The sequence below is a fragment of the Perognathus longimembris genome, unplaced genomic scaffold (assembly GCF_023159225.1).
Source record: "Perognathus longimembris pacificus isolate PPM17 unplaced genomic scaffold, ASM2315922v1 HiC_scaffold_5926, whole genome shotgun sequence".
NCBI classification, from domain to species: Eukaryota; Metazoa; Chordata; class Mammalia; order Rodentia; family Heteromyidae; genus Perognathus; species Perognathus longimembris.
Genome location: NW_025961407.1, coordinates 1 through 72,089, shown reverse-complemented (window position 1 = coordinate 72,089; position 72,089 = coordinate 1). Strand labels below are relative to the sequence as shown.

At 38.7% G+C, this 72,089-nt stretch overlaps 1 non-coding gene and 3 pseudogenes across 1 annotated transcript; 1 reads left to right on the top strand and 3 right to left on the bottom strand.

Annotated features, from left to right (window-relative positions):
* Positions 1–13,267: 13,267 nt before the first annotated feature.
* On the bottom strand, positions 13,268–35,463 carry LOC125345563 (annotated as a pseudogene).
* Positions 22,920–23,026, bottom strand: LOC125345564. Its single transcript, XR_007209756.1, has one exon. It is a non-coding gene; the product is annotated as a U6 spliceosomal RNA (small nuclear RNA).
* Positions 35,464–39,657: 4,194 nt separating the features above from the next.
* Positions 39,658–40,609, top strand: LOC125345562 (annotated as a pseudogene).
* Positions 40,610–57,610: 17,001 nt separating this feature from the next.
* On the bottom strand, positions 57,611–63,880 carry LOC125345561 (annotated as a pseudogene).
* Positions 63,881–72,089: the final 8,209 nt, after the last annotated feature.

The window sequence follows — 72,089 nt, the reverse complement described above, 5'->3', positions numbered from 1 at the left end:
TGGGATCTGTGTGTGCCCTGTGAAGGAATTAGCTAGCATCTTTGACTTCTTTGAGAATAAAAGCAATCCTTGATGTGCTCTGTATTGTGTGTGTGTGTGTGTGTGTGTGTGTGTGTGTGTGTGTGTGACCAAAGTTCCCAGGACAGGCAAGTACCACCTAGGCTGTGCTAGAGTTATAAGAATTATTTAGGGAGTTGTGTAATGTCACCTGTGCACCCCTCCCCCAGTGCTTGTGATGGAACCCAAAATGTCTAGCAGAAATATTCTGTGAGCATGTGAATCACTCAACACACTGTATTTCCCTTGCCCTTGAAGCACTTCTCTTGTGCAGCATTCTGAGCTGTGGAGCTCATGAGTTATGGATGGTCCCATACCTCAAACATCCCTTCAGGGCCTTTTGGCTTGTAGAAGGCAGAGCTCCTCCTCCAAGTATCCAGCCAGTCAATTACTGTTTACGCTATTTTCTTCATTGTCACCCTGGGGCTGACTGAAAAATCTTTACAAATTATTAACTATGTGCATGGCAAGCCCTCACTTAATGATAGAGAAACTAGAAATGAAGTGTGTATGTGAAGGAGCGAAAGGAAATCTTGGTGAAAAATGATGCTTGGCTGGAGGTGAATAGAGTTGGTCTGCTTGGGACTGACTACCTGCTAGCCCATAATAGCACTGACCAGCGACGTCTGTCCAGAGAGTCTGCCTGTGTATTGTTTCTCTTCAAGCTGTGGTGTTAGTCACACGCGCTCACGTGAACCATACAGTGCCCAGGGTACTCTTTCCACATTCTCATTCTGAATGTCTTGTGCCAGGCACAGTGCTAGAGTTGACTAGTAGCATAAAGAACTCTGTCTGGGCAACACAGACAGACAGGCACACATGACGTCACCACGTAACAGTGTGTGTGACTGAACTGATAATGCATATTCTTAGTGGGGTGAGGTAGAATCTCGGTGTTGTTTTGATTTGCATTTCTTTTATGGCCAGTGATGCAGAGCACTTCTTCATGTGTCTCTTGGCCATTCTCATTTCCTCTTCAGAGAAGTCTCTTTTTAGGTCATTAGCCCATTTTTTGAGAGAGCTGTTGGTTCTTTGAAGATTTTTTTGGAGGAATTTAATTTTTTGAGTTCTGTGTATATTTTAGATATGAGGCCTTTGTTGTATGGCCGGTAAAGATCTTCTTCCAATCTGTGGGATAGACATTGCCAGAAGAACACAACAGCTCAATAGCTATGCCCATATGAACATATAAGATAATGTTAAGTGAAATGAACTCCATTTTAATAAAATAAGTGGTATATCATTGCTATAGTTAATTTCAACACACCATGTGAAACTGTACCTTTTGTTCTCTTCTATTCCCTTCCTGTGGTTTTACTCCTGCTATTAGTGTAACTGATCTTAGTACCCCAGATACTGTATAGATATGTATTGGAACTAGAGAAGGGAAAGGGAATACCAAAAATGAAAGACAAAGGATAAAATGATAAACCATTGCAATAGGGATAGTTACAAAACCAATTGGTGTAAACCAATTGTACAACTCTTGGGGTGGGGAAATGGAACTGGGGAGGGTGGAGATGGGGGGAAATTAGGGAGGAGGTAACAAGTTGGGTATGTAATGTACTTGCCTTACATATGAAACTGTAAACCCTTTGTACTTCACTATGATAATAAAGAAAAAACACTGAAAAAAGAAAGTAAAATGAACAAAATTTACTTTGTGAGAGTCAGCCTCTGTTGATAATCATCGTTGACAAAAAAGAAGGTGTAGTTAACAGAAATAAGGTAAATAAAGCAAATAATGTGTTGACTTTTTTTTTTCTTTTTTTTTGGTCGATCATGAGGCTTGAATTCTGGGCCTGGGTGATGTCCCGGACTTGAGCAACAGCACCATAGCCTTTTCTGATGATTAATTAGAGATAAGAGTCTCAAGGACTTTCCTTCCCAGGTTGACTTTGAAGTTGGTCTTCAGATCTTAGCCTCTTGAGTAGCTAGGATTACAGTTAGGAGCCACCAGAGCCCAGCATGTTGACTCTTTTATGAGGGTTTTTGTTGTTGTTGTTGTTAGCCTTTTTTTTCCTTATTATTTTTTCCTTATTTCTTTTCCTTCTTTCATTCCATACTTCTTCCTTCTTCCTTTCTTCTCTCTGTTTATATTCATTCTTTGATTCTTCATTCTAAAGATCTTCTGGTTTTACTCCATGCCTCATAATTTTAAGTTATACAGAATCGATTGTTTAGTATTAACTGAAAAACTATTTCATGTACTAAGGAGACAGTGGAAAAAACTATACAATTCTGTTCTCACCAAGATGATTTTGTTATAGTTTCCCAATCTATAGGGCTTCACCCTATGTTTTTCCGTACCAAAGTAAACCCATTTACATGAGCTAAATAATTCCAAAGAACCAATGTCCAGAATACCTTCCCATCCAAGTATGGGAAACCTTGACCTTAAGACCAGACATCAGATGAAATACCTCAAATTATTTCTAAATTTATTATTTCAATGAAAGGCATATGAAAGCTGTATATATATATATAAAATACGTACACCTAGTATATTCTATATCTATTTATCTATCTATATACTATTAAGGCAGTACTGGGGTTTGAATTTGCGGTTTTGTATTTTGTAGATAGATACTCTGTCACTTGAACCTTTGTGTGCTGTGATATTTTATATGAAATCTTTTTGGCCTGGGCCAATCTGGACTGTAATACCCTTATTTTTGTTTTGTGCCATCACTGAGGTGACAAGGGTAAGCTAATTGACTGAGATGGGGTCTTGTGAAGTTTTGTCTCACACTGACCTTGAACTGTGATCTTCCTGATCTCAGCCTACTGAGTAGCTAGAATTATAGATGTTAGTCACCATTTCTTCTTTACTTTAAAAATTGCCTAGATGGGGGCTGGGGATATGGCCTAGTGGCGAGAGAGCTCGCCTCGTATACATGAGGCCCTGGGTTCAATTCCCCAGCACCACATATACAGAAAACGGCCAGAAGTGGCGCTGTGGCTCAAGTGGCAGAGTGCTAGCCTTGAGCAAAAAGGAAGCCAGGGACAGTGCTCAGGCCCTGAGTCCAAGGCCCAGGACTTGCCAAAAAAAAAAATTGCCTAGATGGATTGTACTGATTTACTATGTTTCTTGGAATCTTTATAGACAAAATTAAATTCAGTTATATTCATTTAAGTCCTGAACATTTGCATCCCATTTTCTCTAACAGTAGATGACAGCATGTCTTGCATTATGATCACACATAGTCTGTTTTGTTTTGTTTTTTCTTATGTGTGTTATACGTTTAAGTTCCTAAGCATGAACTGCCCATCTCAGCCCATATGCTGATAAATTAGGGAGCAGAACTCAAAATGCAAGGAAACAGAGTATTGTGAGTGAAATCCATTCACTAAATTCTAGCATTTGTAAATGGGGAACTGCCAGTCAAGTTTAAATCAATTCATTTGCAGTGATTCTTTGTGCCAGTGTATTTGTAATCTTTGGATATTATCATTCTGAAATATAGTTTGAGGAATTGTCTGATTTCACATTCATTTCAAAAAGTTTTTCCCTTCCTTCAAATCCTTGTTAGTAATAATACCTACCTTGAAGTTTTTGTTTAATCATCTCAACCACATAATGTCCCTGTGTCTTTTCAGTCTCCTGGTTTGAGAGACCTTAATTACTTTTATCCTCTAGTCCTGAGCTATTTTACATTTCTCTTGACCAAGTCTGTCAAGAAGAAAAATAGACAAAAGTTGCAGAAATTGTCTTATATTCTATCACAGTAAAGCAGGAATGCTTCTCAGTGCTGTCTATGAGAAATTTTTATTTCACATTTATATATACTGCACATTGTTGCCATCACAAGACCATAGCCACACCAAGACTAGATTTACCTCACAGAAAGGAAAATGAAAACCAAAGAAACAGGATTTTACCTGAATGTTAGGTGATTTCCCTTTTGGTCAGATTTGTAAAGGTCTTGTTAGTTTATATTTTGAAAACCTTTTTGTTTTCCTGACTTTTGTATAATTCTTTCAGTGTCTAGTTAATTTATTTTTGCTCTAAAGCTTATTTCTACCAGTTGGTGATTTAGGTTCATGTATTTCTAAGAACTGGGCATATATAATTAGAGATTCTATTATGTTGTTGCAGGCCTTATAAATCTAAAATTTTCATTTAAGACTGGATTTATTGTGCCCCAAAGTTTCTGATATGTTGCGTTTCCCCTTTCCTTAGATTCTAGGAACTTTTGCATTTTCTCTTTTATTTCTTTGACAATCCATATTCATATTCAACAAAGTGTTTTTCATGCTTCATGAATCTGAATATTTTCTGTGTTTTTTTTCAACTAAGTTCTAATTTTATTACATTAGGTCTGAAAGTATAGTGAGTTTCTATATCTTTCTTTGTTTTTGCTGATACTTTCTTTATAACCTAGAATATGGTCTACTAAGGAGAATCTTCCCTTGCTGCTAGGAAGAATGAATATTAGGCAGCTACTGAATGAAAAATTCTGTACATATCTGTGAGATCCAAATGGTCTTTCAAGTCAGCCATATGGATATCCAGTTCTAACAATACAATTTGACAAAGAGAATTATTTTCCTCACATATCTCTTTTATCAGATATCAGATGGCTTTAGGCATGTGAATTTATTAACAGGTCTTCTAATCTATTCCATTTGACTTTACACCTATTTTTTCTGCCAGCACCAAAGGAAAGTTTCAGTTCTGGAATTTAATACCTCTGGCTAACTTTTACTACCTCAGTAATAATAGTGTCAGTTCTGAAATCTGATACTGCTGGGTAAAGTTTACTACCTCAGTAATAAAATGTCAGTTCTGGAATCTGATACCGCTGGGTAAAGTTTACTACCTCAGTAATAGTGTAAGTTCTGGAATCTGATACCTCTGGGCATTGCCTAATATATCCAGATTTACTTCAGCTATTCTGTATCTCTTATGGTTTCATATAACTTTTTACATTGCTTTTTTTCTACCTCAGTGAGGAATGATAATGGGGTTTTGATGGATGTTGGATTGAATTTGTAGATTTTGTTTGGCAATATGTCCATTTTTTGCAATAGTCTGCAAATCCAGAAATGCAAAATTGTTCCTTCATTTCATCAGTGTTTTAGTTGTAGTGGTCTTTCACTTCCTTTTGTTTGTTTGTTTCATGTTTTGTCAAATGTTGAGACTTTTGTAAACAAAATCGATTTCTTAATTTTCTTTGTCTACTTATTGTTTGGTATACAGAAACACTATCCTTGGATTTTTGTTTGTTCATTTGTTTTGCAGGTCCTGGGGCTTGAACTCTCTAATATTGATCATATTTATCAAATTTAAAAGTTTGGAGGTGGAGTGTGTAGAGTCCTTTAGATTAGATATAAGACTATATTATCTGCACATTAGAATAGCTTCTTTACTTTCTTTCTTTCATATTTGGATCCCATTTATGTCATTCTTTTGCCTTATTGCTATCTAGGAATTTTAGTACTATATTGAAAAGTAATGATGAAAGTGGATGGCTATGTCTTGTTCTTAATTTCAGAGGAAATACCTTTTGATTTTCACCATTTAATACAAGGTTGCCTCTAGGTTTGTCATAGAAAGCCTTTTTAAACTCCAGTATGTTCCTTCTATTCTAGTTTCTTCAGAACTTTTGTCATAAAAGAATGTTGTACTTTGTTAGAGGCTTTTTCTTCATCTATTGATAATGTTGTGGGTTTCTTGTTCTTGGTTCTGTTTATTAATTTATGTCCATTAAACCAGCCTTTCCATCTTGCTGATGAAATTAATTTGTTCGTATTGAAAGAAGGTTTTGATTGCTTGTTGAATTTTGTTTACAGATAATTATTAAGAGAATTTATGTCTAAGATCATAAAAGAGATTTGTCTCTAGTAGTTTGTTTGTTTGGGCTCCCTGTAGTTTTGAGATAAGTATAATGCTGTCCTCATAGAATGAGTTTGGTAATGCTCCTTCTCTTTCTAATTTATAGAATTTTTTTACAGGTCTTATACAATCAGTTGTGAAGCCCTCAAGACCTGTTCTCTGTGGTTGGAAAACTTTCTAGTCCTTCTTCAATCTCACTCATTTTTATTGGTCTGTTTATGTGGTTCATATCAGCTTGCATGCCTTGTGAAATTCATCCATTTCTTCTAGAATTTCAACCTACCGGAGTATAGGTGTTTTAAGTAATCCTTCATAACCTTTAATATATTTCTTATAATGTTTCCTTTTTCAACTTTTGTTTTGTTTATTTGGGTTTTTTCCTCTACTTTTTGTCAAATTGAATACAGTTGGGTCAATCAATCTTCCTTTTTCAAAGAACCAGCATTTTGTTTCATTGATTCCTTGTGTTTCTTTTTTAATGAATGTCTCCTTGCTGTTATTTGGTGTGTGTGTGTGTGTGTGTGTGTGTGTGTGTGTGTGTGTGTGTGTGTGTGTACCACTGTAATTATTTCTCCATGAAGCATTCCATTTATTGTATTGACAGATCTCTTCTTACTGAATTGGCCTGTAAGCAATTTTTATCTTAGTGAAATGTGTCACTTGGAAACAGCAAATAGTATGGAGAAAAGAATGCATATGCCTGTGTCAGGGATGGCTATACCTTTAAGTCCTGGGGTTGCTTGACTGTTAGCCACCCTTACCTTCTCCCGGGTCTGGAACCTCCCCCAGCCTCCTTCTATAAGCACATGTTTTGTAATGGCACCGGCCTGAGCCCAGAGGACCGGTCCTGGGGGGACTGTAATCTCTGCCTCTGCAGGAAGTTCTGTGACATCACTGTGATGGACAGTTCATTAGCCAATCATTAATACCCAGGTAGTCCCTCCTCTTCCTGCCGCCATTACTGTTATATAAACCCCTCCCCTGAATAAAACTTTGGGAAGCTACTGAAGCTGACTCCGAGATGTCCATGCGTACCTGGCCTCCTTGGCGAGTATGGGGGTGGGGAGGGCATTCTCGCGGCCACACCCAGTCTGGAGCTTATCCATGGCCCTCGCTCCCACATTACTTCCTACTGGCCATAGGATATGCATAAGAGTAAAAGGGGAACACACGGAGGGGGGCAAATAGGCCCAGGATCTCCCTGGAAGGGGGTTTAAAGCTAGCCCAGCATGCATGCACATGACTTTGAGTCATGCAATAAAGATGTTTCCCCAAATTGTGTCTGATGTGGGTGATGGAACAGCTGCCTACAGCCCCTTATTAATGTTGCTAAAAGGTGGTTATTCACCTTCTCCCTTGATTTCTCAGCATTTTCCACAGTAGGATATAGAGCAAAGACCCTTGAGTTTGTGCTCTCAGAATAGGAAGGCTAAGTGTGTTTTTCAGCCTGAGTTGGATCCTGCAGATGCTGGCCAGTCTTCCATGAGCCACTTAACCTTAAGGGAAAGTGTCCTGATCACAGGACACTGTGTACATTTTCCTGAGCTCCCACAGAAATGTTTCCAAGATGGAGATTCTCAGCCTCTTCAAAAGGGAGTCAAGAAGGCAGAGGACAACTTGTTTCCTTCCCAATGTCTTATCTGAATCTTCCAGGATACTAGACCTTCCTCCCCCATTCCAGGCTAGGTAATAAGCTAATCCATCATTTTCTTTTTCCTTTTTTCCTTGTGCTGGTCCCAAGGCTTGAACTCAGTATCTTGTAGTATCTATGAGCTTTTTGTGCAAGATTAGCCTTCTACTGCCTGAGCTACTTCTGACTTTTGCTAGTTAATTGGAGATAAGAATCTCAGCACCTTTCCTGACCAGGCTGGCTTTGATTTATGATCCTCAGGTTTTAGCTTTCTAAGTAGCTGGGATGACAGGCATGAGCCACCAGTGCTCAGATATATGGGATAGTTTGTGTATGTGTTTTCCTGATACTGATTCGGAGGACCATTGGGTGGGATAAACTGATTTTACCTGCTTGCATTTCAGTCACCCTTCTTGGATGGGAGAGTCTTTCATACCAGATGCTACTTTCATCATGATTCCTGAGGTTTCTTCCTTCTTGATTGCTTTTATGAGGCTTCTTGGATTTGATCTTAATCCTTGTAGGTTTCAATATCTCCCCTTCTTCACCTAATCAATCTGGTGCTGAGTTATGGGCCAATGAGTTCTTTTTATTCATGGAGAAAATAATACTGGCTATTTTTAATTTGTCACCATGCTGCACCTTTCAACCCATTAATATTGACTGTTAGAACTAAGATATGTGCACATTGAATATATTTATTTGTCCTTTAGTTATGAATGAAATCTTGGCTGGGTATCGTATTCGTAGCTTGAAATACATCAGTCCAAGCCCTCCTTGCTATTTTGATTTCTGTTGAGAAATCTGCCTTTGTACTAACTAGATTTCCCATGTAAATGATACACCTTTCCTCATATATAGCTTTTAATTCTTTATTTTTCTGATCCTGAAGATTTAACAGTAATGTGGAGTGAAGAGGTTATTTTATAATCTGGCTTTCTGGATGTTTCAGAAGTTTCTTACTCCAAATAGACTTTAGTTTTGAAGGTTTGAAAATGTTTTTTGAGTCTGTTCCCTTAATGTATTTTCTGTCTTTACCTATCTGCTCTTCTCCTTTCTCACCTGATGTAAATTTGGTCTTTGAATTGAATCCTGAAGCTCTTGCAACCTCTTTCCATAACTCTTGGATTATTGTGTGCATACTACTTTCTCTTCTCTATTGTATCTGTTCTGTCTTCTGTGAGGAGCAGAGGTTATATCAGGCCATAGATGTAAGTATGAAGGAGGAGAGTTCTAAGACAAAGGTACAGTGAGATGAAGTAGGCTACCAAACAGGTCTGGGGAGACACAAAAAAGGACAAAGAAAAAAGGAATAGAAAAAAAAAGGATAACAATAAATATCTAGTGATTGACTCATATAAAAACAAAATTAAAAAAATAACCCTTATCTCTCCCCCATTATCAATAACTCAAAGTACATCAAACCAACGCATTGCTATATTTGGGCACGCATGCATGCACGTGCACACACACACACACACACACACACACACACACACACACACAAAGAGAAGGAAGAATGTAACAGTGAATATAAAATGTTCCCCTTGTGTTCATAGACTAATAGAATCTGGTGGTGCTATTGTTCCCAGAAATTCTGTCCCCTTAATTCTATGCCAGTTTACTGATAATGAGATCAGGGTGTTGGAGAAATATAAATTAAAGTTTTTAAATTGTTCCAGAAAAATGGAGACTGCATGGGCTGTTTCCTCAGAAACTTTCATGGGTTCTAGGGGTAGGGTTAAAGAGATTTTTTAAGTGGAAAAGTCTAGCAGCATGAGTTTCTTTGTATACATGTTATACCGTGAGTCTTCATGGCTACATGGTAAAATTGGGCCTGTTTGTCTCTCTCTTTCCCTTCCTTCCTTCCTTCCTTCTTTCCTTCCTTCCTTCCATCCTTCCTTCCATATCTATGACTTCAAATATTTTAGTAAAAAATAATTACACACATTTAGCAGAGATGTTTCAAAATATCTCCACTTTAACGAAACTTATTACTTTATCTATTTTAATCTCCAAATGGGTATAAAATGTATTTAAATTTTGAATTGTCCACTATCTATCAGTGAACCTAGACCATAATCCCCTTTATTTTAAAATGTGTAGTCATTTTTCTCCATTTTTGATATTGGAAGGAATTATAAGAAGCCCCACAAAAAGTTAGCATAACTGTCATATACAAAGCAGCATACCAAGTGTTTAATTCAGATACGATCACATATAAGAGCAAGGTAGATATACTATAACCTGAAGTATAAAGGTAGAGGGCAGAACACACACCTAGACCAAGGGCACTCAGGAAGGGAGTAGATGACACAAGAGAAATTCTAAGATGTCAACAACTAGAAAGTTACAATTAAAAAGATCCATGGGCTAAAATCACATCTTAGGAAATTTTAAGTAAACATACATTTCACAGAAATGATAACAGATGGGAAAATGTAAAGTAAGCTGGCATGAGATAAAAAGGCAATAGAGAGATATGAAGGATGGAAAGCTTCAATGATGAAATTTAAGTTGACTTGAATAAAATTATCAGAACTCCTAGAGATAATAAATATATTCAATATATAATAGGTTGTATAGTAAATTGAATACATAGTTAAATATAACATAAGTTGAATACAGTTACCAGAACACAAACACACCCTACGGGACGTGCATGGAATTGTCACTTAATTTATAATCTATAGCCACAGAATGTGTGGAAATACTTAGTTTATTAAAATTTGAATTACTTAGTATCTGCATAACTTTTCCACTGAAAGTGCTTCAGGCATGTTTCTTGGTTTCTAAGAAAAATTAAAAGAAAGCTCATACTTCTATTGAAATATACCAATTTCAGTTAATAAGCATAATAACCAAAAAGTTGATGTGTTACTTTACAACATGTTTGTCAAAACAGGACAAAACAATTATCTGCCTACAGAATATTTTGGCACTGGATGGAAATTCCCATTTGACAATAGGACACGAGGAAGAATTATAACAATGAAACCTAATAATTTCAGTCCAAATAACTAGAATAAGAAATGAAAATCATTGCTACTGAAATCCAGTGCTATGGTTTTTTTTTTCTTCAAGTTTATCTCTTTATTCACTTATTTAGTTTTATGCAAGTACTGGGGCTTGAACTCAGTACCTGGCTGCTATTCCTAGCATTTTCCTTGATGCTAGTGCTCTGCCACTTGAACCACACCTCCATTTCTGGCATTTGGGTTTCATGGAGATAAGGGTCTGACACAGATGTTTCTTCCTGGCCTGGGTTTGAACCTGACTCCTCAGATTCTCCTGAGTAGCTAGGATATGCTAATGGTACTGGGAAACTGAGGTCATAGTAATTGATACACTCTTACTGCCCATTTTCCCAAGCACTTGGTATAGTTTCTTTCCTATTTCAATAATTCTAAGCTGTAAATTGAAATTGTCCTGCTCTCAAGCAGTAGAAATATAGCAAATGTTAATAAATTTATTTTGTACATGTCATTTATAAAGCTCCCCTTCCACTTCACTACTTAATTTTTTTTTTCTAAGTCGAGTCCCAGGAGAAGAATAGGCCTAGACTCAGTGAAGGATTTATGAAGAGGATGGCCACTTGGATTTTAAGTCACCAGAGAAAGAAAGATGAGAAAGGCTTAAATTTTAAATGGAGATATGTGAATTCAAAAAGCAAAGGGCTTGGGCTGGGAATATGGCCTAGTGGCAAGAGTGCTTGCCTCGTATACATGAGGCCCTGGGTTTGATTCCTCAGCACCACATATACAGAAAATGGCCAGAAGTGGCACTGTGGCTCAAGTGGCAGACTGCTAGCCTTGAGCAAGAAAAAAGCCAGGGACAGTGCTCAGGCCCTGAGTTCACGGCCCAGGACTGGCCAAAAAAAAAAAAAAAAAAAAAAAAGCAAAGGGCTTAATTGGGTGGTAAAACCTGGAGTAAGCTATTCTAGGATCATGTGCTGTTCAATTTCTGAAAAAGCTAAGTCTAAATGTAAGAGTTCAATCAACTAACATTAATCATTTGGGATTTAGTACCTCAAACAAGCACATTCAATTCCGTGTGGTCTGAAATGGATCTTTTGAAGTTGCAAATCTGGCATGCTCTGGTGCTTTGAGAACTGAGGATGGATGGGGAGGTATAAGCACTGGTTGAAGCTTTTAAGATCTTATAATGATCAAGAAATACATTTCTAAATCTATCTTTCAGAATTTGTCTATCTCTCCATCCATCCATCCATCCCTCCATCTATATCTATCTACTCATCTATATCTATCTATCCATCCATCCATCTACCTACCTGTCATCTCTAGATTATCATGGTGATGCCTAAATGTCATTCTATTATTTATCATATATTCAAACCTGTGAGTTATTTTATGTTTTTTTCTGTTTCAAAGTTATAAATTAACCTGATATAATAAATTAGCCTGATATAATTTTAATTGCTTCTATTTTTATTGTTTTGCTCTAATGTATGAAACACAAAGGTTAAGGGGTATTTATATGTTTAGTCATTTTTTTCCCTATCATTCCTGATGTTTGAAATCAGGGCCTGGGCACTGTCCCTGAGCATTTTTGTTCAAGATTAGCACTCTATGCCTTGAGCCACAATGCCATTTCCTGATTTTTCTGTTTATGTGGTACTGAAGAATTGAATCCAGGGCTTCATGAATGCTAGCAAGCATTTTATCATTAAGCCACATTCCCAGTCCCTACTTTTAGTCATTTTTGTACATATTTTCAGTAGGCCTTGTAGAAAATGTTGATAATTTATACACTCTCAAATATATACTTACTTGTTTATAGCTTGACTAAAAGCTTGGTTTTATAGATTTAAATATATTTGTGAAATTGAAATTACTTAAAAGTTAGTGTAGGGGAGGACACAGAAATGGAGGGACAAATGGTGAATAAGTGCAGCAATGGTACTCACTAGACACAATGTTGAATATGAACCTATGCAACTTGTGGGTGGGCATGGGAGGGAAAAACTGGAAGAAAGTGAGGGAAGGGGTGACATTGTGTAAAAAGAAATGCACTCATTAACTGTCTTGTGTAAGTGTAACATCTCTGTACATCATGTTTATAATAATAAAAAGTAATAATTCTTCATTTATTTTATGGATGTTTGAACCATTTTTAAATAATTGTCATTATTTTTTAAACTTTTTCCATTTAGATGACTTTGTTCTTTTCTGCTTTTCTTTCCCTTCCTTTCCCTCCCTCCCTCCCTCCCTCCCTCTGTCCCTTCCTTCCTCCCTTCCTTCTCTTCCTTCTCATTTTCTTCTTTTCTTTGTGTATGTATTAATACTGGGGTGTGAACTCAGGACTTGTTGTGCTGTCACTTAGAATTTTTTTTTTCCTCAAGCCAAGAACTCTATCGTTTGAGCCACAGCTACATTTCTTTTGTGATTGCTTGGAAATGAGTTTCCTGACAGGCTGTCTTCAAATCAATGGGTTTTGAAAACTTTTTTGAATACAGGGTATTTAAAAAAAACAACAACAGAAAAAAAACCTTAAGTCATTCATATTTGTTAGTCTTCATTTGCAACAAATGGAAAATAATTCATAAATAACCATGACCAAAGCACCTGTTTTCAAGCTTGCAAAATCATCTCTTTACAACTAATCAAACTGAATTGGAAGACCGACATCAGCTGCTTTATTTCTTCCAGGAAGGTCAGCAAGACAATTGCATCCAAGGGGCATCTCTGTGTAGAATTTGCCAAGTTCTGAGTTCAGAATTTTCAGAATATAAAAGCACCTATATCAGGGAAATGCTCCTCCTGTGTGATAAGGTTCCTCGCATGGTCCAGCAGGCCGGCTAGGCCTTGCAGCGGCCGCCCCGGGACCGGAGCCCACTGGGCCCCGGGGCATGTCACTCCGCCATCTTTGCTCCTTCTCAGCTCCTGAATACAGGGTATTAACTGTCAAATGTTTTCACATTAATTTTTATACCTATCTCAAATATGATATAAACCTTTTGTTAGTGATAACTCCCAACATAATACTGTGTGCCAGATTAACCAATCTTTTATTTCCTTGTTTCTGAGCTTTGTGTTATGCTTTTAAGCTTCTCACTGCCTCACTTCCCTAGTTAGAAAACTTGATATCCATTTTCTCCAGATATTTTCAAATCATTTAAATCACATTCGAATTTACTTAGATGTAGATTTATGAAATACTGATTTAACTATGTTACCTTCATAATTTTCTCAGTGAGAAATTGGTTGTTTTGTTTGATATTTTGTCCTTGAACTCAAAAGCTCAGTTTCAAGTATTTTTTTTTCATTGAAGGCTGGAGCTCTATCATTTAAGCTTCACCTTTATTTCTGGATGTTGCTAGTTAATGGGATATCAGTCATAGATTTTTCTTCCCAGGTTGTCTTTAAACTGCAGCAGTTTAAAGGATTTTAAGATTAAAGATGTGAGCCAGTAGCCCTGGGTAGCAGCTAGGTATTGGCATAGTCATCATTTTCTATTGAAATCTCATGTTTGTCAAACAGTAGATGTGTGATTCTGGTCTTGGTATTATTTCATTTTTGGCAATGATATTGTGCTGAATATTTTTCTATCCTTACTCAGTATGGCTAAAGCAAAGTGTTCTGAGTGTTCTGGGAGTGGGAGATACAGGTATGGGGGGGGGGTGGCTGGGGTGGGGGGTGTCCCTGAGGCCACATCTACAATCTGCTATGAATTTGTGAAGTTTTTGTTGGCCAAGCTAAAGTTTTGAGCTTTTCCACAAACACATGGAGCCTCTTTGCTCATGTCTATTTAGGACTTTATATAACCATTCAAGTATCTGCTTATTAAGAGTTAATTCTGGAATGGGTAAGGGATAGTGAAAAAATCTGCAAATAGGAGTATTAATTCTGAGATTAGAACAACAGTGTATATAGAAGGGGCTAACCTGACAGGTGCCTGAAGCATAGAATTAATGCCAAATTGTGATTGTGTGGCTGGGTGCATGTGTAAAGGTGTAAGAAAAATCAGAAAATTGGATGAAGGTCAATGAGAAGAGACACAATAAGCATTCAAGTTTGCGAACACTAATTCCTGCAAATCTTAAAAGTATGAGCATTAATGTAGTTCCTTGAGAAAATAAAAAATGCTATTGATAGTATATAAAAGGATTTTACATGTATTATCTTATTTAACTTTCACCACAGTCATCAAAAGTTGCTTTCACCATCATTTGGTAAGGGAGAGAACAAGCATAGAGTTGGGGAGTATACTCCCCTGGCAGGAGTATTTGTCTTGGTTATATTGTAGAGAATTTCATATGTTAAGGTATATATCATAATGTTCAAATGTGTATTTTGTGCTTATTTACATATACCTGGGTATGACATTTAATATAATTATTAAACACAGGCACAGATGATATCAAATCTTACTTTACAAGGTGGTGCTTACTTTCCAGGGAAATTTTTAGGTTCAATTAGTGTATCACTACCACAGTAGTTTTCCTTTTTGTTATTCTGACCACATTCTAAGCATCCTTCTAATTGTATAAGCCAAGTTACCCAATCATTCCACTCACCTGTGGCGTTAAAATGTTACTATTGATTCTTGGATTATAAGTCTTTCTTTTTTTTTTTTGGCCAGTCCTGGGCCTTGGACTCAGGGCCTGAGCACTGTCCCTGGCTTCTTCCCGCTCAAGGCTAGCACTCTGCCTCTTGAGCCACAGCGCCGCTTCTGGTCGTTTTTTCTGTATATGTGGTGATGGGGAATCGAACCTAGGGCCTCGTGTATCCGAGGCAGGCACTCTTGCCACTAGGCTATATCCCCAGCCCGATTATAAGTCTTTCTTTTTTTTTTTTTTGGCCAGTCCTGGGCCTTGGACTCAGGGCCTGAGCACTGTCCCTGGCTTCTTCCCGCTCAAGGCTAGCACTCTGCCACTTGAGCCACAGCGCCACTTCTGGCCGTTTTCTGTATATGTGGTGCTGGGGAATCGAACCTAGGGCCTCGTGTATCCGAGGCAGGCACTCTTGCCACTAGGCTACATCCCCAGCCCATAAGTCTTTCTTAATCAAACCTTGTCTGCAGTTCTTTGTTCAATAAAAATCTTTTAGTTTGCCTTTGCCTGCAGATGTCAGGGTTAATTTACTGATTTCCCCATTAAAAGTGGAAATGGAGTGATGATCACATGAAAATAGACTTTAAATTTCCCGTTTCTGCTCTTTTGGAACTCTGGCCTAACAGTGATAAGCGAGGGTAAAGCTAATTTCTGGCCTTACCTGGTCTTCCAAAGAGCTACTGTATTCAAGTATCTCATGATAATTTTCTGGAGTGAATTAAACAGCAAAGGTGTTTCTCTGGTTAATAATTAAAGTGTCTCCTGTTTAAAGGGGAGATAGTTACTGATCACCACTGTTGGATGACTTGAACATGAGTGACTGTGTGTGTGTGTGTGTGTGTGTGTGTGTGTGTGTGTGTGTGCTAGAACAGGGGCTTGAATTCAGAGCTTCAAGATCTCGCTTAGCTTTTTCCATTTTCAGATCCAGCCTTTTGCTGGTTAATTGGAGATAAAAGACTTATTCTTTGTCCTTGAGGCTTTGAACCTCAATCCATCCTCAAATCTCTGCCTCTGAAGTAGCTAGGATTGTGTTAACCATCTGTACCTGTCTTTTCAGACACACACATTAGTATTTTCTAAATATTCCTACATGATTACCAGGTTAATTTCTGGATTGTTAGCATCCAAAGGGTTATTTGTTTCAGCCTGATAGTGTGTCATTTCTTAAAAAAAAAAAAGTAAGGGTTGGAAAAGGTCAAGCTCTTTGTCAGTGTTAGTGTCAGAACTAACCTTCTACAAGAATACATTCAGCTAAACTAGATCTGGGTCCTAGGATTTTTACTAACAGGCCCCCTAATCTCTATTTAAATGCTGTCTTTTTCTAGGGACTCTGGAAGTTTCTAGATAATTATAACTTGATGGTGATGGACCTCAATATAGCATTGGCACCAAATTCTGCTTTTGTCACAACTGTTAGAAAGGAAGAAATCTGTTTTACACATATTTCATCTCCTACCTAAATTCCCTGCCTTCTCCGTATTGTTAGATGTTAGCTTTAGCAGCTGTTTGCTTTTAGTTAGAGATATGATAGTTAATTGTTCTAAATTGATGCTTCTGTCACACTCAAGGAGGGCGTGGGGAGGTCCTATTGTGTTTGCTCACCATGAGAAGTTGCCAAGTATCAGGGATTGCAGCTACCGGATGGGAACTACTGGAATATTAATGCAGCTGAGATTTGATGAGTCTGACTGGAGTAGACTAATGTGTTTGCATAGCTCTGAGACAAGACTATTAAGTGTTTAGATGTTGAAGTAAGCATTGTGTTACCAAGCTTGTAGATGATGAATAGTACTTCCTGCTGATTTATCTGTAATAATAAATTCCACATTAGACTTGAGGTGGGATTATTTTGTTAAATGCTATACTATGGGAAAAACTTAAAATGTTTGCATTTTGTCCTTAACATTAATTGACATAAAAATAAGCAGTTAAAAGAGACAATTGAACTAGTTGGAGGTCAAATAAATGCTTCTCAACTACAAAGAAAATAACCTTTCAAAAAACCACTAGAGGGCCAGTGACTGGTTTGAAGCCAACTGTGGGAGAAGACGTAAGCAGGGAAAAGCTAGAACTGGAAGTGTGGCTTAAATTAACCTTGAATGAAAAAATAAGAGCACAAGGGCCTGAGCACAAGCCCTGCACTGGCAAAAAAAAAAAAAAAGAAAGAAAAAGAAAAAGAAAAGAAATAGAGGGGAGGACAAGGGATTTCTAAAAACGTAATGAACAGCTGTACTTATTGCAATATTTTTTGTTTAAATTTTTTATTCCCTCTACACATATTATCATTTCTTTAAAATAGTTTATTTTGTGCCATTTCTTATTGTAATATTAGTAATGCCACTATTTTTTGTGAGCATCCTTTCTTCTACTAGAACAAAAAATTTGCATTATTTAGTAAAATTAGAAATAGCCCTTTTGATTTTAAGTTATATGAAATAACTGAACAAGTTGTAGAAAAACTGTAAACTGTCAGCACCGGCTCCTTTTCTTCTTTTGCTCTCAGTAGCACTTTTTTTTTAACTCTTGTGTTCCTTCAACCAAAATCTGAGTTAGGTCAAGACTATATCATGACTTTGCCCAAATTGCTTGTGTAATCTGGTGATTTTACTCATTCAAAAGCCTCTTTTCTAGTCAAAAACATGCCAGTTAGCCTTGGGGAGTGATTTTACTCTCACTCAGTAGTCTATAAATCATAGCCTTCTTCATTTGTGTGCATGTAATACTATGCTAGCCAGTCTAGTCAACAAACTGACCAACATCCATTGACCCATGTTGGTGAAGCCAGTAGTGGTAACATACAAAGAAAACTGGTTATTCTGAGGTGTACTGCCAATGCTAGGCTGTATTTTAATTCCATAGTTATATACATAGAGATTTGGGGACCATATCATTGCTGAGATAACTTTTGCAAACTTATGCAGATTAAAAATGTTAAAAAGATAGTCATGAGAAAAATAAGCAAGGTTATAAGGGAAGAAGAGAGGAATGGAGGGGTGAAGAGGTTAAAAACAGTTCTTCATTTTTTAGTGATCATATCTTTGAATTTTCCTTTTTTTCTCTTTCTATTTAAATGAAGCACTCCAAGAATTCAAAACCAGATCTCACAGACTGACATTGTTCTCTGATGCCTAAGCATTGCACTGAAGAATGTTATCTCAGCTATTAGAAAACACAGGAAAATCACAGCAACACATTAGGAGCACATGTGTACTCTTTTGGTTGTTGTTGGGAGTCCTGTGATTTAAACTAGAGCTGGGCACCGTGCCTGAGCTTTTTTATTTTTATTATTATTTTTGTTGAGGGATAGTGCTCAACCTTTGGTGTTTTTGGTGGTTAATTGGAGATTACAGTCTCATAGACTTTCCTGCCCAAACTGGTTTTGAACTGCCACCCTCAGGTCCTAGCCTCCTGAGTAGCTAATCTTACAGGCATGAGCCACTGGTTACATCTGTGCTCTTAAGTACTTTTATTCTGCTTGTCACAAGCTAAATAACATAAGGTAGAATTTCAGATAGTATTACCTTTCAGAAGGCCAAATTTAATTGAGATGTAATGTGCACAAATGTCCAAATATCCAAGAGGACAACTTAAGAAAGGAAAAGTTTATTTTCAGAGTCTTAGTCTCAGAGGGCTCAGTCCATGGTTTTGGCCTCAAGTGCTTGAACTAAACATCTTGGCAGTAAGATCATGTAGCACAGAATCTTCTGTACTTCATAGCCAACAGGAATAAGATAGAGGGGGAGCAGAGGCAAGGAATCACGGAAATATATAACTCTTAATGCTATATCTCCAATTCCTACTTCCTTCAATTAGGCCCTGTCTATCAATAATCTTAAGCACCTTTCAATACAACTACTATACTACCAATCCATTGACTAATTCATTTATTTCATGATCTAATTATCTCTAGAAATATCTTCACAGACACCCCTAGTGGTGCATTATACTAATCTCCTTGGCATTTTTTCAGTCCAATCAAAATGATAGTTCAGGTGATGTGAGTTTCAAATTCAAACAAGCAACAGATTTAGCTGTATCATCACTTTATTTCACTCTTGAATATCATGTTCTAATGGATCTATCTTTAACCACTTAATGTTGATGTCATTTATGTTACTTTCATGAAGTTCTCTTTATGGTAAAAATTCTGGCTAAAGCATTATTTTCCAGTGTCCTATACTCTTAGCAAATGGAAATTTCTCATCCCCAATCACTGATTTCATTTATCAATAAATAACACTACTAAAATAAGTTAGTTAAAAGAATGATTTTATCATGTGAAGGTTTGTCAGTGAATATTATATGGAAGCACATTAAAATCAGTTCTCAGGAAAGCCTTTTATCATTAATGGCAAGATTAGAGGAGCAAATGCTATGGTTTGAATGAATGTCTTCCAAACATTCCTATGTTAAAGTTTGGTCCATAGAGTGGTGGTACTGGGAGGTGTTGTGCACCTTTAAAAGGTGGGACATACTAAAACATCCTTAGGTCTCTCAGAATGTAGCAGGCTCTCTCTGGGTTCTGTGGGACCCTGATCCTATTTTCTTTATTATTTGTCTCAATATGTGACTAATTTCTTTTATATGCTTTTGTCACTGTCATTCATTCATCTTCACCACAGGTCCAAAACAATGTAACCATCAATTTTAAATCTACAAAGCTATGAGCTAACTATATCTAATGTTGTTAATTAACTTGTCTTCATGGTGAGTAGTACAGCAAATATTCCCATTATTGGATGTTTCCTACTAAGGATGCTGTAGTATCTTACATATTTGTGCATTTTAGGAAAGGAAATGTTACTTTAAAGTTCTTCTACCTATGAGATTATACAAAGTGAGTGGTTATATTGGCACTATTAATAATAGTTCTATACTTTATTATTAATAAGCATTTTGTCAGCATCTACTATATGTTATACAAAATGATAGGCATTTTACATGCAAGTTTCATTCTCATTATTTGTAAATATTACCCTTCCCTTTGTGGTTTAGAGACTTATCATACTTTTATTTTTTGAATGTGTATTGTTTTAGTCCATAGAGAAGATAACAGCCTCATTCTTAAAATAGAAAGTAGTGAAATAATCCTTAGAGTTGTGCAAATATAGAAAGGTAGCACAAATTCAGTGAACACACCATGATGACAACTTTTTCAGAAAAGTTCTAGAATGTTTTTTTCTTGAGTTAAATTTCTCATGTGGTATACACATTGGAATGGTTATTGTAGAACTGTAAGAAGAAAAGAAACAACATTTAATCATCCTCTCTTTTTTCACTGGAATTATGACTAATATGTTGCTTTCTTGAACATCATTTATTTCAGTATTTTGCACGAGGGTGTGGAGTTTAGCTGTACGTGTATTATAACAAATCATTCTTTTTTTCTTGAAATTATTTTACTTCAGATTGGAAATTGAACAGTGTCCACACTGTTCATTGCAAGGTACACAGTATTCATGAATACAATGCTGGACATCCAGGAAATGTATACACACCTCAAGCTCTTCATGCTTTTTCTTTTAGAAAGATACTGTTTACCAAAAAGAAGCTTCCTCAGTACAGGAAAAACTATTTTCCCAATAAATTCACAAAATCCTAAGATTCCCAATGGAATCCAGATGACCTTTTCACTACCACCACCTCAATATGCTTATTGGAACACTAATATTTGTACCCTGAGGACATTTACTTTCAACAATGAGGATGAGTCTTTAAAAACAAACTTCAATGTGGTAAATGTAACATGGGTCTTTGTGAGTATTAAGTGCCTGAAATAGGCAGTTAAAACTGGATTTACTATTTAATTGTTTGCTTAACAGTAAACCTAAATCTACACATTCACAATTGTCCTATAAAATAAGTACTGTGATTACACACAATATTTTATGACAAACTAGTTTCAAAATGCCAAAAGCTTTAAATAAAAATTTTGATCAGAATAAAATGTGACTCTAAAACATTATCAAAATGAAATTACATATAAAATATCCTATAGTTTACACAATTACTATGAGTTTCCAGTTGTGGAATACATTTTTCTCATTGTGAATTAAAATATGAACTTATTGGAAATTGTTAATTTCAGTGATGATACTGTTTTTGGCCTTTTAGCATTATTCTTATTATAAAAGGTTGCACTGAGGGCTGGGAATATGGCCTAGTGGTAGAGTACTTGCCTCGTATACATGAATCCCTGGGTTTGATTCCTCAGCACCACATTTATAGAAAAAGCCAGAAGTGGAGCTATGGCTCAAGTGGTAGAGTGCTAGCCTTGAGCAAAAAGAAGGCAGGGACAGTGCTCAGGTCCTGAGTTCAAACCACAGGACTGGCAAAAAAAAAAAAGGTTGCACTGAGTATCTGTTAATAGTCTAATTGGTGTTCAGTATTTCATAAATAACAAATCATTCTTTTACAATTACTGTATTAATTCACTTCAGTCAATTACTCATCATAATTTGTTATCCCATACATCTATGATAATGTTAATACAATTAGTATAGTATCACTATGTTTATTTTTTGTTGTTTGGTTTGTTTTTTTTTGGCCAGTCCTGGGGCTTGGATTCAGGGCCTGAGCACTATCCCTGGCTTCTTTGTGCTCAAGGCTAGTACTCTGCCACTTGAGCCACAGCGCCACTTCTGGCCATTTTCTGTATATGTGGTGCTGGGGAATTGAACCCAGGGCCTCATGTATGCAAGGCAAGCACTCTTGCCACTAGGCCATATCCCCAGCCCACTATCACTATGTTTTACCCTCAGCATTCTGGTAAGATGCTTATGGCTTGACATGAAAGTATGAAAGTAGTATTTGTTTTATAAATGCTTGTGTAATACTTTTTGGCCACTCATTAAAATGGCTGAGGGGTAACATACTGGGATTCTAAATGTTATATGGTCTTCATCAGCTGGTGTTTTGCTAGTAGCTTTCTACAGAACCATATCATTATAGCTATTTGCCAGCAGTCATTAGTACATTTATCTTCTGTTGGGTTTTAATATAGTTGCAACTTGGGGAATCTGGAGTCAATAAAGCTTTAGAGAAGATGTACCAATTGTAGGATGAAGTAATTTAGAAGCACAGATATTCATAACATTTGCTAAATCATTCTTATTTGAGTAATGTGAGAATTCAAAACTCTGCTTCTCACACATGTAAACAAGAATTGGGGCCCTCAAATGGCAAATAGTTTATTGGGAATACCAGTAGAAATACCTCTTTTTTCAATCCATAGATTAATATTCATGGGATTCTATTTGAGAATCAGATGTGTGTCCTGAAATTTGAAGGAAAATGTTCATCCTTCTCTCCACACATGTATCTTGAAATGCTCGTGGTAAAAGAGACTTAGTGGCCAACTGGCCTCACCACCTAAATTTGTTGATAATGAAATTAAGTGACTGACTGAAAAGATGAATTACTTAATCACCCTACCATGAACAATGTCTACCATTCAAAATTCTTTCTTCCATCTTAAAATTCCATCAGAACCTCAGAATCTGTTAGAGTAATGTAAAAGACCCCAAAGACATGGCCATAGGTAGCATAATAATAAAGCAATATAATGAGACTTTTTTCTCATCTTGTCACCATCTCAATATCTTGGAACAGTGATTTTTAACATCCCCCAGCTTCAACATTCTCAAAAGTGTAAGATAATATTAATATTTCAAGGGTTTAAAACAGCTTACATTTACAAAGGATTTAAGACATTATTGTGGTCCTAAGTCTATCTTTTCCAATTGTCAACAATTATATCTAAGTTATCTAATTAGGGCTGTTACTGTATTGGGAGTCAGTAAGTACTAGTTAATATCTCTTTTTTAATGGGATGCTTCACCAATTTGCATGTCTTTCTTGCATGGGGGCCATGCTACTTTTCTCTGTATCGTTCCTTTTTTTGTGTGTGTATATGTGGTGCTGAAACAAGCACTTATTACCTTTTTTATATCATTATTTTGACATTTCTACATTTACCTAAACCATCAGTTGGGATTTTGAAAATAAAAATCTAGAGGAAACTTAAGCTAACACATAATTTCATTATCACATATTTCTCCCTTAAGTAACTTCAAGAGAAGCCCAAAAAACATTTAAGACTACATTTATTCAGTCCCTCAGTCTGAAAGATTTCAACTGTTTCTTCATGATTACACTTTCAGGTTAGAATAAGAGTAAAAAGTTGTTGTTATTATTACTGTTGTTATTGTTTCCAACTGGGTGTGTAGGGACTGAGGAGTTAACAAAGGAATTTACATGATAATCTCTTAAAATACCTTTAAAGACAATGAAAAACAAGTTTTTGGATTAACAGGGATGTGTCAGTTTAAATGCAAAAAAAAGTATTAAAATCATGTGATTAGCTGTATTTTTAAAAATTACACATTTGAAGTCCTGATTATAACCTAGGGATTTATTTGCTTATGAAAAGTCAAACTATGAATTACAACATTGCAGAATAATTTCTACTTTATCAGGATAGTTTTACTGCTCTTTCCACAAATGACTTGTAAAACTTTACAATACCTAAAAATCTTTGTTTACCACATTACAAAAAGTTACTTAAATTTAGATGAGAAAGACAGATGCTTTTCTTTTGATATTGAAACTTAAGATGGAATGGTTTTATTTAAAACAAATCCCTGTCCTCCCTCCCGATATAATAAGTAAATAGCAATGTGAAGAAAAGTGTCCTTTAAATCTGATATTCAGTTCAAATGCATGGTAGGGAAAAGTCTATTCTGCATATAAAATATAACAACAAAGAGAGAATTATGAATAGAAAATTAAAACATGTAGAGGAGACAAATATTCTGCATACATAGCTTTAAAATCCCAACAGGGAATCCTTATCTGAAGGAGAGGTTACACATTCAATCATTAACTTAAATGCAAATTCCCAAAGACAAAAATTCCAACATGCTAATTTGCAACCTAACTAAAACAGTTTACCAGTCTAATAGTATGTAATAACAATTTATTTTTACCATCTAGCAGTTTAACTGAAATTGAATGAAGATTTTAACATAAATATATTAGTAACATAGACTTCCCTAGATTGCAATAAGTAATGAAACACCTTGTCAATATCAACTTTTCACCCAGTAGCAGGGTCTTACGTGGGAAAGGGTTTTCATTTCCTACTTAAATCGTAGGAAGAGAATTGGCTAATGAAAACAGCTTTGTAAAAAGCCAGTTAAAATTTGAATCTGCAGCTGGGTAAGTTCCCTCTCTTTGTTCCTGTAATACAGTAAAAATATAGCAGAGATGTTTAATGTTCAGAAATCTGGTCTCTTCACTTTGTATAGGCTCAAGGTAGAAGAAGGAAAAGAAAGGTATTTTTTGGCTGTAGCTTTGATAAACAACAAATGAAGAAAAATGTTGTTTTCGAGACATCTGATAACTGAGAATCTAGACCTTATCTTATAGATATTTTCTACATTCCTCCAAAAAGCTTGGCAAATGAATAACTGAGGCCTATTTTGGTGGAAGGAGAGAAGGATATACTAGTTCCAGCATAAGAACAAAATTGTGAAAACCGCAAAGTAACACAAAACAGTTATTTTCTCCTGAATAATAATGATGTCATGTTTGCATATAGAACAGCATTTGTATTATTGCTCTATGGTATAATATATTAAACAATATATTAAGGAACTCATAATGGACTGCACATTACAAACTTAAGGTTCTTTGGTGAGGCATAAAAGAAAACATAATTTCAGCTTTAAAGAAAACTATCTTAGCCATTTTTTTTTCTTTTATCCATTGATCTGCTGGGGTCCGCTCACAAAGTAGAGAGAGGTATTGTGTGAGTTTCACCATGGCAACAATTGCAATGCCCCCATCCATCATACATGTTGGCCAGAAAAGTGAATGGAACAGCACATTGGAACTGTAGAGTTTGGTTAGAATGACGATTTTCTGGTTTCCTTCTGGATCAGAGTAGCAGGCGAAGTGTTGATACTTCCTGAAGTTTTCCATGAAAATATTCACCGGAGACATGGATTCTTCAAAGTTTTTCCACACTTAGGTATATAGGAGCATTGTGGAGAATGAAACAAACTGTTATCAGAAGATGTGATTCTTAAGTGTGAATGTGTGTGTGTGTGTGACACTAGGAAGGAATAGTGTATGGTGGTCACCTCAGTTTTATCTGTGAAATAACCATGATAGTTCTTCTTTTTTGTATTCAAGCCAATTCTTCCAGAAACCCTAAGAAATTATATAGTAATTAAAATAATTTTGGGGATTATGTGACCAAGACCTGTATATCATTTGTTAATTTAAGTCAAGTTACGTATGAGTTAATCAACTTGAATTAATAGTTGTGTATTGCATACACAAAAAGTAAATTGTTGGGGCCTCTGAGGACCCCTTCCACCCTATCTCCCAGGGAAATGCCTGAACCTCAAATCTATGGAAGAAGCTCCACCCTACCCCTCATACCGGCAGAAGGAGTAAGGCCTGTCCTTACCGGACTGCTCTAAGCTGAAGTGGGATGCCGAAATCCCTTCCTCGGCCCCCCCATAATGTGTCAGGAGCTGCAGAACAAAGATGTCGGGGAGACGGTTGGATGTTTGAATGGGTCTCAAAGGATCTAATTGGGAGGGGGTTTATATAGCGGTAATGGCGGGAAAGGAGGGGGACTGGCCAAAGGGCCACTCATAGGCTCAAGATCGTGTCCATCAGATGATGTCATGAAACTTCCTTTGTGGCTGGACAACCCTCATCATGGTGGCATGCATGTGTCTGCCTCCCTCAGGGGCGGGGTATTCTCTTCTGGTTGAGGCTGGAAGGTGGGAGTGGCTAGCCCCAACACTGTCCCAGCGCTGGGGGAAGGGCAGCATCTCGGAAGCTCTTGTCGCCCTTCCCCCACCAAGGCCAAAACTGAGTCCCCAACAGTAAATGACTTCCAATATATTCTTCTTGCAATGACTATGTGAGGTGGGTTTTAATTATTCCTTATTGAATATATTTATGGCATAAGAATGTAAATATTTAGAATTTTTCCACATAATATTAAATGCTCCCATATCATAACAAAGTCAAAAGTAGCTTATTTATATTTTTGGTAGGGCTTTATTGTCTTCTCCTTGGTTATTTTGTTACTGTCATCAAGGAAGCATCTATCTTCTAGTGAATTTATCGAAAGAAATCTTAAGAGCAAGAATAATTAGCCATATGGCAGTGCTCACAGCTTTAATCCTAGCTATTCAGGAGACCTAGATCTGAGGACTGTGGTTCAAAGCCAGCCCAGACAGGGAAGTCCATGGAACTCTTATCTCCAATTAATAAGCAAAAGGCCAAAAGTGGAGGTATACAGCTCAAGTGTTATAGTTGCCAGCCTTGAGTGAAAAAGTCAAAGGACAGTGCCCAGGCCCTGATTTCAAGCTCAGGTCCTGGCACCCCCAACCTCTTATAAAGGCCTGTGATGGTTGCAGAATACTCACCTAGCATGCCATAGGAGCTTTTTCAATGTGTCAAGGAAAAGTAAAGCATTGGAGGATGAAGATAGTGATATTGTGATAAATCATGCTTCAGGAGATATTATGTAGCAAGGCACAATTGAGTTAAGGTTATACGATGGCACAGTAATATGTGTCCAATGCATTAAAGACTATACCATCAGAGAGTAATTATAATTACTCAAATATTCACCATTACTCAGAACTTCCCAGTCCACAATATCCAGGTGTCAAACAAGTAAACTTACTCATGTGAAACCTACATGTTCTTGGTCCCAAGAGCAGACTGAACATTTTCAAGCATCCCAAAGAGTGACTATAGCTACATAGTTATTAAGCATATTCAAAAGGCCAGACTTTGTGTTTTGTGTTAGAAAATAAAATGTAATATCCATGCTCAAAGAATGTACAGATCAACGGTGGGTTAATGTGAATACATGTATACTCTGAATTTATGATATTCTTTAGTGATGGGTAATAATTGGAAAAGTAAATTGGGACTTTTTTTACCACTTTAAAATGGTAAATACTGTAAAATTTAATTAAGCTTTGTTTTGTTTCCATTATTATTTACTTAATTTGTGTAAGCAAAGTCTTAAAGAAGTGTTTGATTGAGAAAAGGAAAGCAAGTTATAATCTATGTATGAACATTACTTTCAGTATTGTGATGAAGTTCTTTTAAGGGAGATGTTGCTGTTTCTCTATTTGTTCAAAACTCTTATATCTCTTGTGCCATATCTTCCTGAAAAGAAGCTAAAATGACCTGGGCGGGGGGGGGGGGGGCTCCACTAACAAGACAGAAACTATGTAGAACTCTTGGTGTTAGTCTAAACCTTGCATTCATTTGATAACATTTTAAAATCTTTTTGTTTTGCCTTTTGCCAGTCCTGGGGTGTGAGCTCTGTCCCTGGCTTCTTTTTTTGCTCAAGTGTAGCACTCTACCACTTAAGCCACAACATCACTTCTGGCTTTTACTGTTTATGTGGTGCTGAGGAATCAAACCCAGGGCTGTATCCATACTAGGCAAGCACTCTACCACTAAGGCACATTCCAAGCCCTCTTTCTGTTTTTTTCTAAGATGGCTTCAATGTGTAGTTTCAGTTGGCCTTGAATTCACAATCCTCCCACCAAAATGTGGTTTCATTAAAATTTGAAATTTGTTTCACTGAACAATATTGTTCAAGAGAGTAAATTATAAACACATAATTCAAAGAAATATTTGCCTTATATGTAATGGCAGGGGAAAGGAAACTCCCACACTATTCAAGTGAAGAGGGTTTATTGGGCAAGGGAGAGAGCAAACCTCCAGCTGGACAAGATGCTGTCAGGTGGATCAAGAGTGATGATATAGGGGAGGGGAAGTGGAGACCTCAGAGGATGAGGAAATCAAAGCCTGAGGGACTTCCCACTGTCCCCAAGTATGCCAGTTGCCTGGGATACAGGTAATCTCCACTGGGTGGGATTTCTAGGGTGCTTGAGGAGAGAGCCAAGGGAAAGGGCCATTTGTCCTGAGCAGGCCTAACAATATGTAACCTACTGGTTTAATTACAAATGTATCCACATGTGCTGGAGAAGATTCATGGCAATAAGTACTCACAGGGTTGGTAGGGAAGTAACTGGTATAGCAACTTTGGAAAAATATTTGGAAGTATTTTTAAAGGTTAATATTGGCATGCCTTATGATTCAGATAGTTCATTTTCAGGTTTATGCCTGACAGAACTGTGTATACTTAAGGTGCCAAGAGAAATACACAAGAATATCTGTGGCAAAATTATTTGTAGTAGCTCCAAAGTAGAGATGATGCAAAATACTTACAATAGGGCCAGACAATAGAATGGGCATAAGTAATGGGCACAAGTCAACTACAACCAAATGGATGAGGTTTGATCAAATGTTGCCAGATAAGGAAAAGTATCCTGTATTTCCATTTATATCTTTTTATAATGAGGCAAAACTAAAATGTATTGTTTAAAGTTGTATGTTTAAGAGGTTGGGCGCTGGTGACTAGAGATTGTAATCCTAGCTACTCAGGAAGCTGCGATTTTAGGACTGATGTTCAAAGCCAGCCTTGTGCAAGAATGTCTATGAGACTCTTATCTCAAGCACCCAAAATTTGGAAGTATATCTGTGGCTCAAGTGTTAGAACACAAACCTTAAGTGAAAAAGCTAAATAATAGTACTTAGGCCCCAAGCTAAAGTCCTAATACTGGGGGAAAAAAAAAAAGCAAAGGGCTGGGGATATGGCCTAGTGGCAAGAGTGCTTGCCTCGTATACATGAGGCCCTGGGTTCAATTCCCCAGCACCACATATACAGAAAACGGCCAGAAGTGGCGCTGTGGCTCAAGTGGCAGAGTGCTAACCTTGAGCACAAAGAAGAAGCCAGGAACAGTGCTCAGGCCCTGAGTCCAAGCCCCAGGACTGGCAAAAAAAAAAAAAAGCAAAGATATGTGTATAAGTGATAAAAGGAAAATGAGAAAATATTGCCATAGTAATCAGGAGAGTAAAGATCTTTGGTAAGGAGCATAGCCTATATTTTCTAGAAGTGGGCATGATGGCCCTTTTACTTGTATAAAATGTTTTCTTTTGTTGTGGCTACATGGGAAATTGTCTTTATAATACATGCTTGAGCTGAACGTTTTCATTGTGTGTATATTCCTATACATGTTATAGGTTACATTTGCAATGGGTCAAAATCATATAGTAACCTAGGACAAGACACTTGTCCTAAACATTTAACTTGGTATATATAATGATAGTTTTTAACTATATGTTTATAGCTTAAATAATACCTTCACAGGGCTATGGTGATTAAATATCAAAAAAGGAAATGGAAATATTTCTTTTGAAGGCATACTCAACTGTAGTAAGTTTTCAGTTCCTTGGATATTTGATAGTTTATAAGGCATTCATCCTTACAAGAAAGGTTTGACTTAAAATTCTTGAAGGAGCCTTGATTTATAAGTATGCATCACAGAGTTAGGACAGTGTTTGTGCCTATATAATTAGAAAAAAATTGAACAAATTTTTTCAAAAAACACTTTCTAAAATATTCTCTAAGGCAAGTTGGCAGAGATGTATGTAAGAATTCTTTCAAGTTATTGCAATGAATGTGAAAGATGGGTTTCTTTCCTTGGTATCAGTATAACAGAAACAAATCTTTTTTTTTCTTATTGATTGTCAAAGTGATGTACAGAGAGGTTATAGTTTCATACGTTAGGCCTTGGGTACATTTCTTGTACTGTTTGTTACTTCCTCCCTCATTCAGCCCTCCTCCCTCCCCTTTTCCCTCTCCTCTTGAGTTGTTCAGTTGGTTTACACCGAATGGTTTTGCAAGTATTGATTTTGGAGTCATTTGTTCTTTTATCATTTGTTGCTCGATTTTGATATTCCCTTTCACTTCCCTAGTTCTAATAACAGTATATACAGTATCCAGTGTACTCAGATGAGATACAGAGATACTATGGCTACAACCACAGGAAGGGGATACAAGAGGGTCATCAACAATAGAAGCTATGGTTTCACATGGCAGGTTGAAAGTGATTACAACATTGATATAACGGTTGCTTCCATAACATGGAGTTCATTTCACTTAGCATCATCTTATGTGTTCATAGGGGCATAGCTATTAGGCTCTTGTGATCCTCTGCTGTGACTTGCCTAAACCTGTGCTAATTATTCCCTATGAGGGAAACCATAGATTCCATGTATCTTTGGGTCTGTCTCACTTCACTCAGTATAATTTTTTCCAAGTCATTCCATTTTTTTATGAATGGGGCAATGTCATTCTTTCTGATAGAGGCATAAAATTCCATTGTGTATATGTACCACATTTTCCTGATCTACTCATTTACTGATGGGCATCTGGGTTGTTTCCATATTTTAGCTATGACAAATTGTTCTGGATGAACATTGTTGTGCTGGTGGCTTTAGTGTGTTCTTGTTTGTGGTCTTTTGGGTAGGTGTCCAAAAGTGGGGCTGCTGGGTCCTAGGGGCGCTCTATGTTTAGTCTTCTGAGGAATCTCCATACCACTTTCCAGAGTGGCTGAACCAGTTTACATTCCCACCAACAATGAAGGTAGGGTTCCCTTTTGGCTACATCCCCTCCAAAATTTATTATTGTTAGTTTTTCCCCAGAGGAAGTTAGGTTCACATACATTTGGAGACAGGGGTACTGAGACAGTTCCCAACAGTCTGGACCACAGTTGAAGGAGCAATTAAAGGTTTCTGTAATGGACACATTTAGCAAGTTGCATTGAGACTCTTCAGTTCACACACTATAGAGAAAAGAGGAGAGTAAGCAGAAATCTAAGGGCTATGTGCAAGGAAGGAGTGGGTGGGAGGAAAGGTGGCGGGGGGATCATTGTTCATTTCCAGGACCAGAGAAATCCTTCCCAAGGCTATGGTACACCTGTGGACTTATAGAGTTTAGATCTTAGAGAAGAGCAGGTTTAGGTAAACTACAACATACCAAAGACAAACATGGGCTTCTGAGAATTTCCTCAGTGACATCATTAGATTGTGATATTTTCTAGTGCTTGATTAATTTTTTTACTTATAGAATTCACTGAAAAGCATAGGCAAGTTTTAAAATAACAACTTGTCCTTAAACTGTATTTATGCAACACATAAATTCTTACCATGGCCTAGTCCTTTTCTCTGTTAGGTTTTACTTTGCAATTTCTTTTACAAATCCTGACTAAGTCCAATTTGTATGCAGAGAAAGTATAAGAGACAAGAGGTAAGATGACAATAGGGTGAAGCTTGACAAATAGAGTAACACTGATGTAGTATCTTAAGTTCCTTCTAATAAGGGAAATAATATCTCAACACTTTGATTATATCAATAGCAGTAATTATGTCTGTTTTCCCTCTCATTGGTGTTTTACCTAAGTTGCCTTTAGTCTTTGTGACAACTGCATAAGTTGGATGTTCATTCTTTACAAAGATAAGTGAATTGAGAATGAGAGATGTCAGGTAAAATACAAAAACATATTTATGGTCATATTGTGATTTCTGTAAGGCCTTGAGGCATTCTACTATGTAGTGCTGACTCCTCAGGAATGCAAGTGAAAAGAAAGTCTCTTGGTAGACAAATGAGTCACTATTCTCCTAGGGCCTCTCTACTGGAAGATCCCTTCTGCTCACTGTTGAAGGCACATTGTAAAATGCCTTCATTTTATGATGAAGGTGAACATTTTAAATTAACAAGTTTCACAGGTATCAATTTTTTGTTTCTGGATATAAGCTAATTACCAGTGTGTCGGGGTCTCAGCTCTCATCGCTCTCCCGGCCTGCGGGAGAGATGGGGAAGCTCACCCCAACTGAGGTGGGCCAAGAAAGGATGAGGTTCGACGGACAGCCCGCACCCAGCCCTCCCTCGCTGGAGGACAATCAGACAGAGTCCAAGAGAGATGTCAGCACATGCCTTGGTTTATTGAATGAGCTCCTCTCTTAAATAGGTCAGAAAGTGGCAGGAAAGGGAGGGGTGTATGTGCACCTATCTAGGGACTGTGAAGGGAGGCCTGAGCTGTCCCTTAAAGGTGGAGGGCCGAGGGTCCAATCCTAAGAGGCGGCCTAATTCTCACAGGACTGCCTCCGGGTTCATCACCAGGCGCCATCTTAGCCACACATGGTCCCAAGGCTGGGAGACGGTGCCAGCTAGACCTGCCTTTCCCGGTTCTGGTGTAATAGCCACAGGTGGCCCCAGGGCCGGAAGAGAGGTGGGGCCAACTAGGACCACCTTTCCTGGTTGTGGAGCTGGCTGGGACCTCCTCTTCTGACACTAGGCATCCGGGAATGCCCCACAACAGAGAATTGAAAACAAGAGGATTTTGTGCAGATTAATATCCTCTCTTTTTGCTGAACATGTATCAATGGCTGTTATATGTGTGAGGTTCCATGCCAGAGGTAGGCCATCCTGGACTCAACTCACTTTGTTGTGGCAAATTGTATTTTTCTGTAACATATACGGTCATATTTTGCTAATATGATGAGGAGAATGTGTTATTTGTTTCTAAGCAGACATGGGAATCTGAAAGAGGTTTTGGAGTCAGCTAAACTGGAGGGTCTAAGGCTTCAGTACTCATTAGAAACAGTACAGCCCAAGGCCACTGGAGAATCAGCAGAGCAGCCAGGAATGTGAAAAGATGAGGTATTCATTTTAGCAAATATATTTCACCTAGATTTTGCTTCTAAAAATGAAAGTATTAATTTGATAGTGAAATGAATGCCCTGTAAACTGGTTTTCTTTTGGATTGAAACTTCAGCTTTTTGTATGAAAGGATCTTGTTTCCTTAAGGTGAGAAACTGTCAGACTTAATTTCAGAAATGGCAGGCTCATTTGTGCTCCAAGGGTTTAATTTATGAACATTAGAGAGCTAGAGATGCTGCTTAGCACTTATGTACTTAATTCGGAAGGAAGCATACTTGTCTCCCTAATTATTTACCTCCCTATATATTCAGCAAATATAGGGCAAATACTCAAATAAAAAGGGTTCCAGAATTTGTTACTTTAAAAGTTTGATGCCTAACAGTGCTTTCCCCTTGAGAGTATATTAGAATCGTTTGGAGAACTCTACAAGCTACTTCTGACTCATCTGACCATCTTGAGTAACAGTGTAGACTTAGGTGTTAGCATTTTCAAAGTTTCTGAAGACATTAGAATGATAAGTTTAGAAGTTTTGATGTAAAGGGTGATGAAGGGGAGAGTTGAGGTGAATGAGGGTAGAAAACAGACAAAGATATGACATGCCACAAATAATAACTGTACTCTTGTGGAATATGGGTTTGAATCTTAGGTATGTCTGCCACTTGATAGAGCTGTGTGACATCAAGCAACTTATCTCTCCTTTTGAGCCTTTTGTCACAAATATATTAATACTTAAAAACTTTAGGGAGTACCTGTGAGAATAAAACAAATAATCGATGAAAAATCTCTGGCACATTGTAGGCAATTTAAACATAAGGCATCCTTAGCAGTATTATTAGACAACATCAAGTAAATATACAACAGAAACTTTTGGAAAGAAGGAAAGAGGTGAGAAAGATGACCTTGCCATTGATGGAACAAAGGAAGAGGAGAGAGGAGAGAGGCATCCCTCTCTCAGTCATCCAGCGACCTTACCTCTTCATGTATGAGCATAGGAGTGTGATTTCCAGAAGAATGTACATCATGATGGAACAAACCAGCATGGCTAGTCCCAAGAGAATGGCCCAGTCTTCTCCAGCTTTACATGCTGTGACTGTTTTCCTTTTGTCCAGGAGTTCATGGTCCCTGATTTTTTTGGTAGATATTTCTGAAGTTGAAAACAATAGAGACTTATATGAAGTTTTGTTAATCAGCATACTCTTTCCTTACAGGAAAGTGTCTGTTATTTCATTTCTAGGGCTGAGACAAGTAAAGGCACTCTCCAAACTGGCCTGAGTATGATCCCAGTGAGTGGCATCTGCTTCCCAAAACACATGTACACCTAAATGTACACCTGCATACATGTATACATTCACAAGTACACGCACATAAACACACACACACACTCACACACACCAACTGAATGGGGACTTAGTATTCTGTCTTTACCTTAGGACTCATAGCTAATAGTCCATTAGTTTTATTCCTTTCCAATTCTAGAGAAAGCAATGCCTTACACTCTGAAAATAATGCTTTGGGTTTATTGACTTTACCATCAATCAGGGCGATTATGATGGATAGATTTTAGAATTTTTGAGTATCTACTTAAGCATTAATTCAAATAAATGGCAATGTATATTAGGAATCTATTAACTGAATCCCTATGTTCCCTCAGTAGAAATAGAATTATTTATGCTTAACATTTATCTCAATATTATGATACCTTAGGGTTCTATTGAGTTGAGATTTATAACCAGGCTTCTGTTTTTATTTTTTTGTTTTGGAGCAGTGTCATAAGATGAATAAATGAGGTTGGAGTCAAATGTCCCTTGAGTTGAAATCCCGATTTCACTGTCTACTGGCTGTGTGTCAATAGCAAGTTCCTTAATATTTCTGATACCTAGTTTTCTACAAAGGAGAAATAATGTTTCAATGAGGTATGGCTACATTAGGCAACAAAAGTCAATCATCTGAGAATAACTTACATGTGAGTATTTAATAAATAGTTCCATTCAAAAATAGAATGGAGAACAATGGATAGATATATATTTTACAACATAAAACTACTGTCATATCCCTCCCCCCCAATTTCTAAAAGACAAGATGGTAAGAAATGGAATATCACTTAAATCACTTAATGCTTAGTAATGAGGGATTGGATTGGAAGAGATGGTAAAAAAATGAAAAATTCTGGGGTGTTGTCTTGGTTGTTCAGAGTAATGTACACAAGTGTGGGTTTGGAAGTCAATGCTCAGGAATTCTACAAGATGGATCATAAAGTTAAAAGCTTACTTTCTCTTTTTTATGCTTGAACTTAGAGCCTGTGCTGTCCCTTAGCTTTCTTGCTCAAAGCTGACATTCTACCACTTGAGCCAAAATCTTCTGGCCTCTTGGTGGTTAATTGGAGATATGAACTCTCCTGCATGGGCTGACTTCTAACCATGATCCTCATATCTCAGTCTCCCAAATGGGCAGTAGCCACCGGTACCTGGTAAGTGCCCTCTCTTGATTTCTCCTTAGATAAGGGTGTGTTGGATCCCAGGTAGAGGAAATGTTTCTGGCCTTGTGTGTGAGAAACAGGAGAAAAATGGAATGCTCCAAAAATGGAGATGGAAGCTCTTAGTTATAGTTTTCAGCTTTAAACAAAAAGCTAAGAATGGCTCCAAAGTTTTCTTTGAGGTTCTTATTACTAATTACTCATGTTTTATGGAGGACCAAATGAGTAGAATCTGACGTTCAACTTTGCAGGAGATGAACAAGGGGTCCATTGTTTGCGCACCTGTTTATAAGTAGCTTTTTGCTCCAACCTGCACTTTATTGTGCTTATGGCCCCTTACACACTGTTCTGATTGGCTTGTAAAATATGGGATGGTTGCTAAATGGATATATGTGATTGGCTCTATATTTATTTACAGAAAGTTCTGGGGGAAATTTCGATCAATCTCATTCCTAGTGTACAAACTTAGCTGATTAGCTTATTGTTACTGTTTAAAGTTTATTTATGAGGTAGCTTATATGCATCTTACTCTTTCTTCAGTGAGTGGAAAGAGGCCCATTGCAGGTGGAGAATGACAGCTAAACTATCTTTCTTCTTTTTTGGTGCCAATAATGGAGTTGAACTGAAGGCCTTACATTTTCACTCAAAGCTGGCACCTGAGCTACAACTTCATTTACAGCTTTTTACTAGTTAATTGGAGATAAGAGTCTGGATGACCTTTCTGCCCAAGACAGTCTCCTGAGTAGCTAGCATTACAGATGTGAGCCACCAATACATATGTGAATTACGTTTTTATGGCCAAAGATATTTGAGTATTTTCCCACCCACCCACATTCACAATTGGCCACTTGTTGGCATTTTGGGAGGACTACAAGAAAAGTAGCTCCCAAGAAAAGTGTTTTTGGATTAGCTTTTACTTTCCACAGATTGACAATCACCTTCTAAGTTTCTGCAATGTTTTGAAAATTTCTTTGGAAATTATAGGATTTATATCAAAGCTCTTTAAACTAGATCCTTTACAAAGCTGACAATAAATTGGTCCCATTAGAAGATAAGGACAGTAGGCAGGAAATCTTCTGAAGCAAGAAAAGATGAGTCTAGGGCTGAGTAGCTTCAAATACCTTCTGTGACCAGTCTAGGCAGGAAAGTCTATAAGACTTAAAAAAATATTCAGGTAGTTGTCAAAAGGAGTTCACATTTAACAACACAGTTTATGATTGTCTCCAATTAACCACTAAAAAGCCAGAATGGAACTGTGGCTCAAGCGGTAGAGTACTACCTTGAGCATAAGAGCTCAAGGACAGTGCTCAGGCCTTGAGTTCAAGCTCTAGGACACACGGACACACACTCACACACACACACACAGACACACACGCTATTGCAACTGAGAATAGTTAACCAATAGTTTTCATATACTCTAAAGAAAGGGAGAAAATGATTGATTTCTGTATAGCCATAGGAATTTGGGAAATCAAGATATTAGTCAGTAAAATGTAAGTGGTGAGCAGGTGGCCTATACTTATGGAGTGATTCCTGAATAGATTAGTAAATAAAGGGACTAATGAATGATCTGGAAGAAGCATTCTGGTAAACTTTTAAGATTGAGGTTGTGGTCCCTTCCCAAATTTTTAAAAAGGTAGAAAAATAAATATTAGTGTGCTGGTGCCTTACGTTTATAATCTTAGCTACTCAGGATGCCGAATATGCGACCATCCTAAGTAGAAATGTTTGTGAAACTCGATCTCCAATTAACAAGAAAAAAGCCAGAAGTGTAAATGTGGTTCAACTGGTAGAGTACCAACCATAAACAAAAAGCTCCAGTGCCTGCACCAGAAAACATTAAAGGAAAAAATATCAGTGAAAGGTGGGAAATTAAATTAAGGAATCCTGAGATCACAGGAGGGAAGCTTTGTTTCCAGCTTGTATTTACTGGTCAGAGGAAGAATTGAGGTTAGAGAAAGCTTCCTAGATGAATATTCTCTTAAATAGAAATCTTCAACATTGATTCAGAATTAACAAATGAGATAAAGAATTGAGGGCAATTCCAATAGGAAGAGCCACATGAATATGGAGACTTGAAAATGTATGGTATCAGAAATTACAATTATGGTAATGATATTGGGTAGAGTTTGTTATGGAGGAAAAGATGTTTGGAAAAGGTTGAAGGGTTTTGTAAGTCATTCTATAGAATGTGTCCTTTATCCTGTAGTTAATGGGTAGTACTGAGGAGTGACAAGATCACAAGTGAGTTACCGAGTGATCACTGTAATTGCTGTGCAGATATTAGATTAAAAACGGAAGAATGTGGCTGGGGATATAGCCTAGTGGCAAGAGTGCCTGCCTCGGATACATGAGCCCCTAGGTTCGATTCCCCAGCACCACATATACAGAAAACGGCCAGAAGCGGCGCTGTGGCTCAAGTGGCAGAGTGCTAGCCTTGAGCGGGAAGAAGCCAGGGACAGTGCTCAGGCCCTGAGTCCAAGGCCCAGGACTGGCCAAAAAAAAAAAAAAAAAAAAAAAAAAAAACGGAAGAAAACTTATATCAGAGAGAAGAATATGGAGATTGATGCTGTTTTAGGAGAGGATAGTGAGGGCTAGATATGACGTCAAGGTAGAGGAGTTAGAAAAAGGATACACATTGAAATCATTAGGAGATCAATTTTATGATTATAGTTTAGATTTATGTCTCAGTGCATAACTTGGATGTTGAAAGAAATGATTGAGAGTGACAAAGTGGAATTAGCATTTCCTCTCCCTTTCAAATTTGAGAGGACTTTTGGTGATTTTTGTAGGTAAGAAGAGGAGACAGTAATACATTCATGACTTGCTTCCTGCAAACTTAGTGCACTGTGTTCAGGTGGGAGAGAAACTAATTTGATGGTAAGATAGAACAAAGCCAGAAAAGTCATAGGGTGAAAAACATCTTTTGGGTGAATTTTTATGTTTTATGTTACATTTAATGTGACACACTTTAAAAACTTGCCCTTTTATAGTTGCCTTTGGTGAGATTTGGTGTGCCTTAAACTTCCCATGTCGTCCTAAAATGCTGTGGGAAAGAGCGTATACAGTCTGCATGCGAGTTTCTTAATCAAGTGGTCTCTTCCCTTCTACCCCCAGTTGTCTTCAATGGTAGGTAGAAAAGGCAAGACGCTATTATTTGTGCTCAGTCTTAAGCATAAGCCTTCGTAATAGAAATATTTGTGCCTTGGGTCTTACCCAGAGCTTGTATTTCATTTTTTCTTTGGTTATGTTTTTAAATGAAGCTACTGAAAAAGGGTGAGGGATAGGGTATATGGTGGGATAAATGGGGGAACAAAGGCCAGTACAATGAATGCATGTTTAGACACACATCACACACACACAGAACATTCTCTTCAAAACTTTTTGTAAAATCCTTTCAAAATCCTTTTGGTGTGATACTAAGTTTATAGGATAAGTCCAAGAATAAAGTTTCGGTAATAATTTTCCTGAAAACAAATATTTTCAATTTTTATTAAAGTTTCGTTTTTGCTCCAAGCAAGTCAACACAGCACAATGTTATTGAGCCCAATATTAGAAAATATTCTTTAAATCTGATATTAGGACTCAGCTAAATTTTTTACAAGAATGTGTATATTAAAATGTACATAAAGTGTTTTTAAGTGCAAGAAAGATTTTCTCTTTAGCTTTCCATGGTATATATCCAGCAAGGAGAAAAGACTTCAGGTTAAGGGAGGTAATTACCACTTATGAGTTCATTCTGTAAAAATTTGGAACTTATTTAAAGTTATTTTTAAGAGGGTTTTGGGACGTAGCCTGGTTGTCCTTGCACTCACAATCCTCCTCCCTTAGCCTTCATCATCCTAGGATACAAAACATGCACCACTTCACCTAGATGTCATAATTAAGTCTTCTTTTTTTTTTTTTGGCCAGTCCTGGGACTTGCACTGAGCACTGTCCCTGGCTTCTTCCTGCTCAAGGCTTAGCACTCTGCCACCTGAACCACAGCGCCCCTTCTGGCCGTTTTCCATATACATGGTGCTGGGGAATCGAACCTAGGGCTTCATGTATGGGAGGCAAGCTCTCTTGCTACTAGGCCATATCCCCAGCCCCGTAATTAAGTCTTCTTGATAAGAACATCATGTTCTGATTCTGACAGAGTCAATCAAACGTGATGTCTTAAAAATGTAGAGTGAGTGAATGTCATTCTCTCCACGCAAGGCAATGAGGCGATGTCTACAGCCTTTGGTTTGATTCTTTCTAAAGCTAAGTTTCATAGTGACAGTCTTCTGCTCATAGATACATCTTTCTTGAATATGTATGTAAATATATTCTTCTCATAGATACTAACATCATATCTTTTAAGAGTCATTTTATACTTTTTCAAGTCCTTTTTTAATTTTTTTTTCAAATTTTTATTATCAAACTGATGTACAGAGAGGTTACAGTTTCATACATTAGGCATTGGATACATTTCTTGTACTGTTTGGAACTGAACTCTCTTGATAGAGCCCAAGCAGCCAAGAACAAAGGCAATAAGTATTTTAAAGCAGGAAAATATGACCAAGCTATTCAATGCTATACTGAGGCTATTAGTTTATGCCCTACGGAGAAGAATGTCGACTTTACACATTTTATCAAAACAGAGCTGCTGCCTTTGAACAGTTGCAAAAATGGAAAGAGGTGGCACAGGATTGTACAAAGGCTGTTGAACTGAATCCCAAATATGTGAAAGCTCTCTTTAGACATGCAAAAGCCCATGAGAAGCTAGACAATAAGAAGGAATGTTTAGAAGATGTCACTGCTGTGTGTATATCAAAAGGTTCCAAAATCAGCAAAGTATGCTATTAGCTGATAAAGTACTTAAACTTCTTGGAAAAGAGAAAGCCAAAGAAAAATATAAGAACCGTGAACCTCTGATGCCATCTCCACAGTTTATCAAATCTTACTTCAGTTCTTTCATGGATGATATAATTTCTCAGCCCATGCTTAAAGGAGAGAAGTCTGATGAAGATAAAAATAAGGAGAGGGAAGCTTTAGAAGTAAAAGAAAATTCTGGATATGTAAAAGCCAAACAGTACATGGAAGAAGAAAACTATGATACAATCATAAGTGAATGCTCAAAAGAAATAGATACACAAGGCAAATACATGGCAGAAGCATTGTTGCTATGAGCCACCTTCTACCTGCTTATTGGCAATGCTAATGCAGCCAAACCTGACTTAAATAAGGTCATCAGTTTGAAAGAAGCTAATGTGAAGCTTTGAGCAAATGACCTCATCAAAAGAGGCAGCATGTACATGCAACAGCAGCAGCCTTTGCTGTCTACTCAGGACTTTAATATGGCTGCTGACATTGATCCTCAGAATGCAGAGGTGTATCATCACTGAGGACAGCTGAAAATACTGCTTGATCAAGTCTACTCAAGTCCTCTTTAGAGACATTGGTTGTTTTGCTAACATTTTGGCATCATTGAAATTCATTTTTGAATTGCACATTATGACCAATTTGACAATTTTTTTCAATTAAGATTTGTTTCTCTTATCTATTCACAATGGTTATAGTAATTGGTTTTGAATAAAAATTCTTAACAGCTCTTTCAAAATCCAGTGAGGTTTTTACTTGACCAGTTTTTATTTTGCCATATGACAATGTTTACCAAAAGCTTAATTTGTCTCTTCTCTGGTCCTGTTACTGCAATAGAATGGCTCTGGGTGAGAATGTTTAAATGTTCACCTGGAAAATACTGAAGAGAGCAATACACAGACCAAGAGAGCACTTAGGGAACAGAGAAGAATAAACAGGTAGAGAAAGAGGACATGTTAAGGAAAGGACTAAGAGAGGACCAGGGGACGTAGAGAAGAGGACACTGGATATAGAGTGTCCTGGACAGAGAGGAAAAAGTAGAGAAATGGGTAGAGACAATGTTATCATGACTGGGAAGAACAAGAGGGAAGGAGTTGAGAATGTCCAATTTTGAGCCATCCTGGACATACAGGCCAACTTAATATGTATTGAGATAGGTTTGTAATAGTCATAGAATGATTTCAGTACATAGACAAGTTTAAGAAGGCCACCAACATGATTGGCAAATGAGTTCTTTGGTAAAGTGCTTTCAGGAAAATTGGATATCACTATATTGTACATCCATTGATATGAATATTTATTGCATCAATGGCAGATATAGTGTTCCAGGCCTTTGACTTGTAAGCACAGGGTGGTATTGAAGCCTGCAATTTGGGGATGTTATTTGATGTAAGTATGGATGGCTAAGTGTCTATGGTAGGTTGGATACTGCAAGATCAGCATATTTTGGGTCCTGACATTGGCAGAGATAAGAGTACTTGTGGGTATAGGAAAGAGAAGGTGGGAAGATACAAATTAGATGTGAAGATTATGTGTATCTAAAATCACTTGGCATTCTGACTATTTGTGTTTATGTGAACATTGAGTTGCCCAAGAATTCGAGCCACCACATTCATCTTTGTAGGCCTAGGCTCTTGTACCTATTATGTTCATAAAGCATATTTTCCTCTGGGCTGAAAATAGGAGTAATAAGCACAGATGTGAGCTGTGCATATGGAGGCTCAATGGTCAATTAAAATCATATAAATTAGGAACCATGGTTTGAACAAGCTCTTGGCTTTTCTATTCCAATTAGTATCCATTGTATTGCATCACCAGTGAATTTATTCCAGAGGGAATAAAAATCAAACCTTTCAGGCACTGAGAACCTCACATGAAAGTTCTCTTCTGTTAGATCTGCTGAGAGTGAACTTTGGGAAGTGGATTAGTGAATGCCTTCACAGCTGATGGGATGGAAGATACAATACATTTTTGAACCAGTCATCTCATATGGCAGTGCTGCATTGAGGGACGAATTTAATTCTTCCTTCTGTACACTAAACCCTTTCACATTTTTGACCCATGTCATGTGTATTTTCATCTTCTTCCAGATTTCATGAATTTTTCTTGAACTATTAGTACTTATATATTTTAAGATCCAGTTCAGATTAGCTTTTCAATCTTTTCAATCTTTTCACATTGCCTTAGAAACAAAGTGTTTTTTAGTTTGATAACAAATGACATTATCTATAGCATGGTTATTAACACAGGGCTTATGCCCATGAACATAATAGTATTATTATCAACATTTCCATGGACTTTCCAGAGCCATGTTTTATGGATAAAAGTACAGCCAACTAAAGAATTGGTAAAAAGATGAACAGAGTGTACAGAGAAAAAGAACAAGAATGGAATTAAACAAGAGGAGTAATGAATGAAATAGAAGATAATAGTACTAAAAGTTCTATGATTTCAGAAGGGTTTATGTTAGCTAGGCAGATGCTCTTCCATTGTCAATACTCCCAGAATTTTTGAGATTTAGGATAGGATCTTCTGTTTTTATCCATGTTCCACAGTCCTTTCATGTCTGCCTCATACTTAGCTAAGATTATGACATGCCACCAAGTGCCATCTCTGAAATGGCATCTTTCTTTTTGCCCAGGTTAGCCTGTAATCACAGTTCTACTCATTTCTGCTTCCTGAATCACTCAGATTACAAATATATACCAGCCTGTGGACAGTTAAATTTTTGGAAAAAATTAAAGAAATACTTTTACAAATCATGCCAGAGTATAAAATGAAAAACAATGCTATTTAACCTCTTCATGAAGCTATCAAATTTTGATGAAAAAGTTGAGTTAGAGCAAAATGTAATATGGAATTATAAGCCAACCTCATTTGTAAACATAAATGCAAATTTTTGAAAAGTTAGTTCATTATACCTAATGGTATATACAAGTGAAATAAATTATAATGAAATTAAGGCTCTCATCCTAGAAATCTAATGACTGTTAGTCATTGCTTAATTTTATTTATGTAACATTTATACAATTATTCAAATTTGTACTCACATGATAATAAATCAAAAGAAATATATTTGATAAAATGTAACATTTATTCCTGATAACAGCTTTTATCAATTTGTACATAGGTATAGACATTGTTAAAGTAATACAGAATGTAGAGGAACTGCCAATATTAAACTTTAATACTTAGTGGTGAAATGTTGACTGAATCTGCTTTAGAGACAGATATAAAGCAAAGATATCCACTCTCATTTGTTGTAACAATGATTTCTGAATTACTGGCTGGTATATTAATGAGGAAAACAAAATAATATTACATTTACTAACAGAGATTTTGTTTTACTCTTTATCAAAGATACTCATGTCCCCAGCCTCTGGATGGCAATAGTATGCTTGTGCTTTCATTGATGCTTTTTCTCATTTAATTCATGCTATTCCATTGAATGGAGAAGCAGCAAAATATTTCACATTTTACTTGTTAGACAGTTTTTGTCACATAGGGGTACCATAACCATTAAAAACTAATAATGGCCAGGCTCTAAGGGCTCATGCTTATAATCCTCTCTATATGGGGGCTGAAATCAGAGAATAACAGTTCAAAGCCAGTCTAGGTTGGAAAGAACACAAATCCTTATCTTGAATTAACCAGAAATAACAACACAGAAGTGGAGCTGTGGCTCAAGTGGTAGAGTTGCTAGCCTTGAGAAAAAAAGTTTAGTAATACTGCCAAAGCCCTGAGTTCAAGTTCTAGGACCAGCAAATGTGTGTGTGTGCACAAGCGCACACACGGGTGCACATGCACACACATACACACACACTCCTGATAATGGAATGTGTTATACCTCTCATAGTTTTCAGCTATTTTTACAGCAATGGAAAATTCAGCATCACTGTAGTATTCCTTATAATCACCAAGTTCAAGCAATTGGATAACATGTTCATCATAGTCTAAGATAATATCTAACAAAAAAGGGGAGATAAGAATATATCCCCTAGACATTTCTAGCTAAAATTTCATTTCCCCTAAAAATTTTATACTGTTTTGCAGCAGCTGAAACACATTTATTTTGTTGCCAGTCCTGGGCTTGAACATGGGCCTGAGTGACACTCAAGGCTAGCACTCTTGAGCTACAGCACCAGTTCTGAATTTTTCTATATGTAGTGCTGAGGAATTGAACCCAGGGCTTCATGTATGTGAAGCATGCACTCTACCACTAGGCCATAGTCCCAGCCCACAAAACACCTTTTTTAAATAACTTAAACCCAAGGTTCTGGCAAAGGACCGTCAAGGGGGTGGGTTCTGGAAAGACCATGTAGGATTATTACATATCATTATATGCTTATTCTCTTTTCTACAGGACTACAGTGGCTGCCTGCTAGCTGTGCCAAGCTGCACCAAGAGCTGGAAAAAACAGCCCTTCAACTCTAGCTATCAATAGAAAGATGACCTGGCAAGACCCCAGCAAGTCCAGCTCCCTGAATTCCTGAAAATCAGTTTTTATCTTATTTGTCTAGTATCGATAGTAACTCAGGGATCTTACTTCCTGAGTTAAGACAAACTCATATAGGCCAAATAATTCTGACAAGTCTGGATATCTTAGAATAAGGCATTGAATGACAGCAGGCTCTATTTGAGAGACAGCAACCCCAATATGATCTTGGTTTTGAAAAATGATGTGTAAAACCTTTACCTTATAATTCCTTCCAACATGATTGGAAACTAGTAAGAAAACATCACCATGGTGCTTTTTCTTATTCCTTCCACCAGGAAATGGAAAAGATACATTCCTAATTACATCAAGTAAACTATGCTTATCAAATCAGTATTCAAGGAACTGTAAAACCATGTCAATTGTCTTAACATTAAAACTTAGTTCTCTGGACTCATATGTGGATTATTTGCTATGGGAATAATTGTTCTTGTTATTTCAGTCTTTCAAGTAATACATGAAGCTATCTCCTGATCAGAACCAACTAGAACAAAGATGGTCATGCTGCTTTCTTCACAACAACAAATGGCTGTTTTAAAAAATGAAGATGGGAGAGGTGTGGAATCCTCTGTCCCAGTGGGTGCTATGACTGGGATTGGGAAGTATGAGTGGAAAGTGCATGGAGAATCCCTAATGCTGGCAGAAAACCACTGGTTGTGTGTTTATCTGGTGTCCAAGAAAAAAACCCAAGATCCAGCTGTTCATTTGACTTTCTGCAGTAATCCTGCGAAAGGACAGGATGAATGCCCAAATGTACTTATCTTACTCATGCTGATATCCTGTTAACAGTCCCTTGGAACATGCCCTTGATCTGTAACCAAGACCCTCCCCAAGGGAGTGTTTTAACCCCTAAAACTTGGAAGATGGAAAAGACTCCAGTTTAAACATGTCTGCCTATTAAACTTGTTTCTGGCTCTTATGGGCAATATATTGTTTCATGAGTAATTCTTCATCCTTCATCACAGCATCTTCTAGACAGAACCAGCAATCCGGTAGAAAAGTGGGACATGTGTTTAAATAGTCCCATCTCAAGAAAGGACAAAGGAAATAAAATCAATTTTACCTGAGAATTTCAAAGTCATAGCACCTGTTGAGCTGAGGAAAATAAACAATATATACTCCAGAAAAGGCTTTCCAGCAATGCGAGTCACAGTATGCTGATTTGGAACAGCAATGGCATTGACTAATAAAATTGAAATTGTGCATACTTTGGAATCAACCATTTCAATGTTAGGTCCATATTCCTAATCAGTATACAAGAAGACATGAGCAATGTGGCTGCATTACTCATGAGGATAAAAGAAGCAGTAGGATTGATGAATAAATGATGGTATATTTAGACAATGGAATACTACAGAGCAAAGAAAATAATCTCTAGCCATTGAGATCACTGTTGGTAAATCAGTGATACAATGTTTAGTGATAAAATAATTTGTAGAAAAGCATATCTTGTTTCATTCTGTTTATATAAACACCTCAAAGTCATGGAAAAAAAGCAAGGGAATGACAATTCAGGATAGTATTTCTGGATGGGGTTGGGTGCTGTTTGGGTTAGGATATTAGAAGCATATCCTCAAATGTTATAACCAGACTGGCATAAAATCACAGTCCTCAGATCACTGTCTCCTCAGTAGCTAGAATTACTGGTATGAGCCACCAGTGGCCAGCTCATCTGGTCATTTGATAGTCCATTATTCCACCTGCCAGGCTGTGCTTTCAAGAACTTTGATAGGCTGATGAATTTGTCCCTCAGCATTTCTGCTTTGCTTCTGTGCCACTCTCACAGTCTTTTGGGGTGAAAAGGATAATGGGTCATGAATATCACTAGTCAGAGCCAGGATTTCTGATAGAGTGTCACTGTTGCTAATTTGTGTTGTTTCACTGAGCATGTAAATTAAAAGGGGTACAAAGATGTCAAACTATTCTTTCCATGCTTTTCACAACATAAGGCTCCTACATTAGGATCACTTGCTTTTGTTCTATCACCATCTTCTCTGAATTTTCAAACTATTGTGTGTGTGTGTGTGTGTGAGAGAGAGAGAGAGAGAGAGAGACAGAGAGAGAGATGCAAGGATTTAAACTGTATCTCTCACATGCTAGGCAGATGGTGTCCTGCCTCCAACACTTGTCTCCATCCTGTCTGGATAATCAGTAACATCTCCTAGAGTTCTAGGCATTTATCATTTCTCATCATGTGGGTAAGAATAAGAGGTCCAGCCACTGGTCCATATGAACATCTTAGAGGAAGATAATCCAGGGGCTCCTTTCCTTACTGTGGAAGTCCTGGAGGAATGGCAGAATGACTTACAAGATGAAACAAAGTTAAATCTGCTTCAAGTTTTGGAACTCTGTATTATCAACAACCAGCAGCTTTCAGAGTATTGACTCTCTTCAGGTTTTGATATCACGAGAGCCCTAGCTCTCCATCCTGGCAGCACAATAAAAACCACGAATCATCTAAAAACCACTGGTTTTCTTCCCCAGAAACGTCTTTTTTATTAATCAAATTTTTGACAAGATGTTGTGCAAAGGGGGTATAGTTACATATTAAGGTGTTGAGTACATTTCTTGTGATATCTGTTACACCCTCATTTTTCTTTCCCTTCCCTAGTTCAGGTAGGCATATACACAATATCCTGTGTACCAAAATCATATACACTAACTACGTAGGGTATGCCAAAGGAAATTCAGCTAGAATATTAAACGTAATATCAACAATAGAATCCTCCTGTCCTTGGAGTTGTTTTGCTTATCCTTATCTTATAGAATCATGTGTACATAGGTGTTGAACTATTGTAATCCACTGATATGTCTATTCTAGACCTTTTTATGTTTGTTTAGTAGTTGTTTGGTTTTAGATACATAATTTAAAGTCGCTGACCCAAACGTGGAAATAACATTTGAAAAGAAGTTTGTTTTTTTGCAGACCTGGTCTCTACTGCTCTGCCCCCAATAGTCATATATCAAGGAGACCATGCCCCTTTGGTATCTGTGCTCTAGGCTTCTCTCACTGAACAATATTTGTTCGAGCTGTGACCATTTCCCTGCAAATACCAGTATTTTCTCATTTCTAATCGCTATGTAGCATTCCATAGTGTACAGGTACCACATTTTTTGATCCATTTATCTGTAGAGGGGCATCTGGATTGTTTCCAAATTTAGGCTATTTTTAATTGTGCAGCAATAAACATGTATGTGCAGATGTCTTTTTGATATCCTGAGACCTGTTGTTGAGGATAGATGCCTAGGAGTGGTATGGCTATGTCATAGGGTATGTCTATGTTGAGCTTTTAGAGCAACCTCCATACTGTTCTTCAAAGTGGTGGTACCAATTTGCACTCCCACCAACAGTGGAGAAGGGTTCCTCTTTCTCTGCATCCCCTCCAGCATTTGTTGTTGCCTGAGTTCAGAGTATAAGCCATTCTAAATGGAGTGAGTTGGTATTTCAGGGTTGTTTTTATTTGCATTTCCTTTACTGCCAGGGATGTTGAACATTTCCTCATATGCTTCTTTGCCATTTTTATTTCTTCTCTTGTGAAGTCTCTTTGTAGCTCCTTTGCCCACTTAATAATTGGTTTCCTGGGTTTGGAGGGGATTAGTGTTTTTTTTTTTTTTTTTTAGTTCTCTGTAGATGACAGATATTAGGCCTTTGTCTGTTGCTGTGCTGGTGAAGATCCTTTCCTATGTGGTTGGCTGTCTTCCTAGTTTGGTGGCTATGTCTTTAGCTGTGCAGAAACTTATTTTGTAGTAGTCCCATTTGTCGAGCCTCTCCCCTATCTGTTGTGCCCCTGGGACTCTGATCAGAAAGTTTCTACCTGTGCCTATAAGTTCTAGTATCTCTCCTACTCTGTCCTTCAGAAGTTTCAAGGTTTCAGGTCTGATGTTGAGGTCCTTAATCCATTTTGAGTTCATCTTGGTGCATGGTGATAGGCTAGGGTCCACTTTGAGTTTTCTACATGTGGCCACCCAGTGTTCCCAATACCAATAGTTGAAGAGGCTATGTTTTTTCCATTGTATGTCTTTAACTCCTTTGTCAAATATCATCTGACTGTAAGAATGCAGCTATTCCATTGGCCTTCAGGTCTGTTTTTATGCCAGTACCAGGCTGTTTTTCATATGATGGCTCTATAATAGAGCTTGAAGTCTGGTATTGTGATTGCTCCTGTGCTGCTTTTGACTAGGATTGCTTTGGCTATTCTATGACTTTTGCTGTTCCATATGAATCTGTGTGTTTTCTCTATTTCAGTGAAGAATGTAGATGGGACCTTGATGGGGATTGCATTGAATTTGTATAACATTTTGGGCAATATGGCCATTTTCGCTATATTGATTCTGCCTACCCATGAGCATGGGAGGTCTTTTCATCTCGTGGTGTCCTCTTTGATTTCCCTTTTTAGATTTTTATAGTTCTCATTAAATAGGTCATTCACGTCTTTAGTTAAGTTAATCCGTAGGTAATTTTTTTTTTTTTAGCTATTGCAAATGGTATTATTTCCACAATTTCCTTTTCTGCTTGTACATTGCTGGTGTACAGAAAAGCTGCTGATTTTTCTGGGTTGATTTTGTATCCTGTTACTTTGCCAAAATGGTTTAGTACTTCTAGGAGTTTGGGGACTGAGGTTTTTGGGTCCTTCAGATATAAGATCATGTCATCTGTGAATAGGAATAGTTTGATTTCTTCTTTACCAATGTGGATCCCTTTGATGTCCTCCTCTTGCCTTACTGCTATGGCTAGGGATTCCAGCACTATGTTGAATAGAAGCAGGAGAGTAGGCAACCTTAACTTGTTCCTGAGTTTAGGGGGAATGGTATTAGTTTCTCCCCGTTTAATATATTAGCAGTTTGTCTGTTGTATATGGATTTTATTGTTTTAAAGAATGTTCCTTCTATTCCTGTCCTCTCCAGAGCTTTTAACATGTATGGGTGTTGTATTTTGTCAAAAGCTTTTTGGGCACCGGCTGAGATGATGATGTGGTTCTTGGTCTTAGTTCTGTTGATGTGGTGAATTACGTTTATTGATTTGTGGATGTTGAACCAGCCTTGCATCTGTGGGCTGAAGCCTACTTGATCATGATGTATAATTTTCTTGATCAGTTTCTGGATCTTGTTAGCTAATATTTTATTGAGGAGCTTTGCATCTATGTTCATCAATGATATTAGTCTGTAATTCTCCTTTTGTTGGGTCTTTGCCTGGTTTGGAGATGAGCATGATATTAGCTTCATAGAATGAGTTTGGGATTTCTCCCTGTTTCTATTTTGCGAAAGAGTTTGAGGAGTATTGGTATTAGCTCCTCACTGAAGGTTTTATAGAACTCATTGGTGAATTCATCCAAGCATGGGCTTTTCTTTGTTGGAAGGCTCTTGATTACATCCTGTATCTCGCTGTAGATTATTGGTTTATTAAGTTGATTTATTTCTTCTTGATTCAGTTTGAGCAGTTTATACTTCTCTAAGAATTGATCCATTGCTGTAAAATTTTCATTCTTTAGTGACTAAAGGAAATAGTTCCTTATAATTGTTTTGAATTGTTATAATTATTTGAATATTTTGTGTATTTGTTGTAATTTTTCTGGTGGAGTCCCTGATCTTACAGATATGAGTCTCTTCTTTTTTTTTTTTTTTTTTTTTTTTGGATAAGTCTTGCTAGGGCTCTGTCAATTTTATTTATTTTTCTCAAAGAACTAGCTTTTACTTTTATTTATTTGTTGAATGGTCTTCCTATTCTCAGTCAGATTTATCTCTTCTTTAATCTTTGTGATCTCTCTCCTCCTAGTCGTTTTAGATTCAATTTTTTCTTGTTTCTCCAGTCGTTTTAACTGCATCATGAGGTTATTCACCTGTTCTGTTTCGATTCTTTTAATGTATGCGCTGAGAGCAATGATCTTGCCCCTCAGCACTTCCTTTGCTGTATCCCATAGGTTTCTTTTTTATGTATTTTCACTGTCATTGTAGCTTATGAACTCGTTAATTTCATCCTTAATTTGCTCTGTGACCCAAATGTTAGATAACAGTGAGGAGTTTAGTCTCCAAGAGTTTGTGTAGTTTCTGTAGTATCCTTTGTTATTGAGGGATACCTTGATTGCACACTGTGATCAGATAGAATACAGGGGATACTGTCAATACTCTTCTATTTTCTGAGATTCTTTGTGTGGACTATGGAGTATGTATGTCTATTTTGGAGTCTGTTCCATGGGCTGCTGAGAGGAATGTGTATTTAATCTCTGTAGTGTAAAAAACTGCACAGATCTGTTAGATCCATGTTTGATATGGTGTTACTTAAGTCTTCGGCTCCCTTGCTAATCCTCTGTGTGTTGGATCTGTCTCTTGGAGAGAGTGGAGTATTAAAATCTCCCACTATGACTGTATTTGGGTCTATCTTATTCTGTAATTCTGAAAGAATTTGTTTGACATATTTAGGGCCTCTTTTGCTTGGTGAGTATAAATTTATCACGGTGATATCTTGTTCCTGGGTTTTACCCTGTATTAATTTGTAGTGTCCTTCTTTATCTTTTTGAACTAATTTTAATGGGAAGTCTAGCTTGTCTGAAATCAGGATGGCTACCCCTGCCTCTTTGGTAGATGCAGTTGCTTGCAAGATCTTGCTCCATCCTTTCATTTGGAGCCTGTTTTTGTCTTTGCTGTAAGATGGTGTCTTGAAGACAACAGATGACTCTGTTTTGTCTGTGAATCTACTCTGCCGATCTTTTCCTTTTTATCAGAGAGTTCAGCCCGTTTACATTTATAGAGATTATGAATAGGTGTAGTTTTTTTTTTTTCCCCTTCCATTTTCCTGTTAGGCTGCGTTTTGCTTCTTTCCTTTCCTTCCTTTCTTGTGTTTCTTGAGCTGCTTTTCCTATTGGGTTCTGGCTATTGTAATTTCTATCTGTTTCTGTTTGGAGGTCCTGTACATTTTCTGTTGGGTGGGTTTCTCCTCTTAGAATTCTCTGTAAGGCTGTTTTCTTGTTCACATATTCCTTTAGTTTCTCTTTGCTATGGAAAGATTTGTTTTTTCCCTCAAAAGTAAATTCTAATTTTGCTGGGTATTTAACTCTGGGTTAGCAGTTGTTGGCCTGCAGGACTTGGATATTGTTCTTCCAGGCTCTTCATGCATTGTAAGTTTGTGTGGAGAGGTCTACCCATGATTCTGATCTTTTTTCCATTGTAGTATTCCTCTTTCTTTGTTTTGACTGCATTCAGAATATACTCCTTGTTGTTGAAATTTGAGGCCTTCACTATGAGGTATCTGGGGGTTTTTCTTCTAGGGTCCTGTCTGCTAGGTGTTCTATATGCTTCTGTTTTGGGTGAGGGTGGGGTGAGGTTTTCCCTTTTGTGACTGGGAAAATTCTCTGCAATAATTTTATTGAATATGTGTTGTATACCCCTGCTGATACTCCTCTCCTTCCTCTACTCTGATTATACGCAGATTATATCTCTTCTCCCTATCCTCTATCTCCTGGGTTAGTCTGCCCTCGAGTTTGACAGTTTCTTGAAGTACGATAATCTTCTGGTCCTTATCAGCTGTATCATCATCCAAAAGAGAGACACAAGATTCAAAATGATCAAGTGGCTTTGATTGTGGTTTGCATTGAGGCAAGTGAGCTGTTTATGGTTGCCTGATCAGCTCTCAGTGTGGTAATTTCTTTTAATGAGTTGTATTTTGCTTCCATTTTTTCATGCATTTTGTTTCTCAGGATGTTAAGGTCTTTAGATGAGGAGTAGACTGTACCAATTTTTGCTTCCATTTCTTTCTTGACTTCCTGAAGATCCTTCAAAACTTCCATTCTAAATTCCTGGAATTGTTTTTGAATTTTTTCTTGAGGATTTCAAACATTTCTGCTGTGTTAGCCTCAGGTGATTTTTTATTCTCCATCTCCTCTTCGGTCGTACTGTTTTTTGGAGCTGGCGAGTTGGCTTGACCTTTCATAAAATTTGTAATATTTCTTTGTGATTTATGCATCTGGCTTGAAGGAGTTAGGGATTTTTGATTTCCATTTGCACTTACTTTCAGGGGCCTTTAGGTGGCGGCTTTGGCTTGGCTTTGTGCTGGTTCCTGCTGGTCTGCCAGTGGGGACTTGTTTGTATTCTGAGTTCTGCTGTTGAACCGTCCTGCCCTATGGGTGAGGGTGACCATCTCGATAGTTGCCAACACAGTTACCCTAGCCACAGTTAGGGGTGGGTAGGTTCTGTGGCTTTCTCTGCAGATCCGTGCTAAGCTGCCATGTTGTCCTGACGCTTGTGAGCCACTGTTGGGTGTTTGCAGGTCACTGATTTAGCGTGACATGGAAACGTTTCTCTTTTTTGTTTCTTTCCCTGCTAGTTGCTGTGGATCAGGAGTGCTGGCCTCTCAGAGTGAGTGTTGCTGCTGCTGGATGGCATGCCCACCTGTGTGGAGTGTGCCTATCAGAGCAGGTGTTGCCACTGATGGGCGGCTTGTCCACCTGTGCACTCCTGCGGGAGGGTGGGTTCAGGGACCTACTGCTGGAGGGCTAGCATGCTGACCCACACTGGCCTTCTGGGGGTGCATGTGTGTAAGTTCTCCTGCTTCTTTTGGGGGTGTGCTGTCCCAGATTGTTGGAGAGTACTTTTGCTCTCTCTTGATTCTGCTGTGGGGCAGTATGCATGGCCCCAAGCAGGTTCAAGTGTCTGGGTGGGGGTTGGTGCCTACGATCTATCCGCCTCTGCCCTGGGGGGTGCGTGTTTGGGCCGAGGTGACCCTGGTATTACACACGAGCATGAGTGCATCTGTTGTTCAAAAAGTCTGTGCAAACGGGAAAGCCTCAAGCAGAGGACAAATGACCACCAGTCCCTGGGTCCCTGCTGTGGGGGGGGTGTATACAGAGTCAGGCACCCCAGCTGGGGCTTTGGGGGTTGCTAACCTATTGTGTCTCCCCAGCAACTTTGTTGGGAGTTGCTCTGCCCACTGGTAGCTCCTGTGTTCTTCCAGGAGATGTAGGGACCTAGAACCACTAGATATGGGGCTCTTGTGTTCCCTCAGGGCCGGGAGGGGAGGGAGGGAGCTCTAGATTCTTTGTCCCCTGGCAATGAGGTCCATGTCAAGTTTTGGGTCTCTGCCAGAGCTCATCTCCTGTAGGGTTGGGGGGGATGGGGAACTTACTGGTCCTGGAGTGTGTGTATGTCCTGCAAGGCTGTGAGATTTTCCAGGGTGAGGTGTGGCAAAGCTGTGCCCTGGCTCTCCCCATCCACAGTGCTGGCCTCCCTCACTGTTGTCTGGTCCTGTTCCTTTCGGTCCTACATCGCCTTCTGGCTCAGCCCAGTCTGTGCATGGTCTGGGTCCCATAGAGCTCCTGCTGTCTGGTCTCTGCACTTGTGGCCGGACTTTTCTGCTGTTGCTTCCGTGCTTGCTGAAGATCTGCAGTCCCGTCGCCAGTGCAGGGGCCACTTTCCAGGCCTGGCCCTCTTCGGGCCGGGATGGAGGGGGTGTACCCCAGAGATTTTCCAGTTTTGTGCAGATTGTAGGCTTTTCTTTGTTTGTTCTTTTTTTGTTTCTTGTGTTTCTCAGTTTGTTTCTGAGTTTGCTGGAATATTGATGGGGCGTTGGGTGTTGGAGTTCCCATCTCACTATTTGGTTGGAGTGTTCGGGGGTGCCTCCCTATTGTGTTGGTGCTATCTTCTGTCTCTCCCCCAGAAACTTTCATTCCTTTTCTTTTGTGTGTGTGTGTGTTTGGGTCATGCGGCTCAAACTCTGGGTTTGGGTGCTGACCCTGAGCTCCTCAGCTCAAAGCTAGTGCTCTACCACTTGAGCCACAGCACCACTTCCGGTTTTCTGGTGATTAAGTGGAGATGAGTCTCACAGACTTTCCTATCCAGGCTGGCTTTGAATGTGATCCTCAGATCTCAGCCTCCTGAGTAGCTACACACACACACACACACACACACACACACACACACACACACACTTCTTTATTTTTATTTTTTTTGGTCGGCCTTGAGGCATGAACTCAGGGCCTAGGCACTGACCCTGAGCTCTTCAGCTCAAGACTAGCACTCTACTACTTGAGCCACAGTACCACACTTGCTTTTCTGGTGATTACCTGGAGATAAGAGTCTCATAGACTTTCCTGCCAGGGCTAGCTTTGAATCCTGACCCTCAGATCTCAGCCTCCTCAGCAGCTAGAATAACAGGCATGAGCAACTGATATTTTTTTTTGGCCAGTCTTGGGCTTAAACTCAAGGCCTGAGCACTGTCCCTGGTTTCTTTTTGCTCAAGGTAGCACTTTGTCACTTGAGTTACAGTGCTACTTCTGGCTGTTTTCTATATATGGGGTGCTGATGAATCGAACCTAGGGCTTAATGTAAATGAGGCAAGCCCTCTTGCCACTAGGCCATATTCCCAGCCCCACAGGATACTTTTTAAACTCACTTTGAATGTTCTGTGAAAATCCTTTGACCCAGGCATACATTTTAATAAATTTAATATAGGTGAGAACTTCATTCATCTTCGGGACACAGTTATCTGTGGCAGTCACACATTTTCTCCTGAAGCCGTGACAGAAATATCTGAAAGGAAAAGCAAGATCATATCTCATTCAAAATGGACTGCCTGACCTGCTGGAAATCACTCTGTGAGCATATAATTCTGTTTTCTGGGACAGGCTGGCTCTTATGTAGTTGTATTCTTTTTTCTTTAATAAAAGGGACTTCATTATAATCAAGAATTATTTAATTCTTGTCTCTGGTAAGGCAGTGACTACAAAGTACTCTTTATTCTCACTATGATTGAAGATTTTGAGGGCTACCAAAGCAGGGGCAGGAGGACTGAAAATACCAACTGGAGGTGACATAACTCAGACACTACTATGTTATCCAGGCAACATTCACCTGCTGGCTTTCTCCTTCCCTCAGACTCCTCTTTTGTAATGTTACTAGAAGCCAATGCCACTTGCTTTTTGCAAGAGGTAACTTCTTCCCCACAAGTGATTACCTACCCACATGGGACTATACTGCCTAGTTCTGGACTTCTCCAAACCAAGGAGCTGATTTGGGGAAATTTCCAATCAGAGGATGAGATCTATTATAATTCCCTTGAAGGTATTAGTTTCCCAAGGAGGAATTGCTGTCCTAATATGGCTAGAAGGCTTGCTCACCATTGCTGGATAAAAGAGGATGAAAACAGCCGAGCTTAGTAAGATCGTTGGTCCTAGAATGATCACATTGTAAACCATGCCCAAGATGGCAACAACAGGTCCTCCTGCCAACAGCAGCTGCCTCAAACATCCTCTGCCCATTGTTGGAGCCAATATTTATGAGCTAAAGATACAAAGAGCAGTGAGGAGACCTTTTGAAGACACAGGCTACTGCCACTTGTCTCAGGAGGATCTCAGCAAAAAGTGACCCCAGGGGAAAGGAGTCCTCACTAAGAGGGCTTTGTGTAGGACATACTCACCTCATCCAGGGACTTCTCTTTAATGTTCTTTAGCTTAAGGATCTTCTTTAATGCCATGGTTAGGATAGCCCCCTGTACACAGACACCAGTTCGGTAATTCCATGCCCAAGTCAGTGCAAGTGACCAAGAGCGCACAACTTCTGTCAGAAGGAGGCCTAGTACCAACAGCAATCTATACTGCAGATAAGACTCTGCTGCCTGGGTATACTCCAAGAGGTATTTCACCACAAAGGCCAATAGGGAGAAATATACATAGCTGTCAACATCCCCACAGCAACCATACCCAATGTCACAGTGCTATGTTAGGATAGAAAGAGTAGTCTGCTTCACACCACAGTCATCAGGGTTCAAGCAATGAAAAAAATCTTTCCTGGAAGACCAAATGTTACAGATACCCAGCCCACTATAACTGACCCAGGATATTGTACAGGCAAGATTAGAAACTTTTTCCTTAAGGACACCATCATGACCATTACTCTTTCTAATGTAACATAGACCTGTCTATGAGCTGAAATTCATTCTAAATACATGTTTATTCAAAAGTATATATTTGACCTAATTCCAGTATCTCCACACATGGATACATTTCTTTAAATAAAATTAAGACCCTTCTTTTTATCCTTTCAAACATACTTATTTGATAAAAAGGAACAGTGTGCCTACAGTAAGTAGTACTATAGTAGTAAATACCACATGCCTTGATATGTAAAATATCCTTCCACTTGATCTCTACTCCTGAAGTTGTAAACTGATGTCTTATGATCCTATTTCTGAAATGGTATAAAAACCTTGGCCTTCCTAAAATAAAATATGCATTTGGTTCATTCACCTGGCGTCCTCCGTGTCCTGACTTTCAGCTGCAGTAACCCAGGTCCAACAGTATCCTATCAAACATGTTTATTTGATAAAATACCCTTTTTGCACAACACCTTGTCAAAAATATGTGTTCAATTAATAAATTAAATTTCAAAAAAAAGAAGAGCGAGAAGTGCATTTGCAAAACATTCCTGAAAATAAACATCAGCAGTTTAATAGTACAGAAGCGGTAATCAAAGCAGACCAAAACAACTCTAGAGACCCTCCCTCAGGCCCTCCCTACAACCACTCCCTCCCAAGAACAAAAACATGTTACATCAGGTAGCATATGTCTAACACCACCTGCAGGGAGGGAACCACCAGCCCCCAAGAACCACTAAGGACCACCTCCAGCTCTGAGGTCCTGCAATGCTGGGGCACACACTCACACAGGCACATTCAACAACAGTATTAAATACCAAGAGGTGGAGATAATGTGTTTTTATTGAAAATGAAAGAAAAAATATATAAAGATACCATCTTCAAAGACCATCTCACAAACACTGTACGACAGCAAGAGCATACAGAGTTCAGCTACAGAGGGCTAGCATCTAACAGGTCATCTGGTCTCTGGCTATTGTCATAACTACACACATTGGAAATACAAAACAGAAGCAATATGTTTCCAGAGTCCAAAGCAGTCCGTCAGGAAGATGCCACTCAGGTCCTGAAGCTGTAGTGATTCTCCACCGGAGTAGAAGCTCTAGGAATAAAGACGTTGCTGCTAAGGAAAGAGAATTAAAACACAAAATATCCTAAAAAGTCCCTAAAGAGGCACTCTGTTTATAATTACTGGTGCTGTTGATACATGAAGCTATGTGGAAGCTATGTCTGTTCATGATGGAATATAAAATTCTAGGCCTTGAAGAAAAAGGGCTGGCATTCTTTGGAGTCTTTTCAAGTCCTTGTAGCTAATACTAAGGTTGAGGTTGGCAAAAATGAAGCAAAACATACCACAGCAAAAGAAAGCCAAACCAATCCCCCAACCTAAGGAAGAAAAAGAGTAAACTCAAAGCCCACCCACCCATCTACCTTGTTTTCTTACAGCAAAGGTTAACACAGGTATAAGCCAGCACTGAACCACAGACAGAAACAGAGGTACAATTATCTTCAAGTATCTAATGCTGATCTTCAGAAGCCAGACTCTGAGCTAATTTGTATTTTTCTGTTTTCCCAAAAGTAGCTTAATATCACATGTCTCCTAGGCCCTAGGATATTCTCATTAATGAGACTTATGTCATACTCTATAACTCGATCTATAGAGGAGTTCTGATTCTGAGAACTACTATATTCTCTCTGCCCTCCCTCCAATTTTTATTTTTAGGTTTAAATGCAATGATTGGTTCCCCATTGCACACATGCATGGGTTGCTGGTTTACTACCAAGAAGATTAGCTTCTTTTCCAGTATGCATCCAAAATATGGACCTGAGTCACAGAGCCCTTCCTCCTCCCCTGAAGCACTCAGGAGATGGCACCAGATGAAGCCCTTTCTCACACACCAAGGAACTGTGGACCAGTCTCCAGGAAAGGCTTGCAAGGACAGCAGGCTGTTGTTTGGGCTTCTTCCTTCCCATCCCTTTACAGTGCCCCTTTCAGCACTGAGTAAGAGCACCAGCCTCTCCCAGAGGGGAGGGGCAGGGAAGGCAAAGGACAGAACCAATATTAACACTATGTAAAACTTTAAAGGGAGGGAAAGAGGAAACAGTAGATTAAAGAACTTCCAACTCAGGGTTTTAACAAAAGTAATGACAGTGGATATGACTTTGTATGGGAGAAGAAAAACAGGTTTTTATTGAAATATCCAAACAGAATTCAGTTTAAAAAAAGTTACACATTTATCACTTAAGTCTAAACAAACTGGGAGAAAACTCCAGGTTATCAGCATAGCTGTCTGGCTGTGGAAAGCGATTCCCAGTGAATAAACATTATCATACCTGAACTCTTGGTGAGAGATTCTGCCCAGCTTGACTCTCTCATTCTGAGCACAGAATACAGCCATCCTGAAAATTCTCAAGAACAGCTTCTGTCACTGGTTCCACTACAGAGGCTCCCCTCAAGTCCAGATCCTGACAGCACCAAGCAAGCTGCAGATGGAGAGAAGGATGGAGGGTGAGAACTTACCTACTCAAACGTTTTTTCACTGTCTTTAGCCCCAGGGCCTTGGGGCAGTTCACATTCACCAAGAGACAGTGCTGCTGGAGGCAGCTTTCTCTTGTGGCTGGATCTAAGGCAGATGCCAACTGTACAGAGACATCTAGGAAAGGCCTGGATTTTTCAGAACTATCTGAGTCTAAAAGGACCCCAAAATGTCTCTGTTAGTTTTATAAGTTTTGACTCTTCATCTCTAACTGGACAGATTCTGGTACTCTGTTCACTGTGATTATGTAAACTGTACATGGGTCACTGACTCCCTGGCATTGCCCGACCCTTGGATCATCCCACCATCAGATGGCCAGTGAATTTAAACACACATACACACACACACACACACACACACACACACACACACAAAGCACAGGCTTGGTTGTGCTTTATTTGGTCTGTTTGGCTAACAGGTCACAAGGACACCTACGAGGAAACAAGAAATAACTTGGAAAGCTTGTAATCTGGGGAAGGTGTTCTTATGTAAGAACAGGGCAAGCCAGTTTGAAATCATGCCAGCTTAGAAAATCTGCAAAAATTTAAAATGAATGTTCCTAAAAGGATCCAAGTTTGCTCACAGGAAATTTGCTCACTGTTGGTACTAATCTCAAACTGGCCTAATTCTTTTATTTCCAGTCAAAAAGAAAAGAGGTCTCAAAAAGACAGCTGCAGCAATAATTTTTGAATTATTATTATAATAGATGTGTGCATTGCTTTTCCAGTTGTTTCATGATTGAACCGCTGAGGCTCAAGGGAGTGACCTTAAAAGCCACCAAGCTGAACATGCATAAGTAGCATTTTTTTCAAGGAAAAAAATTAACAATCCCAAAAACCTATGGAATTTTTTTTGAGGAGAGTGGAATCAAGAAAGCCTGTCTCCATGCCATGCTATCCAGATGAAAGAATTTGATTACAGATCAGAGCAGCCACCAGCTCTGTAATGAAACAAGGACAGAAGCTCTTCTTGGAAAAGATGGCTCTAAGAAAATGTTTGACATTTTTATCAGTAATAACATAAAATAGTATCTCAGTTACAAGGTTTCATTTACATAAAAATTATACAAAATTGTGTTAGTTGGTCAATTAATATAAAACCCCAGAAATATCAGAAAAATAGTGTTCTCTGCCTCAGCAAAAGAGATCAAAACTTTTTAAAAGGCATCAAACGTTGGGGAGGGAGGGAAACATAAAAGAAAGAAAAGAAAAATCAAAACTATAAATTAGTTCTACCTAGTCACCATGCATCTTAAACATATACTTACTCAAACCATGAGCCTCCAGCTTACCCACACATGGAAAATGCACAGCATAATCAGTACTACTGCTCTGATACCTCAAGGCAAATATGTAGAGAATAGATTTAATAAAAAAAAACTCAATGTAAGGCAACACAGAAGGTGTAAAAAACAGATGCCCAGATCAACTCAAAATGGATCATGGACCTCAACATCAGACCTGAATCTTTGAAACTACTGAAGGACAGAGTAGGAAAGAAGCTAGAACGTATAGTCATAGGAAGGAACTTCCTGAATATAGACCCAGGGGCACAACAGATAGGGGAGAGACTCAACAAATGGGACTACCACAAAATAAAAAGTTTCTGCACAGCTAAAGACATAGCCACCAAACTAGAAAGACAGCCAAACATATGGGAAAGGATCTTCACCAGCACAGCAACAGACAAAGCCCTAATATTTGTCATCTACAGAGAACTCAAAAAACTAACCCCCTCCAAACCCAGTAAACCAATTATTAAATGGGCAAAGAGCTAAAGAGAGACTTCTCAGGAGAAGAGATAAAAATGGCAAAGAAACATATGAGGAAATGTTCAACATCCCTGGAAGTAAAGAAAATGCAAATAAAAACAACCCTGAGATACCACCTCACTCCAGTTAGAATGGCCTATACTCTGAACTCAGCCAACCACAAATGCTTGAGGGGAAGCGGAGAAAGAGGAACCCTTCTCCACTGTGGGTGGGAGTGAAAATTAGTACAACCACTTTGGAGAACAGTATGGAGGTTCTTCAAAACTCAACATAGACCTACCCTATGAACCAGCCATACCACTCCTAGGCACCTGAACAACAGGTCTCAGGTATCAAAAGGACATCTGCACATCCATGTTTATCACTGCACAATTCACAATAGCCAAAATATGGAAACAACCCAGATGCCCCTCTACAGATGAATGGATTAAAAAAGTGTGTTACCTATACACAATGGAATACTACATAGCGATTAGAAATGATAAAATATTGTTATTCGCAGGGAAATGATCAGAACTGGGACAAATAATGTTTAGCAAGACAAACCTAGAACACAGGGCTGGGGATATGGCCTAGTGGCAAGAGCGCTTGCCTTGTATACTTGAAGCCCTGGGTTCAATTCCCCAGCACCACATATACAGAAAATGGCCAGAAGTGGCACTGTGACTCAAGTGGCAGAGTGCTAGGCTTGAGCAAAGAGAAGCCAGGGACAGTGCTCAGGCCCTGAGTCCAAGGCCCAGGACTGGCAAAAAAAAAAAAAAAAAAAAAAAAGTCTTACAAACCTAGAACACAGAGAACAAAGGGGTATGGTCTCCTTGATATATGACTGTTAATGTGGTTGGTGGGGGGGGACAGGTCTGTGAAACAAAAAAATCTTGTCAAATGGTATTTCCACAGGTTTGGGTCAGCGACCTTACATTACGTATCTAAAACGAAACAACTACTAAACATAAACAGGTGTAAAATAGACCTCTCAGTGGATCACAATAGCTCAACAGCTATGTATGTATGATCATATAAGACAGGATAAGCAAATTCTATTATTGATGCTATATTTAAAGTTCTAGGTGAATTTCCTTTGTCGTACACCATGTGGCTACTGTATATGGTTTTTGGTACACTGGGTATTGTATATATGCCTACCTGATCTAGGGAAGGGAAAGAAAAATGAAGGTGTAAGATATCACAAGAAATGTACTCACTGCCCTATTATGTAGCTGTACCCCTTTTGCACAACAACTTCTCAACAAAATTTAATTAATTAAAAAAAAAAACAGATGCCCAGAAAACTGTCAAAGACTCCCTTACCTACTCTGCTTCTGTTAGACTAGGAAAATACCAAGATTAATACCCCAACACTTGCCATTGCTTACCCTGTACACCAAAGCTTGAAATGGACTCCAAGTCAAACTCTGAAAACCTTGACAATCCTCTAGCTCCTTGAGGGTTCATTTGCCAACTGTTAATCATGATACTTTGCTTCCAGGCATTTGGTATGTTACCATGCTGGTTCACAGTGCATACAAAGTAAGACTATGTTCACAATACTGCCATGACACATCTGCCCAGATCAAGATTGTTATTTCACATCAACATATAACCAAGAAGCACAGTCCTGTGCAGAACCAGGATCAGTTCAGTTTCACTCCCACCCTAGGAATGCAAATTAGCTCTTTCTTCTCTCCCAGTACAACCCATCATCATTTCAGTGCTTGGGAAGCCACCATTACTCCCAAATCCACTGACCCATTCCAACAGAGAAGGAGGTATCTCTAAAGCTGCTAACTACCCCAAGTTGAGCATAACCCCAGTAACTGCACAAGAGAGTTAAGAGCTGAACAGGGCTGGGCTCCTGGAGACCATCAGAAGATGGTTAGAACTTACTGGTCCACTGAAGCCCACCAGCTACGAGATCATCAGGCACATGAAGGACAGGATGAGCCTGGTGAGGCAGAAGATACACTCAAACCTTCTCAGGGAGGTAGCATCTGGTCCAACTTCATTCAGCTCTTCTTGCCGCAGTCTCCTAGTCTTAACAAAGCATATCTCTTCCTGTTACACATCTCCTCAGAGAAAAAGACACACCCTAGCTTCCCTCCCATAGTTTCTTTGTCTGAAGGCTCTGAAATAGCACATACAAGTCTCTCCTTTAAAATTATACACATAGTATTTACCTTCTAGAGAAAAATCCCTTTCTGTGTATGTGCATATTTATTCCAGATAGGGAGCATTCCAAGGTACAGAAAATGATGAGAACAAGAGCCCTTCCTTCCATCCCCAAAAGGCCTACCCCTGAATAAAGTCTAGGGATAACTTCCTTTGTCAGGGCCCCCGCCCTTTCTGAAGGATGCTGTGGTAAAAAGCAAAGTAGCAAACTAGATTTTAATCATACAATCAGCTACCACAAAAATGTATTCTGTCACAAGGCAGCCACAAAATCTCCCTTCAGACTCAGGAAGAGAAGCAGGGCTGAGAGAGAGAGAGAGAGAGAGAGAGAGAGAGAGAGAGAGAGAGAGAGAGAGAGAGAGCCCATGCTTAAAATAGTATGATAGTGAAATAGGAAATAAAGCAGAAGAGCAAAGGGGAAGCCACCCCTAGGAGACCGCCCCACCCAGGACAGCTGCAGAATTCACACCCTCCTGTCTTAGGCCTAGCATCCGGTATGTGGAAAACAGGATGAACCAGAGATGCCTACCTTCTGCAGTTCACATCAGAAGACTCATACTTGGGCAAAGGACACACATCTTCCATTAAGAGCTCCCTGTTCTTGTGGGCTACGTGGGACAGAGGAGAAAGCCATGAAAATGTTATACAGGAAAAGAGGCCAGCATTGTCCACTGGGTGTTGGTTTCTGTAAAGAGAAACCAAGTCACAAAACTTCAACATACACCCAGAAGACAATATTTAAAATACACTTCAGTAAACAGTTCTGTTGATTAAAAGTACATCTCCCCAACTGCCTCATCTCAGTCCAAATTTTCAAAAATGCTTTTGGTGCTTTGCCGATGACTCATGAACCTTCAGAGCTTCTTACTTGGAAGTGGTCCGGATGGGCTTCAAAGCACTTAAGCCATGATGGTACTTCCCCTTGGGATGTTCATCATCCAGAATTCTGAGCTGGGAATGTATAGACACATCCAGGGAAAGGCCCTCAGCTCAGGCTGCTGTTTTCCAAGGCATCCTGGTAATTCATCTGCTCGACCGAAAGGGAACGAGACATGAGCACTTAACAAATATTACATACACAGAAGAGGCAAGTCCAAGTGCCAACTGCTCAACCACACATTACCTCACCCAAACTGAGAAATCCCAACAGTCAGGAGACCATTAGGTTCACTCTTGGTGTTGTATAATGTAATGTTTGTTTGCTTGCTTTTGCCAGTCCTGCGGCTTGAACTCTGGGCAGGGGTGCTGTTGCTGAGCTCCTTTTGCTCAAGGCAAGAATTTGAGCCATAGCACACTTCTGGCTTTTTGGTGGTTAACTGGAAACCAGACTGGCTTTGAACCACAATCTTCACATCTCAGCCTGTCTAATAGCTAGAATTACAGGCCTGAGCCACTGGTGCTCAGCCAAGTCTCTATTTTTATAGACTATTGTCTTTCCACAACAACCATACAGGTAGAAAGTGTGCACATGGTCCCAGGCTTGCCGGCTGCACCCATCAAACAAAAGCTTTGGTTCACAGCAGTTATGCAACTTCAGAAACACCTGGGTGGACCTGAGAGTACACTGCTCTGTGTTGACACTCATTCCTTCCATTACAAACAAGGTAGGTTTCAAGAGGAAAAAGCAGTGACCCAATGCTAAGAAAAGAATTCCTTCTTATATAAATTCTCATGTATAAGTGGACATAATTTAATTGCTAGGGATTACGGTACAAAATAGTGAAGTAGAGAGACTGCTGAAACCAGAATTCAACATAGCTACTTCTTACCTTTAATCTGCTCATAATCACAGAAAAAAAGAAAAAAACAAAGTATTGGATCCATTAAGAAAGATATACAAAAAAAGTACAAGACACTTACTAGATCTTAGTTGATACTGGTACTCTACAGAGTAGGTACAAAAAATTACAGGACCAAAATGTATCCAATGCCTAACTTTTGAAACTGTACATCAGTTTTATAATAAAAACTTAAAAAAAAATTAGAGGACCATTGTGATCTGCATACCCCCTGCTCAGAAGACACTTCTTCAAGTGTTCAATACATAGCTGCCAAGATGTGCTACATGCTGATAGAAAGCAAACTTCAACACATTTCTAGACTGACACTTTGGAACTTAATTAGGACTCTGAATAAAAGGTCACAAGGAATTTTCTACATGTTTAAAAGTTATCTTGGGGCTGAGGATATAGCCTAGTGGCAAGAGTGCCTGCCTCGGATACACGAGGCCCTAGGTTCCATTCCCCAGCACCACATATACAGAAAACGGCCAGAAGCAGCGCTGTGGCTCAAGTGGCAGAGTGCTAGCCTTGAGCGGGAAGAAGCCAGGGCCCTGAGTCCAAGGCCCAGGACTGGCCAAAAAAAAAAAAGTTATCTAATATACTTTTTTGGTCCAAGATCAGGACTCAAACTCAGTACCTAACTATCACTTTTGCTCACTGGCTAGCTCTACCAATTTCTAAATAATATAACTTAAAGAAGACATGACATGGAAATTAGAAAATGTTTTTAGCTAAATTGTATGAAAATTTATGGGCTGTAACTACAGGGGATTCAAAGTAAAATTTTGATTGCTTGAAGATCAGTGCTTTAAGTTAGGGATTGACATTTTCTGTAAATGATCAGATAATAAATATTTTTAGACTTTTGTGGACCAAGAGACCAAAACATCAAGGATTTTATACAGGTATTTTGATGATAAATCAAAATAGAGCATTACAAAACATTTAATAAAATTCAGGTTATAGAAAGAGTTGGGTTTTTGTAATACAGGTCTACTAATGAGGAAATATTTTACTTAATTAAGGTTTAAAATATTTTCCCCTTTCACTGAAATCTTGCAAATCTTCATGCACCAATGTTGATTTGAATAAAAGTCTGCAACTTCATTTTTGAGAATACCTTCACAAAGAAAGGCAATGCCCAAATATTTAATTTGATCCAGGATCCTGTGGTCTGAACTGGCCATACTCATCTTTCAGAAGGAGCCTGTGGTCTGAACTGGCCACACTCATCTCTCAGAAGGCATGATGGTATTCTACTGCTTCCTTTCCTGCTTTATTGGTGTTCTCTCTCTCTCTCTTTCCCTCCCTCCCTCCCTCCCTTCCTCCCTCCCTCCCTCCCTCTCTCTCTCTCTTTCCTTCTCCCTTTCTTCATTCAGCACTAGGGATTGAACTAGACCTTTGCATTTAGTATACAATCACTTTACCACTAGGCTACTAATCCAGCCCAGTGGATTTTAAAATGTAGAAATGTTCTCTGTACATCAATGAGATTCAAAAGGCACTGTTAGAGCCATTATCTGAATTAGAAAATACATCCATTACAAATGTATATTGGAAGAGTTTTACCTTTTGACAGCACAGAAGTTTAGAAAGTAGTTTAATATTTTTTATGATTCAAACATTAGTTGTAATAAAATTACTTTCCCATAGTATCATTTTATATCCTACTAGCAATGTATGTAGTTTTTCTATGTTCTTGCCAGCACTTGGTGGTGACATCAGTTTTCTTTTAATTTCTTTTTAACAGGACTGGTGTATTTGTGCTGCTCTAATGGAATGCTATTTGACATCTGTGGTTCCTTTCTCCCACACACTCTTTTTGGCAAGTCTTATTCTTCTATTTTTTTTTTGCTTTAGTTATTTTATGGTTAAAATCTCACGTTTCTTCCCTGGGCTGGATTCAGGATCAGACCATACCTTCCTACCCAAGGCCTCTCACATAGTTGGAATGACAGGCATGTTCCACCAAGCCCCAATCAGCTTGTTGGTTGAAATGGGTCTCCACAATTTTTTGTTTAGGTTGGCCTCAACTCTAACCTCTCTACCTTCCAAGTAGCTAGGATGTAAGAGTAAGCTACCACGTGCAACTTTTGAGTCTTTTATCTATTTCCTAACAGGATTTTCAGCATTGAATTCACATAGTCCTTTATGTCTACTGGATTCAAGTCATTTATCAGCTAAGAGATTTGCAAATATTTTCTCCCAAGTTTTTTTTTTCAAATTTTTATTATCAAACTGATGTACAGAGAGGTTACACTTTCATACGTTAGGCATTGGATACATTACTTGTACATTGTACAGTACTTGTACATTGGATACATTACTTGTACCAGGAACCCACCCCTTTTTCTTTAATAGATTTTTTTAGACAGGGTTTTTCTCCCAGCACCAGCCTCAAACTTATGATTCTCTTATTTATGCCTCATACACAGTTGGGATTACAAGTCTGTGCTACTACACCCAGTCTACTATTTGAAACAAGGCTTACTGATTTTTGCCTGAGCTGACCTTGAACCATGATCAGTCCATCTTTCCTTCCTACATAGCTGGTATTGTCACCATGCCTGAAAAAAGGTTGTAATTCTGATAAAGTCTAATTTATTTATTTTGTTCCTTTTATGGATTATGTGATAAGCATCCTGTCTAAGAATGCTTTTCTACTCCTAAGTCAAGAAGGTTTTCCTTATATGTTTTCTTCCAAAAGTTTTGTAGTTTGACATCTTACATTTACATCTATCATAAATTTTTAGATAATTTTTCTGTAACCCAGAAAAATTAGGAGTGGAGTTTAGGTAAAAGTTTGGTTTCATTGCTTATGCTTATCTGATTGTCCTAACCTAATTTATTAAGAAGACATTGGCATGGAGGCACAGTTCGAGTGGAAGAGGGTTTGCCTCATAAGCTCAAGGCTTTGAGTTCAAACTGCAGTACTGCAAAAAAAAAATAATAATAAAATGCCTCATTTTTCCATCAAATTGCTTTTGTGTATATGTGAAAAAGTTAGCCAAACCTGTGTGAGTCTGTGTCTAGAGTCTACTCCATTGATTTATCTCTGCATGTGAATACTGGAACTGCTGACTTGGGTCCCAAGCTATAAATTAAATCTAAAAATCGGGTAGTATGATACTTGGAATTTTATTCTTTTTCAAAAGTGATTTAGTTGTACTAGTTTTTTGCCTTTCCAAGTGAACAAAGCTCAAAAGTTAGAGAGTTTTTTTTTTATCAACATTATGTTGCATTAGGGCATCAGAAAAGGAAAACCTGGAATGCCACCCATTAATTAGTATGCTTACATAAGAGTGACATATTAGTAATGGGAAGAGTCTTTACAAGTTTCATTCTCAAAACAATGTACAGAGCACCTTCTATGTGCAGGACTGTTCCCAATAGTGGGAATAAGAAGAAGACATGGCTAGCACACTAATTTCTTTGTGTGTGTGTATGTGTGTGTGTGTGTGTATGTATGCGTGCACAAGCAAAAATGTGTGCACGAAACAGCATGTGCTACTCCGAGGCACTCTCCTCAGCTTTTCTCTCTTTTTTCCCTCAAATCTGTGCTCTACCACAACTCCACTTTCTGGCTTTTTGGTGGCTAACTGAAAATAAAGAGTCTCACAGACTTTCTTGCCTGGACAGGCTTCAAACTGTGATCCTCTGTTCTCAGCCTTCTGGGTAGCTAAGATTATAGGCATGAGCCACTGGTGCCTGGCCACTAATTTCATTTTTGTCATCTCCAAAATGCCCAGTGACAGTTTGCAAGAAGCTTACTAATGGACTTAACACAGTTGTCCCTCGCTATATATATCACAGTTCACTTACTGCAACTTCATTGTATTGTGGGTTTCTTTTTAAATAGGTAAATAGTGATCTCTCACCTACCATGGGAGCTACGTTCCAAAGATCCCCACAATAGGTGAAAATCTGCAAAGTAGCACTGTGTTAGATAGTTGTCCCTTGCTATACTGCAGTTCATTTATTGCTACTTCACAGATTTTTCACAGATTGCTACTTCACAGATTTTTTTACTCCAAAAACTCATTATCTCTTTGGATTAAACTACTTAGTACTATGTCTGTAGGTAGAATTCCCCCTTAGCTGGAAACAAAAGTGAAGTGTGCAGATTTTGAAAGATAGGGACTGAATGCTCATTCTGCCATCAGCCTTCAGCTACTGAAGCTTCCGTTCATTCACAACTTCCTTGGTGCACATACCTGGCACACATTATTGAAAGGAATTAAAGGGATAATGAAAAATACAGTGAAAACATTTCATACATACTAACAATACCTCCCTGGGCTGCCCTGATAAACTGTACAGCCCATCTCAACTACTTCCTCTTTCATCTAACTGGCCCATCTCTAGGGTCACCTCATTCCCCTTCCCATTGGGTCTTCTCACCCCTATATCTCTGCAACAGGATACTTCCAGCAAGAACACTTGCAGGGCAAACTGTCCTACTCATCTGCATCTCTGACTCCTTGCACAGTACAGAGTCAATGGAAATATTTTTATGTTGCTCTGCACACTGTGTATGTGTAGTTAGCATTTTAATACTGAATCACTAACCACAATATCTTAACCATTCACTTCTGTTAAGACATTCTAGTTTTTTTTTACTTATTGAGTATAATAAATAATTAGTTCATTTGTCTCTTTCTGGAGTCCATGGATACACTCCTCCACTAGTAAGAGAATTGTTGTAGAGTTGACTTCATCGTGATTAGGGAAACATGGTAGGAAATGTTGGGGGGAATAGAGCTGACTCCACCTTGATTGTTAGGTCAACCTGACCCCAAAATTCTTCTTCTGTCAATGGCTTGCTTGTTATTTGCTCTACCCCCTGCATCAACCTCCTACATCTATGCCATGTGAGCTTCACTTGTTGTTTGCTGTAACCCTGCATCATGCCCCCACATCTGTGCTATGCTTTTACCTTTAGAGGATTGCTGGGCGTCACGGTGGCAGCTCCCAAGTCTGTGCTGCATCTATTGCTGGTCAGTTCACTTTATGCTTCCCCAATAAATCCATCTTTTTGCTTGAGACTGTCTCTGAACAGTGGACTCTTGGAGGGATGGGGAATCCCCTCCTTCAAACTCTGTAATATTCCTTAGCCCCTTAACAAGAATAAGATTAAGACTATGGTTCCTAGAGCATGAGCAGGGGCAGGGGTGTAACTTCGAGCACTTGCCTAACATGTGTGAGTCAATTGGGTTCAAACACCAATATTACAAAAGAGGAATGGAAAAAAAAAAACTACTGGAAACTTACCAAGTTTTCCCCAATAGCTTTGTTATAAAATATTAGAATATGTATTCTAGTAGTATTGCAAAAAACAACTGCTATTAAGCTTTGGTATTTCAGTTCTATTTTGTTGACCTGAGGCTGCCTCTATCCAACTTTCCCTGGGACACTGGCCAGAAAGAGAGGAAGCAAGGGAAATTTCATAGCCAAAGCTCATGACTAGCATGTATCAAATAGCAAACTGTTTACTTGAACATGAGAAGAGAATTTTTGCCAATTCCTTTAAAAAAAAAAAAAAGCTGGGTGTTGATGGCTCATGCCTGTAATCCTAGCTACTCAGGTGGCTGAGATCTGAGGATCGCAGTTCAAAGCCAGCCTTGCCAGGAAAGTCTGTGAGACTCTTATCTCCAATTAACTATCAGAAAACCCGAAGTGGCAAGGGGGCTCAAGTAAAAGAGCACTAGCCTTGAGCTAAAGAGATCAGGGACAGCACTTAGGCCCAAAGTTCAAGCCCCATGACGGAGGGGAAGAAAACAACAAAGAATCATTATGGACCCTAGGCTGTCCTTGAACTCGATCTTTCTGTCTCAGCTTCCTGAGGGCTAGGGTCGACCATCACACCTGGTTTGGCAGCTATTACTTCAAAACCAACCAACACAGGATTGTGGGAAGACGGCGGAGGAGCGGCTGAGCCCTGCAGAGCTCCCTCCGATATCGTAGTTTTCTCACCTCATAGAAACTATTTCTCCGAGAAAGACAGCCAAAGTAAGTTCTAACAGTACAGGGATTCTGAACAGGAAGGAAAAATCGACTTTGCTGGTCTGAAAACACAGTTTTGAGCTCCGGGCGGCGTCCCGCCGCGGCGCCAGCGCCGGCTCCAGCACAGTGCCGGGCACAGCCCCCCCGCACTCCACGCAGCTAAAGCAAGAAATACTCCAGATGGCAGCCAAGCACGGAGGACCTGACATCGCAGAGACAGCGTGAGTACCCCACAAAAAAAAAATTATTCTCGCTTGTGCCCACAGTCCAGCTTCTGGAAGGCATCCCTGTCCCCACCGCCAGAGCAAAGCGCCATCTTTGCCACTGGCATAGGGTCAGACCAGACTGGAACTGAAGCGGGCCTGGGGAAATCGAGGTCAAAAAAGCCATCTTTGAAAAGGGCAGGAGGGGCGGAATCAGTGAGAACCAGCTCCGCCCAGAAGAACGCCCCCTGCCCTGGTGGGAGGCGAGTCCGGTTCTTAGCCAGAGATGCCCCGCCCTGCCCGCCGGAACTTCCAAACTTAAAGCAAAAGCTGCGAGCAGCTACCAGGGGCACGGAAACAACAGACGGAGGAACAAACAGTTCAGGGGACAGCTAAATGGTCCCGTCACAGAGGAAACTAATTCCCAGCCCAAAACGGAGCTGCATTCCATAGCTACCTATGCCAAGGAGGCTGCCTCCCTCAGGCAAGCAACTCTTAGTGGAGCAAAACAGGCCAGAGGCGCCACGCTCTGCTGAGTTCACAGTCTAGTCAAGTCCAGGCATCAAAGGCAGCGGCCCCACAGCAGACAGAGGAGCCACAGTTCCTGTGACTGCCCACGTCCCCATCGACAGAGGACGCCCAAGGCCTGCCTGCAAGCTGTGCGAACCACAGAGACCCACGATTGCTCCAACAGGGGAGAAGGTCAGCACAGAACCACCCCTTGCCAACTGAAATCAAGTCAAACCAGCCAATCAGGAAAATAGACTGCAGTCCATTGCAGGGAAAGCAGAGACTGGTTTCTTTTTCTTTTCAAACATTTTTTTTTAACTTTTCTTTTAAATATTCTTTTTAATTTTTTCACACCTGAAACATCATTGGCTGTTTTTTTTTGTTTGTTTTCCATTTTTACTGGTTTGTTTTATCAAGTTTTTTTTGTGTTTGTTTATTTGCTTGGGTTGTCCCTTTTCTGTTATTTTCCTTTTTATTTACTTATGCTTCCTTGTTAAATAATTTTTCTCTGTTTTGTGTATCTGTCTTCCAGTATTTTTACTTCATTTGTCTCGTTACGTCCTCTTCCTTTAAAAACTACTTTCCTATAAATAACACCTACACCCTTTTCTGCTAACTCTCCAGTGTCTGTCATTTTATCAATGTTCTTTCTACTGATTCTACTCTTCTCCACATTTCCACGTCACTGAAACTAAACCAAAATCACCACCACCCCCCCAATACACT